The following is a 72,089-nucleotide window of genomic DNA, read 5'->3' as shown; positions in this document are numbered from 1 at the left end:
TATATTAGAGTTGCCATATGATCCAGCAATCCCACTCCTGGGCATATACCCGGAGGAAACCGTAATTCAAAAAGATACATGCAGCCACGGGTTTGAGCCCTGGTCCAGGAAGATCCCACATGCCGCGGAACAACTAAGCTCATGCACCACAACTACTGAATCTGCGCTCTAGAGCCCACGAGCCACAACTACTGAGCCCACATGCTATAACTACTGAAGCGTGTGTTCCTAGAGCCAATGCTCTGCAACAAGAGAAGCCACTGCAATGAGAAGCCCGCACACCGCAACGAAGAGTAGCCCCCGCTCACCACAACTAGACAAAGCCTGTGCACAGCAATGAAGACCTAACACAGCCAAAAATAAATAAATTAAATAAATAAATTTTAAAAGAAAAGATACATGCACCACAAAGTTCATTGCAGCATTGTTTACAATAACCAAGACATGGAAGCAACCTAAATGTCCATCAATAGAGGAATGGATAAAGAAGATGTGGTACAGATATACAATGGAATATTACTCAGCCATTAAAAAGAATGAAATAATGCCATTTGCAGCAACATGGATGGACCTGGAGATTATCATACTAAGTGAAGTAAATCAGACAGAGAAAGTCAAATATCATATGATATTGCTTATATGTGGAATCTTAAAAAAAATGATACAAATGAACTTATTTACAAAACAGAAACAGACTCACAGACTTAGAGAATGAACTTATGGTTACCAGGGGGCCAGGGTTGGTCGGGGGAGGGATAGATTGGGAGTTTGGGATTGACATGTACACACTGCTATGTTTAAAATAGATATCCAACAAGGGCCCACTGTATAGCACAGGGAACTCTGCTCAATACTCTGTAATAACCTAAATGGGAAAATAATTTGAAAAAGAATAGACACTTGTATATGTATAACTGAATCACTTTGCTGTACACCTGAAGCTAACACAACATTGTTAATCAACTATACTCCATAATAAAATAAAAAAAAAAAAAGAAATAGTCCCAGAGAACACACACACACACACATTAGGATCAGCAATAGAGAAACAACTGCAAATATGGAAGAGTTTTCTAAAGGATGAATCAATGATGTGAAACTTTATATGAATAAATAAGGAAAACTAGAGCAAATGGATAATTTTTAGGGCAATACAGATGATAAAAATTGATTTAAGAAAAATAAAACAACCTAAAAAGAAAAAGCAGTCAAAGATCTACCCTAAACAATGTACCTGGGGCTAAATGATTAAATAGGACCAGCGAATTTTCATGTTACATAAATTGTTCTACAGCACAAAAGAAGATGGACATCTCCCCAACTCATTTATGATCGTGGCATAAATCTGATATCAAAATTAGTGAATTAGAAGAAAGGGATCTATCAGTTTTACTTAGGAATATGGATGAAAAAATATCCTAATAAAATACTAGCAAATTGAGCTTGGCAGTGGATTAAAAGAATAATATATTGTGGGTTTATTCTAGAAATGGAAAGATGATTGAACATTAAGATATCTATTACTGTAATTCAGTACAGTAAGAGATTAAAGGGGAAAAATATCATTATCTCTCTAGATGCTAAAGTACCATCTGACAAAATTCAACACTATTCCTATTTAATTTTTAAAAAAGCATCTCCTAGCAAAACAGAAATTCAAGGAAACTTTCTTAACTTGATGATGGATATCTTCCAGAAATTTGCAGCCAGCAAGAAGGGGAGGAGGAATCAGCCACAGCTGAACTCAAAGAAGCAGGATTTTGTTTTTATTTTTAAATTTTAAGTTAATCTATTTATTAGTAGATAATGTTTCATGCTTTAAAATTCAAAAGACATAACAGGGTATAGAGTGAAAACCTCTTTCCCAGCCCATCCTCCAGCCACTCAGTTACCTTCTCTAGAGACAAACAGTATTATTACATTCTTGGTTATCTTTCCAGAGCTAGACTGTGCATTTACAAGAAAATTTGTGAGTATTTTTTACACAATGACAGAAAACACTAGTTCTTCTTAGCAATGTATTGTTTCATATCAATACGTAAAAAGCTTCTTCATTCTTTTTTTCTGACTAAAAATTATTACCTTGGGTAAATATATCTTAAATTTGTTCAATTAGCACTCTGCTGAGAAATAGTTAGGTTGTTCCAGACCTTTGCTATGACAGACATGCTGTGGTTAATAAGCTTTACATATGTGTCATTTTGTACACGTGTGAATGGATATGTAGGATTGTGTAGAATTTGGCCCTATCCAAAGAGATAGTCTGGCTTTTGCCTCCAGCTTCTGGAAGGTAATCTATGTCATACTTGATAGTACTGTCTTTGTTCAGGGTGGAGGCTGGCCACACCCAACAGTGCTAGGGTAGGAGCTGGCCATGCCAGAAAGACCAACCATATGACTTAGGATTGGGGCTTTGGGGCATGCATTATCAGCTGATCTAGAGACTAAGCTCAACCACATAGGCAATTAATCAATCAATCATGCCTATGTAATAGAGCACCAAAAAAAACTTTGAACACTGGGTTTCCCTGGTTGATGATACTTCATGTGTACTGCCACACGGAGATGTTGGGAGGGGAGCATGCCCTGACTCCATGGGGAGAGGACTGTGGAAGTTCATGTTTGTAACCTTCCTGGGCTCTACCCTATGCTTCTCTTCCTTTGGCTCATCTTAATCTGTATCCTTTCCCTGGAATAAACTGTAACCATGAGTATAACCACTTTCAATGAGTTCTGTGAGTTTTTCTAGTGAAAAATCAAGCCCCCAGGTGTTTTGGGAAACCTCTGAACTTGCAGTTGTTGTCAGAAGTGAGGATGGTCTTATGTGGAGACTGCATCCTCTAACCTTGTAGTTGGCCCTAAACTCCTCACAAAGATAAAGCCCTGAAAGTAGAATTTCTGGGTCAGAGATATGTGCATTTGCAAATTTGGACAAGATTAACAAAGTGCCCCCATATAATTGTCGCAAATTATATTCCCACCAGGGAGAGAGCAGAGGTTTTTATAAGAGGGTGGGGTGAAAATAATAATAACTCCCCTACCATGGATTGTGAGAGAATAAAAAGTGATCTGGGGGAAGGCACCCTGGTATACATCAGGGGATTTGAAGGCATGGATGTGGGGAAAATATTCCCAGAAGTGTTTAAGGCAGGAGACATACACAGCGTTTGAGGAAGTGGAGAAAAACAGTGGCTGCATCAAAAACTAAAAACAGAACTACCATACGACCCAGCAATCCCACTACTGGGCATATACCCTGAGAAAACCATAATTCAAGAAGAGTCATGTACCACAATGTTCATTGCAGCTCTATTTACAATAGCCAGGACATGGAAGCAACCTAAGTGTCCATCGACAGATGAATGGATAAAGAAGATGTGGCACATATATACAATGGAATATTACTCAGCCATAAAAAGAAACGAAATTGAGTTATTTGTAGTGAGGTAGATGGACCTAGAGTCTGTCATACAGAGTGAAGTAAGTCAGAAAGAGAAAAACATATACCGTATGCTAACACATATATATGGAATCTAAAAAAAAAAAAATGGTTCTGAAGAACCTAGGGGCAGGACAGGAATAAAGACACAGACTTAGAGAATAGACTTGAGGACACGGGGAGGGGGAAGTGTAAGCTGGGACGAAGTGAGATAGTGGCATGGACATATATACACACTACCAAATGTAAAATAGACAGCTAGTGAGAAGCAGCAGCACAGCACAGGGAGATCAGCTCGGTGCTTTGTGACCACCTAGAGGAGTGGGATAGGGAGGGTGGGAGGGAGACGCAAGAGGGAGGAGATATGGGGATATATGTATACATATAGCTGATTCACTTAGTTATAAAGCAGAAACTAACACACAATTGTAAAGCAATTATACTCCAATAAAGACGTTAAAAAAAAAAAAAGGCAAAGGAAAAAAAAAAGAACAAAGTGGAACAGAACATGACAAAGCAATGGGGCAGTAGAGTGCAATCTTTAAAACAGGGTACTCATGCTCCTGGGTGATACCAAGGGATTTCTGAGAGAAGAAAGGATTCCAGATCCTCAACTTCCTGATGTGTTTCTTCCTAGTATAAATTTGTCTGAGAAGAAGCTTGCAAGCTTCCATTTATCCTTCTCCTAATTTACCAAGAAAGTCTCATCTCTCACATATCCCAAAGCTTGCAAAGGGAATTATCCTGGGGCACAAGCACCTCTGGGGCATCCAAAAACTGGACAAGTAAAGAATGAATTGCTCCTAGCGGAGACTCTGGCCCTACCTTTTCTGTATAGTGATGTGGTTGTAAAGGAATAGGTATTGCATATTTATTCGAATTTTAAAATGCAGCTTTGGGACTTCCCTGGTGGCGCAGTGGTTAAGAATCCACCTGCCAATGCAAGGGACACAGGTTCGATCCCTGGTCTGGGAAGATCCCACATGCCACGGAACAACAAAGCCTGTGCGCCACAACTACTGAACCTGTGCTCTAGAGCCCGCGAGCCACAACTACTGAAGCCCGCGCGCCTAGAGCCCGTGCTCTGCAACAAGAGAAGCCACTGCAATGAGAAGCCCGCGCACTGCAACGAAGAGTAGCCCCCGCTTGCCGCAACCAAGACCCAATGCAGCCAAAAATAAAATAAGTAAATAAATAAATTTATTTTAAAATTAATTAATTAATTAAAATGCAGCTTCTTCTGAGTAAAAGTAAGGCTGATTTGGTGGATAGGTTTAACCATGAGGACTGGCATTGCCAATTAGATTGTATGGCAGACAATCCCATAAATTGAATAAGATAAATCTGCAACAACGTTTTGATAAAAATATATTTAAGGCTCATATATAATATGTGTGCATTGGGAGATTCCATCCTTTGCAGTTACTTAATCTTAAGATGAAAAAGAGTAGGTGTTAACTTAAAAATGTGTGAAGGGTACATAGTTTTACAATACTCTTTAGGCACAAGAACTAGAATAAAACTACAGTAGAAGTCTGGTGATGTGGGCACCAGCTAAAGAAAATAGAGATTTTTAATAATCTCTTGGGGATGGAGGTGGTGGTGGGGTGGACATGGGGTGGGAGAGCTTGATTTATCCTAATGGGAGATGGTGGAACCAGAAATCTCGGACTCCACAGCTATTGGGGACGGGGGGAGGGAAGGATAATGGCAGATGAGGAATCTTCATGCAATTCCTTTGAAATCTCACTTATCTCTCTTGAAAGTGTCTTTTTTCTATCTTTCCTTTTCTTTCTCTTTGGGTCTCTACCCACCACCCTTGTCCTTCTCTGTTTATTTCTGTCTTAACCATATCCTTCCCCCTTCAGATTTGCTTCTCTTCCTATTGACCTCCCACACCACCCCCACCCTTGTTTCATCCCAGCAACTGAATTAGTAACAATACTGAATGAATGATTATGTTCTACTGTTAACTGCATGTGCTAGTGTTTCAGGTTCTCAATTCTTACTTCCGAAAATTGTGTGAGATGTACTTTATTTCTCTCTCTTTCAAAAATGTAATTCATTTACCATTTACTTCTGAAAGATTCCTGCTTGCTTTATTCCCTGTGGATCAGAAGCTCTTGACAAGGTAGAAGAAAGCTTCCCATCCTTGTCTTAAGTATATCAAACGATATGCTTCTCCCTTGGGGACAATTCTTTCCATTCTCATAGAGACCTGTGAACGCAGCAGTTCCTGTGGAGTTCCTCCTAAGTGCATGGCAAGCTTCAGGCCTCTTATCCCTTCTTTCCACATACTTTCCCTTCTTTCTTCCACCTTCTATGGATGTCACTAGAGACTTTTTATTTTATTTCTGGTTTTTGCACTTCCTGATTCTCCCCTCACAGTTTCTGCTGTCCAACCATCACTTCCCAAGGCTCTTCCTGCCATGGTCTCCCCGCCCCAGCACGGCTACTCAGATAGACCACGCAGTTGCCCTGGAGGGTCAGGGAGGTTTCTGACCCTTGGGGTCAATTCCCTTCCTCTTGACATAGCTGTTCAGTGAGTTGTTCAGTCTGTAAAAAGTCGAGGAGCCCATTCAGTCATGTTTCCAGAACCTCACTATGAAGAGAGTTACAGAATGTCATTGCCTACAGCTCTTTTATACTTTTAATAATCTGTTGCATGGACCCAAGTAGGTTGGAAGCTGGTTTTATATATATATATATATATATATATATTTGTTTATTTATTTTTGGTTGCGTTGGGTCTTCGTTGCTGCACGAGGGCTTTCTCTAGTTGTGGTGAGCAGGGGCTACTCTTCATTGCGGTACACAGCCTTCTCATTGCAGTGGCTTCTCTTGTTGTGGCGCACGGGCTCTAGGCACGCAGGCTTCAGTAGTTGTGGCATGTGGGCTCAGCAGTTGTGGCTCGCGGGCTCTAGTGTGCAGGCTCAGTAGTTGTGGCTCATGGGCTTAGTTGCTCCACAGCATGTGGGATCTTCCTGGACCAGGGATCAAACCCGTGCCCCCTGCATTGGCAGATGGATTCTTAACCACTACGCCACCAGGGAAGTCCTGGTGGCTGGTTTTCATCTCAGTTCTGCAAATACCAGTGAGGCTCTGGGCCAGTTGCTTAATTCCACTGAGCCCTAGCTGGAAAGATAACTTCTAAGGTCACTTCCCGCTCCAGAATCTATGATTTCATCAAGTCCTTTGGTTAGTTGGCATCACAAAAAAATAAAGAGCATCTTGCCAGTGAGCCCTTGTCTGCCTCACTCCTCCTCTGTATAGTTCCTAACATAGCCCAGTGGTGACACAAGGTAAGCAGTCAATACAACTTGATGTTTGAATGAATGAATAAATGAACACAAAGAAGATTTTAACAGACTATCTGGAGCCTGTTTTGTCGTGGATGTGGCAAATGATGTGATGGTCACAGAGTTATAAGGGCTGGGCTTCTCACTATTTACAGTAGCCAGGTCAGGGAAGCAACCTAAATGCCCATCGACAGATGAATGGATAAAGAAGATGTGGTACATATATACAATGGAATATTACTCAGCCATAAAAAGGAACGCAATTGGGTCATTTGTAGAGACGTGGATGGACCCAGAGACTGTCATACAGAGTGAAGTAAGTCAGAAAGAGAAAAACAAATATCGTATATTAACGCATATATGTGGAATCTAGAAAAATGGTAAAGATGAACTGGTTTGCAAGGCAAAAATAGAGACACAGATGTAGAGAACAAATGTATGGACACCAAGGGGGAAAAGCAGGGGGCCGGGGGGGGTGGGGGGTGATGGTGGTGGGATGAATTGGAAGATTGGGATTGACATATGTACACTAATATGTATAAAATATATAACTAATAAGAACCTGCTGTATAAAAAAATAAAATAAAAATTCAAAAAAAATGTATAGCAAAAACAAAACAAGAAAAAGGACTGGGCTTCTCTCAGTCCTGTTTACAGGACTGTTTACAATTAAACAGGGTGGCCTTTGAGATGTTACTCTTTCCCACTCCATCTCTCCCTCAGCCTCCTCCACCTGTTGGACATCATGCTTAGGAATGAATCCTTAGAGCCTTGGGGAAAGTGTTTAACAAGACTGGATGAAACACCTTGTACTTAATAACAAGTTAGGCTGCCCCCAAATTGCATCTTGCCTTTACCAATATTTGTAATTGACTTTTAGGTAAACCTGCAGTTAAACTTACCATTAGCTCTGGGAGAGGAATCTATTATCAAGTGTAAGGACAGAACATTTGGCTTGAAGTCAGCATCTTTCCCTTCTAAAAGTGGCAGGAGATATAAGAAAATTAAAATCTGAGGCCCATGCCTCTAAGAAAGAAAGAGAAGTTGTCATTATTACAAATTTGTTGATTTTTAATTTAATGACATAATTATTTCTTCAAAAATGTTATTAAAGCCATGGTATGAATTACTATTGATAATGTCAAGGAATTAGGACATTCTATTAATTTTCTGCAAAAGTCACTTCACTGCATTAAGATAAAATTTATTTTATTGGACCATGTCAACTACATACCTCAGCAGATTTTCTTTTTGTCCAAACTCCTTTTAAACTAATATTCATTTTAGGGCTTCCCTGGTGGCACAGTGGTTAAGAATCCATCTGCCAATGCAGGGGACACGGGTTAGATCCCTGGTCCGGGAAGATCCCACATGCCGCGGAGCAACTAAGCCTGTGCACCACAACTACTGAGCCTGTGCTCTAGAGCCCACGAGCCACAACTACTGAAGCCCGAGTGCCACAACTACTGAAGCCCGTGTGCCTAGAGCCTGTGCTCCACAACAAGAGAAGCCACCGCAACGAGAAGCCCACGCACTGCAACGGAGAGTAGCCCCCGCTCGCCGCAACTAGAGAAAGCCTGCGTGCAGCAACGAAGACCCAACACAGCCAAAAATAAAAATAAATAAATAAATACATTTTAATGTCTAATTAAAAAAATATATTCACTTTAATAAAAACAATATAATTAAATTGTCTTTGGAACAATGCACAAGGAAAAAATGTTGGAGGCTTTTGCTGAGGGGAGCCAGGTAGGAAAGGACAGGAAAGAAGACAGACTTTTTACTGTACCATTTGAATTTTGAAACATGTGAAAATACTTTTTATTGTAAAACATTAATAATAGAATAACAGGCACATTATTTAAAAATAAATAGTGTTAAAAGACAGGTCTCTGCCCCACCTATCTCCACCCCCACCCTTGCCCTGTCCTTTTTCAGAAGCATCTACTTTCAGCTCTTTCAGCTGCTTCTTCTCATACTTAGTCTCACATTTCTAAGTAGTATGCTCTTATTGCCCCTTCTAGATCTATCCATTTTAGAGCGTGTCAGTTAATTCCCAATTATAGTATTTGAGAGCTTCGTGCTCTTATATGTCATGACCACCTGCTTCCTCTTCTTCATCTTAATATGGTTAAATCATAGCTTTTTTGGTTGAACAAACAGCCAATGTAAGTATTATTCACTGGTGAGCCAAGTTGTTCTATGATTTGCTTCCTTCCCTTTACAGTTTTCTATTTTCCCCCAGTTTTTATTTGCTTAATTTTCTGTATTTTTTCAAGTGATCCAAAAGATCTGTTACATGTCTAACAATAATTTTTCCAAATGCCCAAACACATCAAATTTCCCCTAGAATTTTTTTTTTTATTCTGCCTATCTTGAAGATTACCAACGCTGGTTATCAGCTGCAGTACCCAAGGTGATTCACTCTCTTCCTAAGAGCCTCCTTTGTTCACACTAACTTTTCACGGAGACTCTGTTACCAACACAGTCCTACTTGGAGAAAAGTAAATTAAATTGTTTCCTCAGGAGACACGCCCACCTTTCCAGGGGCTGCCAAAACACCCTGAATGTTTTTCCCTTGAACTCCCTCTCCTGCTTCAGAAGGTAAGTGGGGCTCAAGGTGCAAATATGCTTCATTCACAGCAGAACACATTTTGACATAACAAGCTGGCTTCACCAGTAGATGAGTATTTGTTTTGGTGCCTAGTATCATAGTGGATGCGAAGTATCAGACATTCCCTGACGGCAAAGACTTTGCAGTCAGGCTCATTAGCACAGAGGTGAAACAGAAATAACACTTCCTAAGTGCTACAAAACTGTTTTTTCCCCTTTCCATCTCTGATTGATATTTCTTTTACACCTAAAACATAGGGAATCTTTGTCAAATTCTCTTTTTGTTCTTTTCTTCTCTTTACTCTCTTACCCTGTATGACAGATACAACGTTAACATCTTACTGCATGATCCAAGTATTTTCATAAGTTTTTGGAAACTCATTTTGCCTCCAAAGTTTACTCTCTGCTTGACCTTTAACAAGTTAATCATGTTGCACTTCAGTTTCTTCATATGTAATTGGGAATAATAATAAAACTTATAAATTTGTTGGGAGCATTAAACAAGAAAGGTCAATGTGAAGAATTTAGCTTACTTCCTGACACTTTGTAAATAGTCAATAAATATTAGCTATTGTTTGTATATTGGAATTATTTTTTACCATCATCGCCATTTTACTTGGTCACAGAAGGGAATCTTAATGCATAATTTCACCATCTTCTAGTATTCAGTGTTATTATTAAGAGGTCTGATACCAATCTGATTTCTATTCCTTTGTAAGTGAACTGTTTGTTCTCTTTCTCCTTCTCTCTCTCTCCGTCTCTCTCTCCAATCTTCTCTCCGTCATCAATGTTTTGAAAATAACATGTCTTCTTTGCCTTTTTTTTTATCCATTGTACTTGGCACTCAATTTAGCACTTTCAATCTGGACATTATTTTTTTCCAATTCTGGGGTTTTTTTCTTATATTGCTTCTTTGATAACCTCTCCCCCTCCATTTTCTCTGCTGTATTTCTGGAACTTGTTATTGGATGCTGTACTTCCAGAATTGATCCTCTTTTTCTTATAATTTCTCTTTCCTTATCTTTATCTTTTTATAATACATCCTAACATATTTCTTCATATTTATTTTCCAAACAGTCAACTGGACTCTTCCCTTCATCTGTCATGTTTTAAATGCCCAACAGAAGTTTTCATGTACTCTAAATAGTTCCCGTTCCATTGTGTTTCCTTCTTGCTTAATGGATACAGTATCTTCAAGTCTCTCTGAGAAGTTTAGTGATTCTGGGGTTTGTTTTTTACCTTTTCTTCTGCTACTTGCATTGTCTTATTTGTTCTATGAGTTCCTTTTTTCTGATCAGTTTTTGTTATTGCTGTTGTTTTTGTTTTCTCTCTCTCTATCATGAATGTTGGTGGCTTTGCCCTGTCTTGGCTATTGGTTCATATTTAAGATTCACCATTCAGCCTGGTGAGATCTTCAGTCACCACCAGGCACCAAATTAATCATATAAGCCATACTCCTAGAATCCAGACTGTTTCTAGGAGAACCTCAAAACACCCATCTATAACCTCCTGTGATGAAGCCCTAAAAGGCTCTGGTCATAAGAAATGGAATGAATCAGCCTGAACCTTTTTAGATGGCTCCTTCAGACAAGGTTCTTTCTACAAAACATCCCCAAACACTCCTTTATGACCTCCAAGTCAAGCCCATGTCATACCTTAGAGGAGAAATATGATCACTATTAGCCATCTTTTCTTGAATTTCTCCACATCCTAGGAAAGTTTTCCTTCCTAAGTAGACATCACAATTTACTCCAATTTTTCATTTAAAAAATTATTGTTCTCCAAACTCAAAAGTAGTAAAGCAAGTGAAGACATGCTTTCTGCAAAGAAAAAGCAATGAAACCAAATCAGAAGAATTGCAGAAGCATGGATCAGGTGCAGGGCAGGAAGGTGAGAGCTGAAACTCTCAGGAAGGTGACATTAGTAGATAGGGTCTTGACCTGACACTCAGATACCCCAGCTGGAGGGGCCCCAAAAGGAAAAAGTGCAAGGCATCGTTCTGATGGGAAACAGGCACCAGCAACAGTATGTCGGTAATTTTGCAGGAGAAATAAGTAAACCAAGAAAAAACTTTAAATATTAACAGTCAAAAAAAAAAAAAGACAGAAATATTAAATTCTTGGAAAAATCTGAAATGTTTTCAGAACAACGTTCCCATTTTTTGTAAGAAACAATTAAAATGCAGTTGTCATTGGAGGGAGGCTTACTTTCCATCATATATCCTTTTGCGAGACTTCTGTGTGAGCAACAAGGGTGTCTATTTATTTAAACTGGCTGACGGAGACCCCACCACTGAGCAGGAGCTGAGGGTCTTGGTGCTGTGGGGCGAACAAGCCGGTATGTCCAGGTAGCAGAAGGTAGAAATAGCTCAGCTGAGCAGCATCAGGGGCAGGACGAGCAGGAGAGGCCAGCCCCACAGGGCACAGACCCAGTGCGTGTCACAGCATAGAACCTCCTCCTGGGGGCTCCCTAGGCCAGGATGAACCACATCTGGGTGCAGTGACCGCTCCCTTGGCTGCAGTTGGCTCATGCTGTAGGAGCGACCCTTCGATTTCATTGCAGAGTGGCAGGTGTGGGAAGTAGAAATCGAAGGGGTGGCAGGAAGCCCCACTGGACACTGGTTACGTTGTGCAGCACACTTCTAGGTAACATAGGTGCAGCAGTTTTCCCACGAGGACTGACAGTCATCTTTGCAGAGAGGCAGGTCCAGATCGGCTCTCTGTGCCCACTCTGGTCCAGCTGCTGGACCCAGGGCCCCAGGTTGAGGAAGCATTCATAGAGGCAGGTGTCCTGGATGAAGGGGCGTTTGCCATCTCTCCACGGTGGTTCCAGTGAGTCTGTTGAGGCAGGATATGTCTTTGTGGGCTTCCTGGAGCAGCCAGCATTTGCCTTCCAGGAACTGCGCTGTTCGTGCAGCTTGTCCTTGGAGCCTGGACTTCCCTTCTGGTGCTTTGGCGTCCATAGGAAACCAAGCAGGACCCTGCAGGGCCTTCCTAGGGACATACCCCCCCACCGTGTCCCCCACCTCTTACTGAGGATTTGAGTCTGTATCCACTGAGAAATGGATGGCACAGAAGTGTCTATTAAGGATGGGGTTGACACAGTGAGATTTGTGTTTTGAAAAGAGGAGGCTGGTAGCGATGGGTAAATGGATCAGAAAGGGAGAAATCGAGACCATTGTCCATATCCAGGAGAGAGAGAATGGTAGCTTAGACCAGTGGTTCTCAAACTGGGAAATCTCATCCCTCAGAAGACACTTGGCAATGTCTGCAGACATTTTTAGTTGGTCCACTGTGTGTGGAGGGATGTTACTGGCATTTTGTGAGCGACCATCAGGGATGCTCCTTAATCACGATACACGGGACTGTCCCCAGAGCAAAGGATTATCTGGCCTGAAATACAACTAGTGCCTAGACCAAGAAACCCTTGCTCAGACTGTGGTGGTGGTGGAGATGGAGTACATACTGGAGAGATAATTAAGAGGTTAAAATCAGCAGTAATTAGTGACTGATTATGAGGAAGGAGGGAAAGATTACCAAAGATAACCCTCAGGTTTCTGGCTTGCCCACCTGGATGAGTGGGGGTGCCATCCACTGAAATTAAAAATGGTCCGGTGGGGGAGGATAAGGAGCTCAGCTTGAAGCCTAGTAAACTGAGATGCTTCTAAGACATCTGAAGAAGTCAAACAGGCAAGTCTCTAAGTCTACAGCTCAAGGGGGCAAGCCTGAGCAGGAGACATGCACTGGAGAGGCTTCTATGAATAGAACACAAGCCGTGGGCATGGATGAGATTACCTAGGAAGAGAGTACAGAGTGAGGAGTAAAGAGGGCCTGGGACTACATCTTGAGAAACTCCTGGCAGAGGAGCACAAACAGCAAAAAGCATCTGGAGAGGTGGGGAGAAAACCAGGGCATGTCACATCCCATAAGCTTTGAAAGAGCCTGTTTCCCTTACACCTTCTCCAGCATGGAGCATCACAGATCCTTTGTGGTTGTTGCTCTTATATTCACTAGTTTGTTGTATATTTTAGATTCCACATATAAGTGATATCATACAGTATGTCTTTTTCTGTCTGACTTATTTCACTTAGCATAATGCCCTCCAAGTTCATCCATGTTGTTGCAAATGGCAAAATTATTTTATATATATATAGACATATACACACACACAAACACACACACACACACACATCACAGTTTCTTTATCCATTCATCTGTTGGTGGACACTTAGGCTGCTTCCATATCTTGGCTATTATAAATAGTGCTGCTATGAACATTGGGGTGCATGTATCTTTTCCAATTAGTGTTTTTATTTATTTCAGGTGTATACCCAGGGGTAGAATTGCTGGGTCATATGGTAGTTCCATTTATAGTTTTTTAAGGAACCTCCATACTGTTTTCCACAGTGGCTGCACCAATTTACATTCCCACCAACAGTGTAGGAGGGTTCCCCTTTCTCCACATCCTCGCCAACATTTGTTATTTGTGTTCTTTTTGATGATAGCCATTCACAGATATTTTTAAGCTTTGCTAAACTGATCAGTTAAAAAAACCTTATTTATTTATTTATTTATTTTGGTTGCGCTGGGTCTTAGTTTCAGCATGCGGGATTTTTAGTTGCGGTGTGTGGACTTCTTAGCTGTGGCATGCATGTGGGATCTAGTTCCCTGACCAGGGATCAAACCCAGGCCCCCTGCATTGGGAGCACAGAGTCTTACCCACTGGACTACCAGGGAAGTCCCCAAAAAAATCTTATTTAAAGATATTAAAGTTTTAATTGGCAACTTTTGGATAAGTAATGAGATTAAACGTCTTTGCCATGTTTATTGGCCATTTATTCTTTTTAAATTGGCCAGTGCTTGTCATTTGTCGACTTTTCTACTTTAGATATTCATATATTTCCATAGGTTTGTATGACTTCATTATATATCATGATTTTTTACTCTTTGCTATCACATTCTTAAATATTTCCCCACAGTTGATCCCTTTTTTTAGGGGGGTGTCTTTTTCAAGGCAGTTGTTTTACAGTTTTATGGATGCAAGTTTGTTTACTTTATCTCCCTGCTTTAATCTCATGCTAGAAGAGGCTGTTCCTTCCCAAGGATCATAAAAATATCCTCCTCTATTTTCTTAGTATATTAAATCCTTTTTTCTATCCAAAATTTTAATCTACATAAAATCTATTTTTATGTCTGATGAGTGACTGGGATTTGTTCCAAAATATGAAAAAGTAGAGGTTTCAAAACTAATTATTGGATAATATGTTCTTTCAATTTCCTCTTGATGCTATACTAGATCCCATACCCATTAACTAGTCTGATACTGAACTATCTCTTATGTTCTTTAGCTCTCTTGGTATATTCCTGTGCCCAAACCAGGCTGTTTTAATTACTGTAGCTTTATAGTATGGTTTGATGCCTGGTAAGGCAAATCTGTATTATTTTAAAATCAGGAAAAACCATAAACGTTTGTGTATGTATGTATATGTATGTATCTGTGTTTGTTCCTGCATGTGGAGGGTTGATGGGGAAGTGTGTGTGTGTGTGTGTGTGTGTGTGTGTGTTCTTATACATGGAAGGTTGAGGGAGAAATGCCTTTGAATGACTAGGACTAGTTGGGGAGCCGCAAAGAAGTGTGAGACAGTGCCTGGAACAGAGAGTTTCAGAGAAGTTTGGAAAAATAAAAGTAGATTTGGGGTCTCAAAGGAGGTGGGTGCTCACAATTCCAGGGCCTGTAGATTGAGGAGAGCATTCAAAGTATGAACTGTACCAACTGAATTTCAAGGCCCTTTAGGCCCAGGAAACTCTTCTCAGCTCCTGGGAAACCACTGGGGATGTTAAGGTCAGCCATTCATCCCTCAGAGCCAGTGTTACTGACCCCAGGCCTAGGTGCAGCGTCAGCAGCTGTTTGTGGGTTTATGGTCCCCTAGGTGCAGAGAGTCCCTCATCTTTCAATCCTATGCCTTGTGTTTCACTGACCCACAGCTTTCAATGAAAAGAAGTCTTGCAATTTAGCAAGTATTTACTGAATGCCCCACTGTAGGCTCTGTACAAATTTCCTGCAAGGGTCCATGTCCATCAGATTCGGGGTGAGTGACTGGTGCTCTTGCATGCCTGTGTGTGTGAGTATGTGCACGCACATACACACACACAGACCTCTCTGGTCTCAGAGGTCTCAAAACAGGGGCATTGTTCTCTGAAGGCCCTCTTGCCTCATGAAGGGTTTGGCCCTACCTGCACAGGACAGAAAACTAGTGGTGCACAGGGCCTGGCTCCCAAGGACATAGTTGGGGCCTCAGCAATTCCTTCCAGACATTCAGGAACCACAAAGAGGGATGATCCAACAGAAGCCTGCTTATGGGACTTCCCTGGTGGTCCAACAGTTAAGACTCCATGCTCCCAATGCAGGGGTCCCGGGTTTGATCCCTAGTCAGGGAACTAGATCCCACATGCTACAATTGAGATCCCGCATGCCGCAACTAAAGATCCTGCATGCTGCAACTAAAAAGATCCCGCAGGTCACAAAGAAGATCCTGCATGCCCCAACTAAGACCCAGCGCAGCAAAATAAATAAATAAATATTAAAAAAAAAAAAAAAGCCTGCTTATGCCTCTTGCTGGGATCATTCCAAGAGTCCTTGGGGGTCACTCAGAGGGGCCAGAAGGCTACCTGCTGCTGCATTAAAAACAGACTCCTGGGGCATTTGAATGGCTGCATTTTTGTCATCTTTCCTATTTGGCCTCTTCCAGGCAGTGCTTGCCCTGAATTTTGGCCTAATGACACACATATAAAATGCAGTGGGGGAGAGCACTGCTCAGTAACCAGTGAGAATGTCCCTGGGCATAGCCAAGGTGGTTCTGCTAAACAATTTGAGAGGGAATGTCTCTGTATTACTTTGCTCTCCTGGTCCAAGTGACCCAGGGACCAGTCTGCTTACTTGCCTCACCCCCAACATGACAGGTGTTTACTGGTCTCGACTTCACAGAAAGGTGGGGCACAGAGCCCACCTGTGCATACCCACGGAGTGCCCAGTCTCTGCCCTGCCCTGCCCCCACTTCCCCTCCACTTAGGCTTGGGGTAACAGTGGTGGAAACTAAAAGACAGATCAAAAGGCTCTTGGCCTCGACATCGAAGAGGGCGGCAGGCAGAAGACATCGCCCCTGCCCCACCTTCGCCAGGTAGGCTCGGGCGGGATCGCGGGTGGAGAGCCAAGGCCTCGCCGCGCCTCCCGCCCCTCCCCATCCCCACTTCGGGTGGTGATGAACTAGAAGAGGGAAGGTGAAGAGGTGCTTGGCCTGGACCGGCGCAGGGGGTGGGCCCCGGACGCGGCAGCCCCGCCCCCGTCCCGCCTCGCCCCGCCTCCTCAGGAGCCTCCTGCGCTCTGGCCGCCAGCTGGCACTGCGGCAGCGCCAGTCGCCTTCCTCGGGTCGTCTGCGCACAGGTGAGGACAGAGGTCCCCGTGTCCGAGCCGCCGCGGAAGGAACGGGAAGCTTCGTGAGGCTGAGATCTGGGAGGGAAGGAAACGGAATCGGATTCCGCAGGGGGCCGGAGGGAGGGACCGAAGGACGCGAGCCCCACATCCTCGGGCGGTGGGGAGGTGGTCCCCGCCGTGCCGGGAGAGGTGGACACGTCTTTACCAAGCGCTTCTTCGGGTCTGGAGATGCGCTGGGCGTTTGGATGCCTTGGCTGTGTGGAGACGCAGCCCAGCGTGGGGCCTCCCATATCCTGGGGCGCTGGATGCCGGGGGCCCCGACATCCTCTTGCAATGGTCGCCAGCCAGCAGCCACAGATAACCGTCCTGGGTCTTGAAAGGGCGACCTCGGGCTCACGGGCCGCGAACACACACACAAGCCTCCCTTGCTGGTGTGCTTTGAAGAACAGCCCTTCCTCAGGCTGTGAATGTTCATAATAGGTGAAGGATTTGTTCTTCCCCGGGAGGTGTGTACAGGTGGGAAAATCTGCAGGAGAAGCTTGACTTCTTAGAAATCTTTTTGAGTTTAAAATTCAGCAAATCCGTTCTTCTTCCTTTCCTTGCATTGGTGGGGGGTGGGGGGGGAGTTGACCTTAGAATGTAAGCCCAGCTTTGGGTCTGTCTTGGAAGTTCTAGGTTCATCTGTCCCCCAGAAGCTTTTCCTTCGGTAGAAGTGAAGTGGCTTTGTGTTTTAACACGGTGCAAGTTTTTGGAACTTCGTAAGTCAGGGGCCACGGAAGCTCTGTCATTCTGTGTTCTCTCACCTGCAGCTGGAAGGAGAGATGTTCACGGTACTGACCCGCCAACCTTGTGAGCAAGCAGGTTAGTATCGCTCAGCAGGCAGCAAATGTGATTTTGTCACATCACCCGAGAATCCCAGCGTCAGCCCACAGCTCTTCATCCATGTCCCCAGCAAATGACGGTTTAACCTCTTTGGTGTGAGACTCAGTCGCTCACCGGGCTTTCACCACCCGGCATTCCACAGATAAAAGTAATTCTTTTCGTCAAAGCGACACAAAACAAGGACTAACATGCTTGTTTCGCTTAAATGGTTTTTCCGGTTTGCATAATCCATTAATTTGGCCCTTGTCGTTTCCCTTACCCAGCTGTGTGTAAGGTCTGCTTTAGAATATTGTTGATTTTGTGATGAACTGTAAAGCGCTTGGAGCTTGCCTCTCTTCCCATCCAAGTGTTGTTTCTGGCAAGGTGCCTACAGCATCCCCCCCGCCCCCACCCCCGCCATGGGTCAGCGTTGTTACCGCTGATACTGCAGGCACATGTGTAGAATGCTCACACACACACTCACACACACTTCCAAGCTTGCCCTGCCTGCCTGCCTCTGGAGCACATTTTGGAGTTGCTCATGTGGAAGCCCAGAAGGGTCTGGCCTCTCCACTTTCGGGAGGCACCTGGTAATTACAGTGCTTGTCCAGTCCTAATGACAGCACAGCTCTAGGCTGCGTTCCCTAAATGAACGAGACCTGGTCTAGTCCATTTTGCTTTGTGATAGGCTTTTCTGCTGGGGCAAGGGTTTGCTTAAGGTAATCATAGCTTTTTACCTGAAAACTGCTGAAGCACAGAGGACTTAGGAGGCCAGCCTCCTGGCTGTGGTCAGGAGACTGCTTACATATCACCCCCACTCCCGCCCCGTGGACAGATGTTCTTTAGTGGTGCCCCTAAATTGGGTATTCAAAACACTTTGAAATTTTAACACAACATACTGTAAGGTCACACATACAGACTAACGTTACATTCCTTCCAAAGGACAAGTTTAACATGGCAGATTAAACCTCTACCTTGTCTTGTTAGGGGAAAATAAAAAATCCCTTAAACTATAACTGACACTGGCATATGCATTGTTTAAAAGTTGATGCAAAAATTTGCCTCTGTGGATAAACCGGTTTCTGTCTGGGTCATATCCTTTGATCTGGAATCACAGAAAGGTGATCCAGGACCCCTTCAGGGGCTCTTAAGGTTAACTCCACAGTGGCTGGCCTCCCTCCAGGTGCTATGACAAACGATTCTGCAATGAGTAACTTGGTGTACAAGTCATTTAACACACTCGGGGCTAGTTCTGTGGAATAAATTCCCAAAAGTGGGATTTTGAGGCAGATGGTATACACATTTGCAATTTTGATAAATACTGACAAGTCCCCCTCCAGTTCACTCCCAGTGACAAGGTAGGAGAATTAAGGTGTTACATGACCACCTTTGACATCTGGAAGTGTCTGTGGCAGCATCTATACTGCAGGGGAACCAGATGAGGTGGTAAGAGTTGGCTGTTCTGAGCTATTGAGACCCACTACATGACTGGCCTCCCCAAGTAGTGAGCATTGTGATGAGATTGGATATTGAGGCTGAATCTAACTCTATATGGTAGTATATACATGCTCTTTTTTTTTTCTTCCAAGAAAATGTCTCCTAGAAATAATGAAGGAGTAGTAAAGCATAGGTTATGATGATCTAAAAGTATACGTTCTGGAATAGGACAGGATCTACCCCATTGCTATTCAGTTGAACTTTCTGTGATGGTAGAAATGTTCTGTAGCTACACCGCCCAATATGGTAGCCACTTCAGGTTACTGAACACTTGCAATGTGGCTAGTGAAACTGAGGAACTGAGTTTTTAAATTTTATTTCATTTTAATTAATTTACATTTAAATACACAATTAGTGAGAGAAATATTTGGATTCTCTGAATTCAGTGATCTTCCTGTTATGCTAGTGTTTATCATATTTCAGCCATTTGAGTGTCACCACTTATGTTTATGCTGTAATAGTTCTACCAAGACTATTATTTAGTCAATATTTTAATTAAATGTCTTTTTATCTTTTTAAAAAATTAGGTATAATTTATATACAGTGAAATGGATAGATCTTAAGTTGTGTCCCTAAATTAGGTATTCTTGCCTTCTGAAAGGATTATGTTTTTAGAATAGGGACAATTTATAAGAATCTTTTTTTTTTTAAAGGGAACTTGTACCTAAGGAGCTGGTTTGCTTTGATTTTCAGTTTTTTCCAAAGAATTTTGGAAAATTTGAAAAATTTTGAAAAACGCATGCACCCATATACCCCACAATCCTATTAAGATGTAAGAGCATTTCCATTACCCCAGAAGGTGCCCACGTGTTCCTTCCCAGTGGACCCTTGCCCCAAACCCCCATGCAATCACTGTTCTGATTTCTGTCACCTGCCTGTTTTAGAACTTAACATAAATGGAATCATTTCAGAAAGTTTCTTTCTTTTCTTTTATTTTTTTTAATAAGTATATTTGCTACTTTATGAAATTTTCACTAGCCCACTGATTTGTTAAGACCCAAGTAAATATTTGCTCATAATCATCTAGTTAAGAAATATTAGTTTAAATTTAATAAATAGAAATAGTCCATTATGATACATTATATATTACTATATAATGCATATAATTATATAATTACCTTTATTCAGAGGCTATATATTTAGTTGAAGACTATTCATATGCTACATTTTTTCTTTTGCTTTTAAATGGATAGATACAGTTTACATAGATAGATATAGTTATGATTAAAATACAAATACCAGAGATTATATGACCACTTTGGGAGGGAACATGTGGATTGGGGTCTAGTTACGCTTTGTTTGTGAAGATGTAGGGGAGACCCTATGCCTTTATTATAGACACAGGAAAAATGACTGAGGTTGAATTCTTACTGGGAACACACATATCTTAGGAATTCAAACGCGTTACTATTTGCTTGACGATAAGTCACCATGTACTGAACTTTATAATCATTGATTACATCTGAAATACAATATGAATTTCTTTTTATTTATCTGAGATTATTTTCAAATGAAATGTTATATCACCTGCTTTAATAGAAAACCCATAGTTTTCAAATCTACATTGAAACAAATGTTATTGTAAATCATCTCAGGGATGACCAGTAATATGCATAACACACTTCGGGAAATACCAGAGAACTAAACCATGCATACCCTCCCCGCAAACACTGGTTTAGTCCACTCTTTGGAGGAAAGATAAATGGGTATTGAGCCCAGTTGCTGCTCTAAAAGTATTGGTCTCACTAAAGCCAGAGGAAGTGACTTATGCATGTGGTTAAGCACCCAGTCCACAGATTCTACAAAGAAGGCCAGGACCTTGTTCCCAATTCCCCCTCATGTGTCTTCTGGGTCTCCCCATTTTAGGCCTCAAGGCCCTCTCCCGAATTTCAGCCATCATCACCTTGGTGGTCTTGCTTTTGAGCATTGTGGTGCTTGTAGCTGTCACACTCATCCAGATTCACCAGAAAGAGGTTCTCCTTCCAGGACTGAAGGTAGGTGTGAAGGGGTTGGCATTGAAGGGAAGAAATGGGCTCTGACATCAATGATTCTAAACTCATGAGTTAGAAGAGAAGAAAATTCTTGCCCCTTACCTCTAGCTGGAGCCAGGGAAAGGTAGGGTAAGAACCCAGGGAGAAAGACTGGACATGCTGGGTTTATGATGTTTGAGGTGAAAGATTGACAGTGGTGACACCTTCTCCTAGGACTGTGAGGTCTTGCTTTGACTCCTGACTGTTAGAACCAAAGCTAGACTCTGTAGCCAAGAATTATAGATGGCTACCAAAGATTTACCAGCTTGTCAGTTCCTCTAGATGACACAAATTTGCTCATGAGTGAAGACCAGGAGACCCAGGCTCTTCTTCTGGCCTAGCCTGGGTAAACAAAATCAAGGACCTGAAAGGACTTCTTGAGCTGTGTTGTGCTACCTCTATTGAGTCTAGAAGTATGCCATGATCCCTCTGACTCTTCCTCCCCCAAAATTACTCAGGACCTTATGCTATGTTCCAGAAGCCTCTCTCAGCTCTTGATAAGTCCATGCCCAAATGGATGGTCTCTGGTAGGCTGAGAATTGTATGTATCCCTTCTGCCTTGGCTATTAAGGGTGATAGGAGGTGATCCCATGAGAGACTGTCAAATGAAAGGTGAAGAGAGTCAGTGAGTCCTTCAACCTTTTTGGGTAGAAGTCAGCAAACTTCCTCTGTAAAGGGCCAAACAGTATACATTTTAGGCTTTGAGAGCCGTTTATAGTCTCTGTTGCATATCTTCTTTTGTTTTTGTTTTTGTCTTCTTATGACTCTTTAAAAATATGAAAACCTCTCTTAGTTGGACAAGGGCCATTGCAGCTATGTTATTTGAATCTCATTTAGTATTTATCCTTGACCTTAGAGTTCTTTCTACATCTTCCTGCTGTTAGGGAGTGTTCAAAGGCTATATCTGAAATAGAGGTTTTTAAAAGGTAAAAAAGAAACTAATATTGCCTTGGCTGCGTGGGTGAGTTTGCTCTACCATCCTGAGTTCACTTTTCTAAAGGATTAAAGTAAAATCTTATTTATTTATTTATTTATTTATTTATTTTAATTAATTTATTTTTTTTGCCTTCGCCGTGCAGCTTGTGGGATCTTAATTCTCCGACCAGGGATCCAACCTGGGGCCCAGGCAGTGAGAGCGCCAAGTCCTAACCACTGGAACACCAGGGAATTTCCTAAAAAAAATTTTTTTAATTTATTTATTGTTTTTGGCTGCGTTGGGTCTTCGTTGCTGTGCGCAGGCTTTCTCTAGTTGTGGCGAGCGGGGCTCTTCATTGCAGTGCCGGGCTTCTCATTGAGGTGGCTTCCCCTGTTGTGGAGCACAGGCTCTAGGCACGCGGGCTTCAGCAGTTGCAACTCTCAGGCTTAGTAGTTGTGGCTCGCAGGCTCTAGAGCACAGTCTCAGTAGCTGTGGTGCATGGGCTTAGTTGCTCCACGGCATGTGGAATCTTCCTGGACCAGGGATCGAACCCATGTCCCCTGCATTGGCAGGCGGATTCTTAACCACTGTGCCACCAGGGAAGTCCCTAAAATCTTTTTTAGATAATGGAATTTGGTTCTTTTATAAGGTATTTTACTTAAGATTCTCAGCCCCCCATGAATAACATGAATAAAAAAGAAAAATAAAAAGCTTTATGCAGCTGTCTAATGGTGAGAGGAAAACAAGTTATCTGGTTGTCCAAAGACATTAGCTAAGGCCTAGAGAATCTGTTTTCCCAAGTTCCAGGCACTGCCTTCTCCTATAAACTATATAAAATCAGGATTGCAACTAGGGGAAATACCATCCCCTTACACTTTGTAAATTGCTATTCAGTTGAGTGAGCATTTTCCCTGAATTATCTCACTGAACTCTTATGCCAACTATGGAAGGAGGACAAGCACTGTCACCGCCACTTTGCAAGTGAGGAAACACAGGTCTGACCAGTGGATGGCAGGACCAGGACTGAAACCCGGACCCTCTTGTTCCCACGGCTCTCTTCACTTACTTCCCGCTGTTCCTTGATCCTAAGTTCTGAACAGGGAACCCAGGAGGAGATATTGGCCTCTGCTGGGAAAACACGTCCTCCTTTGCACAGGAGGGAAGGAGGGAGGATGGATGCAGAGGCAGGAAGGTGCTGAATTGGAGGAGGGACGTGCCTCCCAATTGCGGGGAAGGCTGGTTCCACTCTTAGACCCCAGTAACCATTCTTAGACCCCAGTACCACCCTTAGACCCCATAAATCAAACGAACCAGCTCTAGCTGCGTTCCAGGTATATCTCTCCATGGCACAAGGGAATGTGCCCACCAAGAGTCGTGCTTCCCTTCTAGAACATGCTGTGGTGCCTAGGACCCAGAATCCAGGGTCTGTGTGGGCCTCCTGCTGAGGGCAGACCTCACCACTGGTCTGAGGGGTGGCAAAGGGGCAGCTGCTTGCAGGGAGAGTAGACAGAGCATGGGTGTGGGGTCTGAGCTAGCCCACCCTCTACAGTCAACATACAGGTGCATGAGGCTGTTTACTCTATGGATTTGCCTGGGGATGGGAAAAGGACAGGTGGGGGTGGGGCAGGGCGGAAGTCTTCATTTATAAAATTTTCCCTCAGGCCCTTTAAAAGTGAGGGATGAGCTGGTTAAGGCAGTTGTTTTGGGAGATGAGAGGTAAATTCAAACTGGAGGGATATGGAGGAATTAGAAGACTTGAAGAATAAACTGAGTACAGAAAAGTGGGTCCCTGAGCAGTATGGAGGGCAATGTTGAAGGAAGAGACCACACATGTTTAGTTCTGTGTCAGAGGGGTTCCCCTAGTCAAAGATGCCTGTGCAAGATGGTCATCTGGGGGTGACCCCAGGAAGAACTGTGGGGGGATGGGAAGTGAGACAGAAGGGAAGGCAGCCAATGGAGGGGCTATTACCCAGCAGGTTACCACTGTGGGCAGCTGGAGCTGTCCTGCTAGGGATTTCTGGGAGCCAGTGCAGAACTCTCACCTCAGGGGTGTCCTCTGCCATGGGCGTATAGAACATCTGCCTCACAGTCATCCTACTCAAGGGCGAATTTACACACCAGCTTCCATTAGTCATTGGTTGAGGGCTGCTCCCTGGGGAACATTAGCTCTCTAGTATTTCTGGCATATTGTGGGCTCGGGTAGGTTCAGCCAATGGAGACAGCCTTCAGGCAGGTAGAAAGTGCATGGTTGGACACCACAGTGGTAAGGTCTGAGGGCTTGTGGGCAGGGAACCCTCAGTGACTGTTCCCTGTAGATAGATTATTATTATTCCCATTTTGAAGATGAGAAAACAGAGGAACAGAAAGGGCAAATAGCTTCCCACGGTTACACAGATTGGAAATAGCAGACTTGGCATAGAAGGAAGAAAAGAGAGCAGAGAACATTGGCCTTAGGCAAGGGTTTGGAAGGACCAGTAGACGTACCCTCACCAATTAGCAGACAGTTCAGAGAGGGGGTTTTTAATCTCTTCAGAATCTCGCTGTCGGGCCCCAGTTGTAGGGGACAGGAAGTTGTGTAACACAGGAATATTGGCTCCGAAGGCCCATTCTGCTTCACTGAGTGGGTTAGTTATAAGAAAAGACAGATGTCCTGGGCCAGCTGAAGCAGGACCAGAATGACAGCTTGGAAGGGGGCGTTCCACATGCAGCTTTTCTCAGGCTGCCCAGAGACCTTTTCTTTTGTTTTGCAGTGTGTGCTAGGGGCAGGAAGGGCAGTGTGGAGGTGGAGACCAGTGAATATAAAGGCTTTTTCATTGTTTATGTTTTCATACCTTGAGCCTTGCTTTGCCTTTCTGTGTGCTGCTGACAGTTGGTTTTGAGGGGCCAGCTCCACAGTGGCCTATCTGAGGGGCCCTGGAATGTTCCTCAAGACCCACAAGAAAAGTCATGATATCTGGCTATTAAATCCAACGTTGGCCTACCTAACCTTGGTTTATCTGAGTGTAAAAGCGGAACTATTAACACTTAGCCAACGGTGGAAATATCCCCAGTCCCTTTTTCACTGTCACTGGTCTGACCTGCTCTATCAGCTTGAAGAGTAAACATGATGACGTCGCCTTTATTTTTCACTCAGCACCCCCCACCTCAACCCCGCCGCTTTATTATCATTAAGTCCAATATCTTCCTCTTGAGGTTTCACCCTCCTAACCGCATCACAGTTGTTTAGAAGCCCTGGAGTTTCTCAGACCCATCTGATCAATACCCCACTGCCATTGCCACTCGCAGCCACATGGTGCCACTGTTGAAGAGGGGCCTGCAGGGTCCCAGGTTTCAGGGACACTGCTTTTCTGCCAGTCAGATCCCCACTTTGGGTCACATGACTCTCCAAAGCACAACAACTGGGCCAGGCTGTGTTAAAACCATTTCCTTCTAACCCTCATCCATTCTCAGTCATCAGCCTGGATATCTAGTGCCCTGTGGCCCACCCTGGTTTACCTCTTGGAGAACAAGAGTTGGGTAATTGGTTTTTTCCTTTCCAGAAGGCCCTGGCTCCTTATTCAAATTGGTGATTCTCCTCTCCAGCCAGATCTGCACACCACTTAACCAAGAGTTTGCTTCTGAGGGTCTTTTGTCTGAACAAAGAAAGTCTGCCGTACCATACCAGGCACCTTCTTATTAAGCAGTCACCCTGTTAAGACTTGTTTTCCTTCGAACTCAGTGAAAGCACAGGGGCTATGAGTATGGGTTTGAGAGTCAGTTAGACCCCGGCTTGATCCCAAGTTTGTGACCTTGGCTAATTATTTAACCCCTGTGAGCCTCAGTTTCCCTATCTGTCAAGTGGGGATGATGATAACACCTGCCTTATAAATGCAAAACTAAAGCCCTTTGTGCAGTGCCTGGCATATCATAAGTGTTCGCCAAATGTTTATTACTACCACTATTCTCATTATTATAGTAAGAGTAATAATGATGATGATGACGATAATGATAATAATAATAATAATAAACACATCTAAGGAAGCTGATCTTATGACCTTTGCTTTTGCTTTTGTTAGAAGCTCACAAAGTTCTTGAGTTTTGGACCATGGGGTTCATGTTTCCTTTCGGTTCACCCACTGACTGTATCTTCAGTTCCACATTCAGACCATGTTTGTTTGTTTCTTTTTCTGACACTGCATTAAACAGAAGGTGACTTAACGCTTTTCATCCAAACATCACCCACCTAGCTGAACTGAATGAAATTCACTCTCCCCTTCCCCCTCCCTCCATGGAACCACACTGAGTTGCACTGATCTAGGCAAATGAGCTCTGAAAACTGATTAAAGACCAATTTTTTCACTTTTGAAAATGCCAGTGAACGATGGTGGGGTGGGGGTGGATCGTCTTAGTGCAAAGTAGCACTGGGCCTCAAGGCTGCCCCTGTCACCACATCAGCAGGCGCCCAAGGGGCCGCCATTTCTCCTGCAAATCTCAGAGCAAAGTCTCTGGCTGCTGCCCATTCTGGTGAAAACTGAATCCCATTTTCCTGGACTTACAAATGAGAATGGGCATTCTTCATTCTTTCTGATCTTGGCCCAGCAGCCTCGAGCATTATTCATGAAACGTTGGGATAAAGAAGATTTGGGGACAGACAGGCACCCTCTGGAGTAGCTGCCCTCTTATGCTCTCTCTCCTCTTATCAGTACCAGGCATGGAGGGGCTGGTGAGCAGCTCGGCAGCAGAGGGAAGGAAAGAAAGCAGACTGATACAGAGGCTCAGACCTCTGGAGTGCCTGGTTTCCTTCAATTTCAACCTGTGCTTTAATCTCACGGGGAGCCTCTGCCTGGAACAGATTGTGAACAATGCCTCCTCTGTTTGCCATGGGGGGTGTCATGTCAGGATCCCAGGCAACACGCATCAGACTGAAGAGCTGAGGTGAAGAGGCTATTCAAGTTCAAATACCAATGTACACAGGATGTTCTATCTTAATAGAATGGAGAAGCTGGAGTAACATTTTTTTATTTGCTCCTATTTCAAATGAAGCAAGCATTCGTGATAGAAAGTTTAGAATCAGAGGATTGGTTAAATCAGCTACTGTACATCTCATAGTGAATGTGATGAATGGCTTAAAAATCATGTCAGTATTTTTACTGGTAGGGAGGGATGTTCATGATATACTTTTATTTATTTATTTATTGGCCGCGCTGCACGGCATGCGGGATCTTAGTTCCCCGACCAGGGATCGAACCCGTGCCCCCTTCAGTGGAAACGTGGAGCCTTAACCACTGGACCACCAGGGAAGTCTCCCATGATATACTTTTTAAGTAAGAAAAGAGCATTGGAGAAGATTATGTGTAGTGTAATCCTGTGTTGATTTAAAAACATATGTCTAAACACACATGTGTATATGTAGTTGTATGCACAGAAGACCATTGGAAAAGATATATAACAAGGTGTTAAAACAGTAGTTGGATTTGAGGGGTGTTATTCACTTTTTTTCCTCTTTTTCTTGCTTTGCAATTTTATTTATTTTGCTTCACTGATTTTTCTATATAGCCTGTATTTATTGAGCAGCCACTAAGCATCAGGCAAATGGTCTCCTATTTACTTCTGAAAGGAAGTTGTCTGAAGACGAGGGAACCCAGAGAGGTTAGGTCTCTTATGCAATATCGGAAAAGTAGGAATCCATCTGATTTGACCTGCCTCCAGAACCCAACGTCATCTTCCCCTCTGGGACAGGCTAGGCTAACTCAATGGTGGGGGAATTGGGGAAAAGGTGCCACCCAGAAGCCTCTGATGCCCTGGGCTGATTCCAAGCCCAACCAGATAGTGACCTAGGTCAGCATAACTCATTCCAGTGCCCCTAGGCTGCTAATGAATGCTCCTTCCTAGGCAGGCCTGGTCCAGGGCCTGGGCTGGGCCACACCTTCAAGCGAAGCTCCCTGGCACCTGCCTCAAGCTGCGTGAGATGGCTGGCAATACCCTCCTGTCCATTTGTTCACACACATGTCACCAAAGTGGAATAATATGTCAACCTTCGTTTGTATTTTAGTTTTTTCCTCCTTAAGCAGGAATACTTTCATTCTGAAGGCCAATGCAGATATCAGTGTGTCACTCCCCTGCGAGAACTTCCTACCTATGGTTTCCTTTTGGTTGTTTATCCCAGGCTGATAGGCCAGGAAGTTTGGAGAATAGAGGGCAGCAGGTGACTGACTATTCATTTGTACTCCTGAGACCAAGGTGGCTTCTGACCGCACCCCCCCTGCCCCCCGCAGAGTCTGGATGAGGAGGAATCAGGAGACTCTTTGCATGCAAGATCTTTGGGGTACTCATCTTCAACCTTGGCTGCATACTGGAATCACCAAGGGAGCTTTAAAAACTGTTGGTGCCTGGGTCCACTGACAGAGATTCTGATTTAATGGGTCTCAGGTGCAGCCTTGGCATTGGGAGTTTCAAAAGCTCCCCAAGTGATTCTAATGTGAGGCCAAGGCTGAGAACTGCGGCCTAGAGCACCTGACCCATCACCCCCAACCCCTCCATCCAGAGTCCATGGAGACAAAGTTGGTTTAGAGAAAATAGTTTTTTCTTTTTGGTCAGCTCCTACCTAAATGAAGCAGTGTGGGTTAAGCTCTTGGGAGGACTCAGGGTTCTCGGTGGCCCCTGGGAAAAGGGGTCCTCAGATGCCTGTCTCTGACTCTCCCTCCCCGCCTTTTATTCAGTATGGAATCGTGCTCGATGCCGGGTCTTCCAGAACCACAGTCTACGTGTATCAATGGCCAGGAGAGAAGGAGAATAATACTGGAGTAGTCAGTCAAACCTTCAAATGTAGTGTGAAAGGTAAGGCCCAAGGGAAGCAAGGGAATGTCATAATGTCCTTCAGAGGCCTGCAGGAGTCCTGAGATGCTGCCCAGAGGCAAGGACTGAGCACTGGGCTGGGTGTCGGGGAAATATGAGACCTTGAGTTAGTGCTGCTACTCATCAGTACAGTGACCTCAGGCCAGTCCCTTCCCTTCTCTGGGTTTCAGATTTCTCATCTGTAAAATGGTGGTGGGGTGTCAAGAACTGTGAATGGTGTGAGATTCTACCCTGCCGCACTTTCATGGATGCTGGTGGAAGACCCAAGACTCCTGGGTCAGAAACAAAGGAGAGTTTATTACTCACAGAAACAGCTGTAGCCCGAGTATCAGCATTTTCTTGTGCTGGTTCTGAGCCCCAATTTCCACAGGATGATGTAAAAAGGGCCAGATGGTACCTGCTCGCACAGTGGGTTATGTTACAGAAGAGGAACCCTGAGATTAGGGAATCTGAAACATTTATAATGCGTACCTGCCTTTTGCTCTGGAGGGAAACACTATATCTTCTGAGCCTGTTCATTATGCAAATATCCTTGAAAAAATAGTCCAGAACAAAGGCAGTCAGTGCCTCTGCTCATAATGCATAAACATGAGAAATTCAAGGAAAACTGTATTCCAATAGGAAAATTATATTCCAGTTGGCTGTATATGGTGGGGAGGTGGGTAGAGAGAGATAGACAGAGATGGACAATCTGTAAACCAGTAGGCGTTTGTGGCTCTGTTCCAGTAAAGCTTTCTTCATGGACCCTGAAATTCTGAATTTCATATAATTCTCAAATGCCTCAAAATATATTAAAAAAAGATTTTCCCCACCATTTAAAAATAATGTAAGAATATCTTAGCTCACAGGCTGTATAATAGAAGGTGGTGAACTGTATATGGCCAGTGAGCTGCCGACCCCTGACACAGAACAGCATCAACATCTTTAATGACCCTCCACGCACTCCCTGCCTCCTCCACAACATATCCGGAATGTTAGATTGATGGTTTACTTGTTCTTCTTTAGTTTTGTCCTTATGCATTTAGTTTTTCCTGGTTTTGAAAATGGAATCAAGCACATATTTATTTAATTAGAAGCAAACGTTTATTCTGTAATTTGCTTTGTTCACTACCACTGGGTTTTTAAGATTCATCTATGCTGCAATGAGTAGCAGTATCTGGTTCATTTTTCCCTGTTGATGGATATTTGTATTTCCCTGGTAACTAATAAGGTTAAGTATATTTTTATATATTTATGACTCTTTCTACTTCTGTGAAATGCCTGTTCATGTCTTTTGCTCATTTTTCTACCGAATTGCTTGAATTCTTCCTTTTGAGTCCTAGGAATTCTTTATCTATATTCTGAATATGAATGCTTTGCTAGTATTATTATCATATTGTTGCTAATATCCTCTCACAGTTTATGGTGTGTCTTTTTAATTTCTTCATGATATCTTCTGACGAATAGAAGTTCTTAATTTTTATGTAGGTACAATTATCAATCTTCTCCCTTTTGGTTTGCACTTTTGTACGTTTTATTTAAGAAATTCTTCCCTATCCTGAGGTCATAAAGATATTCTTCTATCAAAAGTTTTGGACTTCCCTGGCGGTCCAGTGGTTAAGACTTCACGCTTCCACTGCAGGGAGCATGGGTTCAATCCCTGGTCAGGGAACTAAGATCCTGCATGACGCATGGAGCAGCCAAAAAAAAAAAAAGATTTATAATTTTGCCTTTTACAATTAAGCCTTTAGTCCACATAATCAAGCCCAGTTAGTGAGTGTGTATGTATGCACCACCCTCTTTAGAGCATTATGATCTTTGACTTGGCCTGGATCTTCCCAACCAGTATGTCCTGAATGGGTTACAGGGATACCCTCAGCCTATAGGACAAGTTATAGACTCTGAACCAGTCCTCCCAACCCAAGCAACCTCCTTCATTTCCCTCAATGAGCTGCCCAAATAGAATACTTTCTTGCAGGTCATGGCATGGAAAAAGTTGGGAAGCAGAATTAGCCTTTCCCATAGGGAGACCAAGCGTCTTCTCTGGATAACCAGGGTGCGTTCTGATCATCTGCCCTTCCATGGAGGGCAGCCAGGAGCTCGCCTTCCCTGGGACATAGGTGTCACAGTTAAGATGTCCAGACAGAGTCTGGGATGCAAGGGAGTGATTAGCGATCCGCACCCATGGAAGGAAGGCGGAAGAAGGAGGATTGGACAGAAAGAGAAGTCAGATTGCAACCCAGGCCTGACAGAGCTCCAGCCAATTAGAGATGTCCTGCATTGGGTATGAATGGCCTGAAATGGCTGGGCTGTGATCCCCCCGTCACTGTCAGTCATTGGATGTTGCCATCCTGGGAAGAAGATGTTGAGCAAGGCAGCTCTCTGCAGTTGAGGCAAACCCCGAAGGAGCTAACTGCTGAGACACTAAGCCTTTCTTTGAAGGGGCATCTGCATGGCACCCCTCTGGGCTCCTCACAACAGGGGACTTCCATGTTTTCTGAGTACTGCTTGCATTGTTGCCCACAATTCATAAGGGGCAGCACCATCGCTCAAACTTCAGCCAGAGATCCCATCTCTGTTCTCCTAACTTCTGAGCCATTTCTTCACCCCCAAGCATGAAAGAGGATGCTTTCTTTAGGAAAGAGAGACCAGTCATTCCAAGCGGAGAGGATAGTGTAGGACAGTGATTAAGATGTCACCTTATCCCTACTGCGGGAACTCTAGAAAGTTATCTAACCTCTCTGAGTCTTGACTCACTCATCTCTAAAATAAAAAGCATAATAATAGTAATACCCACCCCACAAGAATTATTTGAATATTAAATGACATAATATATATAAAGCAGGTAGCAAATGCCTGGCATACAGTAGGCACTCAATAAGTGTTAGCTATTATTAATTATGGGGCACCACACTTTAGAGTTCCTGGTGGATATTCTTGCTAAAAGGTTATTCTAACATAGTTGTAAGATCTGCCTCTATACCCGGGAGGGCAATTCAGCCAAGTCAGTCCTGATGGCCTCAGACTGTAGAAAGAGGTGGCACTTTCATGGGGAGGGACCCAGGCAGTCTCTCAGGGGTAGGGGCCCTTGGCCCACCCTGCATGTGATTTAGGGGAGGGGCAGGGTCACGGAGCCCACGCCACATCCATAAATGGATCTTCCCTTTGATCACAGTAGCCTCAGGGATCCATATATACTCGCAATGAGCAGAAGACCAAAAATTACAGCTCAAATTACAGAGTTAAAGTTTGGCAAGTGTCATCCCCTGGAAGACAGGCAGCTTCGCCAAGCATAATTTGGGTTTCTAGTTTCTCAGTTGCAAATTTCCCCAGGTCTCCCCTGCCTTGGTCAGTTTGAGGGGTTGGTGAGTGCTTTCTTGCCCAACAGTGTTTCCCGAATGCCCAGGGCCTCAGAAATTTCTTTCTCAGGGGGTCCCTGGTGAGTATCCAGCCCTCAGGTGCTGTTTTCCGTGAGTTCACTGGGTGCTGCTTTAGCTGCCGGTCCCCATGCTGGTGCCTGTTGCTCTGGCTGCTTGTTTTAAAGCCATTCCCTCAGGGTCACTGGTTCCTTGCCTGCCCCTCATCTCTTTTGCAGGAGGCACTGCTCATGGTTCCTGCTGCCTTCTCTCACAGGCAACATTCATGTTTTCCCTTTAAACCAGCAGTTAAAAATTCTTTAAACTCCACTAGAGCCTAAACTTAACCATCTCCTCCACTGAAATACCTTAAATGAGTTGCTCTAGGGACCAGGCCACTACAGTACTGGAAAGCATCCCTTGCTCATGTCTTTTGCTTTTGTCCCACCTCAAGTAAGTCTTGTGCCAGCTGTCCAACCCTCTCTTCCCAGATTGGAATAGCAGTTTCAGCTCTTTTCTTGGGATTGTGGATCCCAGTATCCCATGAACCTATGAATCCAATCTCCTTTTCCCTCTGGGAGGCTTAAGGAACCTTATGCAAATAGGCCCCCGAGGAACATGCTCAAATACCCCACATTTCCACATTCTAGCAAGGCTCCTAACCAGTTCCTATCCAGAGACCAGCTCTGGCAGAATATATTTTGTTTGCTCTAGATTGGACTACACAATCCCCTTACATGAATCCCCTTGATTCATGTACTTAATAAATACTTATTGGGTGCCTGCTGTCTGCCAGTAACTGTTCTTGACACTGGGAATTCTAAAATAACCAAAATATACAAAGTCTCTGCTGTTACAGAACTTACAGTCTAATGAAGGAGACAGAATAAATGGGTATATGATGTCAGGGAGAAGTGCTGTGAGGAGAAACTAAGCCAGCTAGGTGGATAGAGAGTGATCATTCTATTTCATGGGAGAGCAAAGAAGGTGATAGCTAAGCAGAGACCAAATTGAGATGAGAGAGTGAGCCGTGCACCTGTTCGAGGGAAGAATGTGCTGAACAGAGGGCGTGGCAAAAGAAAATGCCAAGGGTGACAGCTGCTCAGTATTTTCTAGGAAAAGCAAAGGGGCCGATGTAGCTGGAGCAGAACGAATAAGAGAAACAAAAGTGAGAAATGAGGCCAAAGCTGTCACCGAGGCCAGCTCATAGGGGACCTTGAGATGCAGTAAGGGGTTTGACATTTACTCAAATGAATTTTCTTCAAAGTATATTGGGAAGCCATTAGGAGATTCTGATCAGGGAACTAACATGATATGACATAATTTTAACGGGTCACTCTGTCAATGTAGAATACGTAGTCAAGAGACTAAGATTAGAAGCAGGGAAACCAGGGATATTAGAGCAGTGCAAGTGGGAGGTGACATTTTGGTGGTCTGGCCTAGACTGGTGCTTCTCAACATGGGGCGATGTTGCCCCCCAGGGAACATTTATCAATGTCTGGGACATTTCTTGGTTTTCATAACTGGGGTTGGCCGTGCTGCTGGCATCTAGTAGTAGAGAACAAGGATGCTGCTAACCATTGCATAACTCACAGGACAGCCCACAAAACAAAGAATAATCCAACCCAAAACTTCAGTAGTGCTGAGGTTGAGAAACACTGATCGAGAATGGTTCTGGGGAAGGGAGTGAGAAGTGCTCAGATTTGAGAGGTATTTTGAAAGTAGAGCCAACAAGATTTTTATGATAGATTCAATATGCAGCATCCTGGTTGATGGTGCCTGAACATTAGTTCTGACCTGAGTAACTGCATGCATGAAGGTACCATCTCCTTAGAGTGGGCAACACTGAGGATAGAGTAGGTTGGGGCCATGGCAGGGATTAAGGAATTTGGTTTCAAATATATTAAGTTGGAGATGCCTATAAATCATCTAAGTCAAGGGACAGCAAACTTTTCCTGTAAAGAGCTAGAGGATAAATATTTTTCATTTGTTGGCCATATGATCTCTGTTGTAACCATTTAACTCTCCCACTTTAGCATGAAAGCAGCCATAGACAATATGCAGACAAATTAGCATGTATGTATTTCAAGAAAGCTTCATTTATGGACACTTGTACATGCCTAATAGGATATACCCTAAGGACAAAAAGAACTTCAAAAAATCTTAAATTGTTTTCAATAATCCTATAATTGGTGGTAGTGCTGGTATTGTCATTGTCATACTGAGACTGTTGTGTGTGGATTGTGAAATAAAGCAAATGAGTTATTAAGTTGGAGGGGCTGGGAAACAGGCTAGGAAAAGGAAGATAAAGATACAAGATCAATGAATTCAAGGAAGAACTTGAAGTTTTGAATTAGAAATACCACTAAGAATTCATGATGTGTTTTCTCTTGAAATAAAGTTTTCTCTAGGTCTGTCTTCTGGAAAGGCTTTCAGTAAGCAACCTAGCTTCCAAATTTTGAATGCTAAATACTGTTACTCAATAAAAGAAACCAGGATTCCTTGGAGAAACAGCAGATTCCAGACCTGGGGCAGGAAATATATAGGTCATTGATACATCTCATCATATCAGAAAGCAGAAAAGTCCTTAAAGGTTTCTGAGATCATGTCAAAAGGCCTCAGCTGCCAAATTGAAGAGAGCGCCACTGGACAAGATAGGCCACCAATAAGAATAGTAACTGCAATGAATTGAAACATATCAAATATATCTTTAGATTCATATGCCCTTAAACAAACAAACAAACAAACAAAATCCCTTATTGGTTAAATTAGGTAGATACTAGAGATGCAATCTATATTTTTTAAGCTGGTAAATAAAGGGAAAGAATCAAGCACTTATCCCCTGCCTTCCCTGTACAAACTGTACTGTAGGGTAATCAAATAGTTAACGATGAGGAAGTTTTCCTTTTATAAAAGCATTTTAGGTAAAAAGTGAAGCAAGAATGATGGAAATAAAATATCAGCATTTCATAAACCCTAATGAATGGAGTAATGAATGGATCTAAGCAATGATCATTGATGCTTGTTAACAGCACAAAGAGAGAAACAACCAGATGCTTGTGCCTCTTATTGGAAATGCACATCCCTATAAACTACTCTTTCTGAAAAAGTTCAAACCTGAATCTGATTAAGCCTCTGCACTCAGTTACCAATTTATAGAAAAAAACTGGGACCAAATAACATGTTAAATGAATCATGGGGCTGCAATCAGCAAATTCTAGACTGTGGGAAACTATAAGACAAATGAAATTGCAAGGAAAAAAATGTTTAATTACAAAGAAAAATTAGAAAGGGGGGGCAGAATCTATATATTAAAAGAGACTTAAGAGACATGCCAACCAATTATAATGGATGGAATTTATTTGGGCCCTAGTTCAAACAAACTAGAAAGAAAGAGAGAGGTGGAGGGAGAGAGAGGGAGAGAAAAAAATATGAATATGGAGGAAACGTGAACCTTAATTAGATATTTAATTATATTAAGGGATTATTTTTAACATTTTTAGGTAGAATAATGAGACTATGGTTATGTTTCTTTAAAAGAATTCTTATCTTTTAATGATACATACTGAAATATTTATAGAATGAAATGATACCATGTCTGCAGTTTGCTTCATGAGGAGAGAATGGGAGAGTGCAGATGGAGCAAGACTGATCATTGTTGAAACTGGAAGATGGGTGCATGGGTTTGTTATACTCTTCCCCCTACTTTTATTTATATTTGAAATTTCCATGATGAGAACTTATTTTTAAAAGCAGGTCTTGGCTCATTACTTTTTTCACCTTTGTAATTCTTTCCTTCCATATTTTGGGAATTGACTCATCTGTGTGACCACATGGAACTTAGCACATACACAATTTTCAGCTCCCTACAAAAACCCATTAATTTCCAGAGCTGATTTATTTTACATTTAAAAGTTGTACTGCTCTTGTTGGTTCCTGGGAAGGCTAAGAAGTGCTGCCTGCTTGCTCTTCAGGCTCTGGGATCTCCAGCTATGGGGAAAACCCTCAAGATGCCCCCAAAGCCTTTGAGGACTGCATGCAAAAAGTCAAGGGGCACATTCCAGCCCACCTCCATGGATCCACCTGCATTTACCTGGGGGCCACAGCTGGGATGCGCTTGCTGAGGTAAGGGCTGGAATGGCACACAGGAGCCCTTTGGACCAAAATAACCAGGAATGTGTTGAATTCTTTCCAAGAATGTAACTCTATTTCTGGGAATAAATCCAGAAGAAAGAAGCCCATATTCTGCCATAAATTTAGGCTTTAAAAGTTGGGAAACTTTTAGTCTTTATCTTAATACTCAGAAAGAAACAGTTCTATATTTGATTCCCTTCCCCATGGTGATTTTACTGAGAGCTCTGAAAATAAAAAAGTGACATGAAATCTAATCATGGGATGTACCTCTAGTTTTCTAGAAAAGTAGAAACTGTTTTTGACTCCTGGTATTTTAACACCTGTGGACAACCGGCTCCACTAAATGCAACCCACTATACTACTAAGCTGTGTAGCTTCTACCCATGTACAAAATGCCACTGAGATCTGCTTTCAAATAATGGGATTTCTTCTCCTCACCCCAAAGCCTTTGGCGTTACATAAAAACAAACATCTCATTTCATTCAATTAAGCAGTTCCTTCTAAATTTTAGCCATGACTTTTAGCCCAGTTGCATTGTTTTTGAATGTCCTTTCTCTTCATTTTTTTTCTCCATGATAATATTTCCTTGACCTTGAAATAAAAGAAAAATAGTTTTTAAAAAAACCCCATCAAACTTAAATCTACCTAAATTAAAGGGTAGATGCTGCCCTAAACTTTGATAATAAGGCTTTCTCCCCAAAAGATGACACTCATTCTTCTTCAAAGCCACTTTGTCTGTGATCCCAGGAATGTAAAATTACATGTATTTTCTTCACGTGGGTATGAAGAAAATACAAAGGAACAACAGAGTCACTTTAAGATGATCATCAAAAAAAATCATGAAGCACTCTCAGTTGGACTGAGCCCTTTCCTTGTAGTTTTCCTCTCCTTTTTTCTATTCCTATGTGCTGGTTGACCAAGTAGAATGTGGAAAGAAGTCAGATTTCTTTGCTTACTCTTGGAATCTGCAGTGTGTTTTCAAAATTATTGTGTTTACCTGAAATAGAAATGTCATAGAAATTCCCTTCTTCTGCCTTTTCTTTCTTATGGAAACAAAGAACCCAACTTTTTCTTGGTTGCTTTTTTCTCCCAGTCCTCTCGGTGAGAAATCATTCAAAGGCTCTGTAATTTATAGCCCATGACAAAAACCATGGAATACAAAAGTTTGCCAGTTGGGGAAAAAGTGAATGTCGCATTTGAATAAATTAAATACTAATGCCTCCTTGTGAAACTTTCTGATGGTGATCCATTTCTTCTGAGGAACTAGTTGATATTTTAATTGCTAGAAAAGTCAAATATAGAAAAAACAATAATTTGAGAATCTCTGGGATGGGAATTAATAAAACTAGGAAAATTCTTAATTATTTTCCAAGCGGTGATAATTTGCTGCTGAACTGGAATGGACTTCTGCTTGTAGCATTTCTCTTTCTTCTTCTTCAGCCAAGAGTGAGCCAGTGCCCCTGGCTTTCTTAACCCACTGATGAAAGGGAAAAGAGTCTCCCAAGTGAGCTTTCTTTCATAAAATGGCAGCAGATGAATGATATTATTACTCTACATCATGGGTAACATGAACGCTATGTTACCACTCCTCCATGGGTCAGCACACTAACGAATTTCAATTCAATGACAGCCATGATGGCCATCATATCCCCTCACGATGAAGCCCTCCCAAAGAGCAAAGCTGGGACAGCTGAAAACTCAACCCTCTTCCTTTCCCCCTCCCTCCTAAGCTCCCCTTCCTTCTGGCCTGATGAGGGCTTCTTTATATGGTGCCCCAAGAGATTACTTATGCCACTCCTATGCCTTCACCGATCGCCTTTCCTTTGCTGATCTGAGACAGAGCAATGGTGACTGAGTAGGAGGCTCTTTTCATTAGCTGGTTGCTAGAGAGAGGGATAGGAACAGGTAGGGGAGGAGAGAACAAGCGGTATTTTTACTGGTAGCTATTTTCCTGCTTGGCAGTTTGATAGGTAACAAGTGCATCCTGCCTTGCCTGGGAGGCTTCAACTTGTACAGGGGGTTGCCATGTCTTATATACATCTGGAAAACTGTCCCTGCCTGAAGGGGATGGGGGGGTTATTTTAAGATTGTTGTCTGGGCACTCAGCCTTTTGTGTTCTGTGCCTTGCATAGGTTGCAAAACGAAACAGCAGCTAATGAAGTCCTTGCGAGCATCCAAAACTACTTCGAGTCTCAGCCCTTTGATTTTAGGGATGCTCAAATCATTTCTGGGCAAGAGGAAGGGATTTATGGATGGATTACAGCCAACTATTTAATGGGAAATTTCCTGGAGGTGTGTGAAAACAAATGCATGGTTTTTAATCTTGCTGTTTATCCTGTCCCCTGTCGTTGGTAACTTAAGCAGAGGTACATGCCAACAGGGCCATCTGTCCTGCATTGTTCCTATCATGTAATGAATTAGGGAAACATCTATGATACAACAGCTAAGAAAAGACACGTATAGCTAGGACAAAGCCGTGGATCCTAAACAGGACCAAATGCATGGGGGAGGGGGAATATCATCATTTTACTAGCTAATAAGAAATTAGAGGCAGGGGAGGATCTAAATCTAGCAGTGGGCTATGAGTCTTTTGAAGGACACCTGGAAAATGACCCTTCCAAGAAGTCCCATAGCCATCTGGAATTTACAGAGCCCTCAGGCAGCTTTCTTCCCAACTCATTCTGTGTCCTCAGGTCTCCTCACATTCCAGTCTCCATACTCCCTGCTCCTTTGGTGCAGAGGACACCATACTATGTTCAGCCTAAGACCTATTTTCTTCCCCCTTGAATATATTTTTAATTAAATTAAATTAATTTAGTTAATATTTTGGAAAATTCACATAAAAATCCACATTTCTGCCCCCTTCACTCCGCAAAAGTTGGAGGAGCTGGTCACAGCAGACTCACATTCCTGCATGGCAACAACCAACTGGAACAGAGTATAGCTCATGCATTCCCCAGTTTGCCCCAGGCCCCACCATTCCCTACAGTCTACACCTCATTCCCTATTGTCTACTCACTCATTTATGTTGCCTGTACAGTCCCTGTAAGCATTTGAGTTCACCACCCCTGAAATAAAGGCGAGATCTGGCCCTGAATGCTTCCCATGTCATACTTCTTAGCAATAAGAGATGGGTCTTGGGTGAAAAACCCTAGCCAATCAGAGATGGTACCTTTGGTCTTTTTTCTTGTTTCTTTTTTCCACTGTGTAGAAGAGCCTGTGGCATATGTGGGTGCATCCGAATGGAAAGGAGACCACAGGTGCCCTGGATTTAGGCGGTGCCTCCACCCAAATATCGTTCGGGGTGGAAGAGAAGAACGTGGGGCTGAACACCAGCGACATCGTGAAGGTGTCCCTGTATGGCTATGAGTACACACTCTACACACATAGCTTCCAGTGTTATGGCCGGAATGAGGCTGAGAAGAGGTTTCTGGCAATTCTCCTTCAGGTACCTGAGCCAGGGGGCAACGGGTATTCCCTCGGGGGTCTTAGCTGAGAGGAAGATGCCTTGCCTTCTGGGGTCTGTCCTTTCCACTCCAATTAGAAGGTGGATGGAAACAGCAGCATTTTCCTGTGTACTTGTGGGCGTCCAAGCTCTCTCTCTCTCTGATGTGTTGACCATTTCCAGTGTATTTGAGTCAGAAGTCCAGGGAAATTCCAGAGCTCCAGATGTTTTATAAATGATTCAGGACTTGGGATCCCTTTATGGACACAAGCTGTTTTAAACCAGTAGCTAAATAAACCTGAGAATGTTGAGACTCCCCTGAGTGCAGACAAAATAATAAAAGTGGTCACATGGGAAATGCTTGCTGACAGGGGAGAGGGCAGAGCCCTCCCCAGGCTCAGGCTTCTTTTACATGAGCCTATATTAGGCAGATTTCATGCCCTTTATATGGTGGGATCTTAGAGCAGCCGAATTCCATCACATCAGTCAGTAATTCATATGGTAAATGATGAATTAGGCACAGATGGCTACTTCAGGCATCAGCTAGAAGGCTGTCACTAATATGAACTTGACATTAGTACTGTATGTGTCAGCAAGGGCGCTAGCACCATGGATGCGACCCGAGATCCCAAACTCCAGTGCTAAGGGGACATCAATCTCAGCCATGGCTGAGAAGGGAAGATGAAGACGAAGGGAAAACGAAGGGAAGGAGGCTTGATCACCTAGAGGGGCATGGGGCCAACCGGAGGCCACAGATCCTGGCTTCTGATGGGGCCCAGGGGCAGGAGACAAGAGCTGGGTCAGCCTATGAACATAGTGGACACAGCATCAGTAGCTTAACCCCCACCACTGCAACCTACTTTGGTCATTGAAGAAGGAAGCAGTATTCCCCAGCCATTAGCCTGTAGAAAATTGGGTTGGTTTACAAAAGTGTCATCAGCAGAACTCACATCTTCAGACCCCTGTATTTACTGAGTAGTCATGCAGGGTAGGTGGTGAGAATTCACCCTCCAGGTCTGGCCCTCTTCCCAAAACTCTTTCAGCCTCACAGGAAAGGCTGGAGCCCCAGTACACATGCATGCCACATGTATTGTTGGGAGAGCCTGAGCACTCCTGGGAAGGACAGAGCGGAGACCCTGCAGGCAGCCCTGAGCTACACTTCCATGGCTCAGGAGACTCAGTGCCCACCCCAGACTCTCATCCACCCTACACTCAGCCAAACCAAGCCCCACACAGAGCTTAACCAACCCTCGTTAACTGGGGCTCCTCTTTTCTCTCTCTCCTTTTATTTTTAGCAATACTTATTGCCCCTTTCTCCAGCTCTGGCCCTGGCGGGGGTGGAGGGTGGAGCAGGGGCTCCTCTGAACTTTAGACAGGAAAAGGGAAGCAGGTGAAATCACCCTTTTTCCAGGATGAGTGGAGGTTTGAGAAGCTAACCTCTTAAATTTGACTGGCCCTGAGGAAAAGTGTGTGTGTGTGTGTTTATGCACACACTCCTACAATGTTTATTAAAGAATGTCTATGTACCCAACAGTCTACAGTAGAGAAGTGAATACTCCACCTGGGTGAGGTCTCATTTGGGTTTGAGAATGCAGGTCTCAAGGTGTGAGCCCAGGACTGGGGGCAGAGGTGGGAGACCCCAGCCCCTCACTATAGATAGTCAGGTCACAGGGACAGGGTGTGTCTCCAACTTGCCTGATAACATCTGGATGCCTGAGAGGGTGGCTCTGCCCTCTAAGCCTTCTGACTCAGGTGAGGGGAAGGATCCAGGTGTGATGAGGATCACCCACAAATGCATGTCCCGACTTGCCTGACCAATACTTTCATGTCCCAAAGATGTGTTGCCAAGCCCCAACTTAGAAGGTACTCAAAGATTACTGCATCATGAACTGGCTGAGTAAATGCCACCAGTCCAGGACTCATTTCCCGGTCTGTAATATAAGGGGCTGTAGCCCCTTATAAGTGTGGTGAGAGTGACACCTAGATATACACTTTGCAAATTATTTTCTTAATAAGGAGTCTCCAGTCACCCCAGGGCTCAAGTCTCACTCTGAGAGCATGTTAGACGTTAGGGACATGAATTCACTTTCTCTTCCTCTTTAAGTAAGACTTAAGTATTTATTTATTTTTGGCTGCATTGAGTCTTCATTGCTGCCCACAGGCTTTCTCTAGTTGTGGCGAGTGGGGGCAACTCTTCGTTATGGTGCGCGGGCTTCTCACTGAGGTGGCCTCTCTTTGTTGCGGAGCATGGGCTCTAGGCATGCAGGCTTCTGTAGTTGTGGCACGAGGGCTCAGTAGTTGTGGCTCACGGGCTCTAGAGCTCAGGCTCAGTAGTTGTGCCTCATGGGCTTAGTTGCTCTGCGGCATGTGGGATCTTCCCGGACCAGGGCTTGAACCCGTGTCCCCTGCATTGGCAGGTGGATTCTTAACCACTGCGCCACCAGGGAAGTCCTCTTCTGTTTTTAAAGTAACACATGTTCAGTGAAAAAAAATTTAGAAAATACAGACATAAAAAATATAAATAATAAACAAACAAAACCTGGAATTAGCCACCATCAACACAGTGTTGCATTTTCTTCCAGATTTTTTTTTCATGCAGGAATATGTGTAGTATTTACAAATTTGGCTTCATATGGTTTATATATAATTTTATATCCAGCTTTTTTTTAACCTAACAATATATTGTGAGCAGTTTCCTGTGTTGTTAAACATCTTTTGAAATTATTACTTTTATAGGTGCATAATATTCCAAATATCATTATTTAAAAAGAAAAACTATATTGGTCATTTTATTATAAAAGAAAGTACATGACCCTTTCATGCCAGTGCCCTGCAAACACTAAATTCAGGGAAGATTTATTGAATGTTGAGGGCCTAAGCAACTTGGCACACTGGCAAATTATATTTAAGGAATGCCATAACAAATAATTCACACTCCAAAGAGAGAAGTGAAATAATCTTTACTGAGCTTCTTCTGCCAGAAATAATTTATATTATCTTGCTTCTTCTCCAAGCCAAGCCAGAAATGATTTAATTATTTAAAAAGTATAAGGCAGATTTGGAGGGAGAAACTAAATAATCAGTTGGTTGATTTGATTTTTTTCTTTCAACAAATATTTCAGCCATAGGGTGACCATGGCATGATACATTACAAATTAGACATAACACCTTTTGAACACCATAGATTTTTTCACACCACTGAGGCAGAAGGGGGCCTGTTTGCTGCCTCCACAGAGTCATATGAAGATCTTTCTGCAGAACACTCATGTCAGTTATACTGGATGAGTGTTGGACTTCTGTAGGATTCTGTGTAGAATCCTACCACTGCCTTTTGTTAAATGATTACATTATTTTGATGTGTACCTCAGTTTCCTCAGCAGTAAAATGAAAGAGTTGGGCTAAGTGTTTTCTGGGTAAAGATTTTACAGTAGGGGGTAAAATAGGCCTTGGTAGCTTTGAAATTAGAGTTTGAATCCAATTTCTTGGAAAAGAGAGTCCATAAATAGAACCAAACACATTTTGGAATTCAGCATTTGATAAAGGGAACATTTTTTTTTTAAAGGGAACATTTTTGACCATGGATAAAAATTGGATAATCATCTGGAAAAAGTAAAATCAAATCCCAATCTTAATACCAAATTAATTACAAATAGATCGAAGATTTCTATGTAACAGGATATTTATTACAGCATTGTTTTGTAATGGCAAATGATTGGAAACTACCTAAATTTTCCTCTAGAGGGGACTCCCTAAATAAATTATAGTTTATTTGTACAGTGGAGTGCTATGCAGCTTCTAAAAAGCCACTCTTACACTTACAATGAAAGGAAAATCTCAAAAATATATTTTTAAGTAAGAAAAGCAAGGGGCAGAACAGTGTGTATACAGTACTACCATTTATGATTTAAAAATTTTAGGGACTTCCCTGGTGGTGCAGTGGTTAAGAATCCGCCTGCCAATACAGGGGACATGGGTTCGAGCCCTGGTCCGGGAAGATCCCACATGCCGCGGAGCAACTAAGCCCATGAGGCACAACTACTGAGCCTGAGCTCTAGAGCCTGCGAGCCACAACTACTGAGCCCTCGTGCCACAACTACTGAAGCCCGCGTGCCTAGAGCCCGTGCTCAGCAACAAGAGTGAAGTCACCGCAATGAGAAGCCCACGCACCACAACGAAGAGTAGCCCCCGCTCGCCACAACTAGAGAAACTCTGCACACAGCAACGAAGACCCAATGCAGCCAAAAATAAATAAATAACTTTACTAAAAACAAAAAATTTTTTTTTAATTTTTAAATTTTGAAAAGAAAGAGAAGGGAAAAGAAAATATATTTGCACATGCATATAAGAAGTATACACAGAATCTCTGGTAGAATACACAAAACTGGCAATAGTGGTTACTTCCAGGGAGGGAATCTGGGTGGGGAAAGTGGGTGGGAGGGCGCCTTAATTTTCATAATATATTTATTTGTACCTTTTGAATTATTTTTTTAGGTGGATAGATAACATTCTCTTCAAAATGGTCAATGAATCTAAACATATCTTGTTTTCTCATCAAAATGGAGTTCATAAAACCTGCTTCACAGGGCTGTGGTAAGGGCTGGAGCAGACAGTATAAGCAAGAGCCTAGTGTTGTGCCTGGTGCACGGTGACCATCCCCCCACCCCAACTTGAGTTATCTAGACAACCTGGGAGTTCCCTTCTACACTGACGCAGAATGGCCTTTTTTCCGTTTCTCTCTTGGCATTGGCGGGGGACAACAGTAAGGATTTGCACTGAGGATTTGTACTTGGGCCTCCACAAAACAGTGATATCTAACACCTCACTCTTGTACCTACAGAATTATACCACTGAAACCACATTTGCCAACCCCTGTTACCCTCGGAATTACAAAACTGCCTTCACTGAGGCACATGTGTTTGGCAGCCTGTGTACAGAGGACCTGAGACCTGAAAGTTATGATCCCAACAACAACATCACTTTTGAAGGAACCGGGGACCCATCACTGTGTAGGGAAAAGGTGGCTTCCCTATTTAACTTCAGTGCTTGCCATGACCAAGAAGCCTGTTCCTTCAATGGGGTATATCAGCCAAAAGTTAAAGGGTCATTTGTGGTAAGGGCAAAACTATGGAAAGATTCCTTTTTTTCCCCATTGAATATTTCTTTCTCACCTTTCTGTTTTTCCTCTGCTAGCTGTTTCCCACTTTCTTATTCAGTACCCTGAAACCTCCATATTATATCCCATTCTGAGAACCGATTTCCTTCTGCACGACTTCCTTACAGGCTTTTGCAGGATTCTACTACACAGCCAGTGCTTTCAACCTTTCGGGTAGCTTTTCCCTGCACACCTTCAACTCAAGCACCTGGAATTTCTGCTCACAGAATTGGGGTAAGGTCAGTATTTAAAGAGAAAGGATCCATATTGGTACGAAACAGTAGAGCAGAGTAGATTCCATTTGTGTGCATGTGTGTGTATATTCTGAATTTGACTTTTATGCTGTCCTCCTTTCACCATATCCATAAGACGGGGGTAGTAAGGGACCCCACCTCATAGCTGCGTTGTGGATTAATGTTCTAACCATGGGCACAATGATTATAACAGTGTTTGGCATGTCATAAGCACTCTACAAACTTAGATTGTTCTTCTGTGATGTTGTATAGGGATTTTTTTTTTTTGGAAATATAGGAGATATGGTGTATATGTACAATGGAATATCACTCAGCCATAAAGAAGAATGAAATTTTGCCATTTGCAACATGAGTGGACCTGGAGGGTATTATGCTTAGTGAAATAAGTCAGATGGAGGAAGACAAATACTGTATGTTATCACGTACATGTGGAATCTCAAAAATAAAACAAATGAACATAAAACAGGGATATTTTTATCATTGTATTATTTTATAGTAATTTTAATTATTAAATTCTGGGTGATAAGATTCTTTAAAATATGACGGCTGACCTAAGCTGTTCTGAAATGTGGTTTTCTTTAATTTTTTTAATTTATTTATTTTATTTTTGGCTGCATTGGGTCTTCATTGCTGCGTGCCGGCTTTCTCTAGTTGCGGTGAGTGGAGGCTACTCTTCGTTGCGGTGTGCAGGCTTCTCATTGCGGTGGCTTCTCTTGTTGCGGAGCATGGGCTCTAGGCGCGTGGGCTTCAGTAATTGTGGCACACGGACTCAGTAGTTGTGGCTCATGGGCTCTAGAGTGCAGGCTCAATAGTTGTGGCACACGGGCTTAGTTGCTCCGCGACATGTGGGATCTTCCCGGACCAGGGCTCGAACCCGTGTCCCCTGCATTGGCAGGCGGATTCTTAACCACTGCGCCACCAGGGAAGTCCCTGAAAAGTGTATTTTAAAACCTGCCTCCAGGGCTTCCCTGGTTCCCTGGTGGCACAGTGGCTGAGAGTCCGCCTGCCAATGCAGGAGACACAGGTTCGATCCCTGGTCCGGGAGGATCCCACATGCCGCGGAGCGGCTGGGCCCGTGCACCGCAACTGCTGAGCCTGTGCCCTAGAGCCTTCGAGCCACAGCTACTGAGGCCCGCGCGCCTGGAGCCCGTGCTCCGCAACAACAGAAGCCACCGCAATGAGAACCCGCGCACAGCAACGAAGACCCAACGCAGCCATAAATAAATAAATAAATAAATTTATTTAAAAAAAAAAAAGAAATGTATAAAACCTGCCTCCTCCCTGTTTTGAACCTGCCTTCAGCTCCCACTGCTGCTCCCCCGGTTTGATGAGGAGTACGCTCGCTCCTACTGCTTCTCAGCCCACTATATCTACCACTTGCTTGTAAACGGATACAAATTCACCGAGAAGACCTGGCCCCAAATACATTTTAAAAAAGAGGTAAGTCAAAGCACAAACTGTTTCCTCCTCTTTCTCTCAAAACAGATGTTTGTATGTGTGTGAATGAAATGTAGAAGGTAAGCGGGACTTGGGGATTTAACTTGCTAAATGGAGCCAATGAGACTTGATCCCTGGTGAGCTTATGAGAAGAGATGATTCTAGGGGAATTCAGAGGAAGTGGTCATCAGAAACCTTCCACATGAGTTAAGGATTCAATGCCAAGCACCGTGGCCTCTGAGCTCCGTGGCGGCAGCACTTGTTTTATCATCCTCATACTCCTAGCATTCAGCACAGGGCTGAGAACATGGAAGGTGCTTAGTAAATGTTGTTGAGTGAATACATAAATATGTTAAGGAACAGAGACTTTTCATCCTGACAAGAAGCTTCAAATGTAACAATTTTGTTAAGAGAATAGTAACTAATTGCTCTCCATTTTACACAAATGTCAGAGTGAGATCTATGCTTCAGAGAATAGGGATTAAATAAGCAGCATTAAATAAGAATTTGATCTTAGAATGAGTCTGAGGTCACTGTATTCACTCTTAAGTGTCCAGAATGGTCCAATGCTGGAATGACAGCTCTTACCAAGTGACTATTTGGTGAGGGGCCTCTGTACCTTGCTTTCAGGACTCAGCCTTGCTGATATTTTCATCCAGCACTCTGTTCCCCAGATTCTGGGAGGGTTTTCTCATTTCAGGAATAGCAGATGTAAAGCCTGAAGTATGTCTGGAGTCAGTCTGTTCGATGTTAGCTTCGGCAATAATTAGATTAAAGCAAGCAATATCCAGCATTAGGCCTGTGACTGTTTACTTTTACACAGATAAAACTGAGTCATCTATAAAAATTAAGGATGTCTGGAGATGTTTAAGGACTGTTGGTGGCATGTACTCTCCAAGCTTTGTTTCTAATTAATCTAATTACCAGGAAAGTACATTATGAGAATGGGGAATGATTTTCCATTAAATACCAATTTGGGGGGATACGGAATTCTAGGTTTCCAGTTCCTTTCCTTTATTTATAAAGAATTTAATACTCAGTCAAATTAGTATTCAAATGTGAGGGTATAAAAAGACTTCAGAAGATTTGCCATGCAAAGATTTACATCCAAAATATTTTTGGAGGAAGTGATCAAATAAGAGAAATAAATCCAGATGTATAAAAATATAGGAAGTAAGAATAAATGATGTTGTGGCTTAAAATTTATATTAAAAAAGAAAAAAGAAAACTAACACGAAAGAAAAGTAAAAGAGAAGAATCCATTTATAACAACCCAGAATTCTAGTATAGCTAATATCCAATGTGATGGGGGTATGGTTGAGGGTCATAGGATACAGGGACATAAGAGTGGCCTAAAACGCTCATCTTGTAAAGTGGAACATATTTATATCATTTTTAAGGCAATAAAGGAAAAAAATAAACATAGGGAAATAGCACTTATTGAAAATTTAAAACTAAGGTATTAGAAAGCAGTCCAAATATATCAATAATCACAATAATCATAAATGGACTAAACCTACCAGTTAAAAGGCACTGTCAGATTGGATTTTTTAAAATGAAGTATATGTTGTTTGTAAGAGAAACAGTCTTTAAGGACATGGAACGTTTTTTGGGTTTTCTTTAAATTTTATTGAAGTATATAGTTGATTTACAATGTTGTGTTAATTTCTGCTGTACAGTAAAATGATTGTTATACATATATATATCCTCTTTCGTATTTGTTTCCATTATGGTTTATCACAGGATATTGAATATAGTTCCCTGTGCTATACAGTAGGACCTTGTTGTTCATCCATCCTATATATAATAGTTTTCATCTGCTAATCCCAAACTCCCAATCCATCCCTCCCCCACCTCCCTCCCCCTTGGCAACCACAAATCTCTTCTCTATGTCTGTGAGTCTGTTTCTGTTTTGTTCATTTGCAAAGGACATGCAAAGTTTGAAAGTTAAAAAAAATTTTTTTAACTATCAGGCAAATACTACCCAAAAGAAAATTGGTGTAGCTTTTCAATATCTGACAAAATAGTCTAAGATAAAGAGCATCATTTGAGATAGAGAGGATAGAAGATTGCAAATTTGAAACATTTATACATCTAATAAAATAGCCGAAAAACATGTAAACAAAAATTGATGGAACTACCAGATGAAACTGACGAAGTCTGCTTCCCACTTAAACTGACCTTCTTTTCTTTTTTTTTTTTTGTTTTTTTGTTTTTTTGTTTTTTTGATATTTATTTGGCTGCACCAGGTCTTAATTGCGGCATGCGGGACCTTCATTGCTGTGTGCGGGATCTTTAGTTGCGACATGCGGGATGTTTTTTTTAGTTGCGGCATGCAGGATATAGTCCCCTGACCAGGGATTGAACCCGGGCCGCCTGCATTCAGAGTGTGGAGCCTTAATCGCTGGACCACCAGGGAAGTCCCCTGACCATCTTTTCTTAGAAACTGGTCCTGGGTTCAGTAAAACATGCATCACCCTCTTTCTTTAGCTATAGACACTTCTGTACCCGATGACAGAAAAACTTTCACTGTTATTAACTGTGCCCTCTTCACGCTTGGCTGCGACGAGGCTGTGAGGATTAGTTCTTCTGGCTGTTTCCTCTGCAGTGTGGGAGATTGGGCCCTCGAGCCTTTGCGGTCACAGTGATCTGGGTTCTAGCCCAGTCTCTGCAGTGTCTGAAATTAGGCAAGTCCTTTGACCTCCTTAGGCCACAGTTTCCTGGGGGTGTCTCAGGAGGGTGACCATGGTGTGCCCTGGGGATGTAATCCGTGCCTCAAGCCCAGCCCTGAGAACTGAGCCGTCTCCTCTACTCCACAGGTGGGGAACAGCAGCATAGCCTGGTCTCTCGGCTACATGCTCAGCCTGACCAACCAGATCCCAGCCGAAAGCCCCCTGATTCGCCTGCCCATCAAGCCGTCTGCCTTTATGGGCACCCTCGCCTTCTTCGCAGCAGTGGCCTTGCTGTGTCTGACATATCTTGTGTACCTGTGTGTGTCGTCCAGGAATCAGAGGCGCTCCCAGCATGCCTTGGACAACACAGTGGACTCTGAGTGAGCCTCACAATGTGGCTCCTGGAGCCTGAGGGCTGCCCATAACCAGCCTGGGGGGCACCAAACAATGCAAGCAAAATGTCCATCTTCAGGAAACACAGCTGAAGTCCAATGCCTGTGTGCCTCTCAGATACTGATTTATGCCAAAGCACCTCTTGGGGAGTCTCTCAACTGTTCTGTGTACATTGCTCCGCCAGAGACCCCACCACCCACTAGCTGACCTATTGGGGAACAGAGGAGAGACAGGCCATCAAGGTCAGGCTCTTTCATCCAAGTGCCCCAGAGGAAGAGTAAGTTGAGAATATGACAGTTTAATGTTAAAGAATATGCCAGTTTAACGTTGAAGAATTGACCTCAGGGCTCAGTTTGCATTTTCCCTCCTTCAAAAATGCCATATTCCTCCCAGCGGGTTTGGAAGCTGGCAGGTGTCTAGTAAGCATCTGGCCCCGTCAGATATCTCATTTTATGGCTTCCTCTCATTGGTCCTTAACTAAGACTTTCCTTAACAACCCCCAAAACTTGAGCTCCCTCAGACTGGGAGAACACTGTATCTGGGGGAAAAGCCTCCTTTACCCCAAGGACAGTGGCCCCAGCCAAGCTTCTGTCATGTAGGCAGAACCTGAAGGACAGAGACACGCAGAATGTCTACCAGAAAACTACAGGCCGTTCCTGAAGTGGGATTCCCTCTCAGGGCTCTGGTCGTTAGATCGCCACCTGTGTGTGTATCATCCTCCTTGCCTCCCCTTCCCACTGCTGTGTCCCCCTGTAAAACGTTTATTCCTAGCAAGGCTATCATGTTCCAGATCATTCTGCCTTTGCTAGGCTTTTGCTTACGGTTGGCTTTCCATCGTTAGCACCATATGCATTTCACCCACCATTCCGACAGGTACACCTGATGCTGTCACAAGACATCCTCTTCTATGATTTGCTTACCAATTATCAGTACTTTCCTAGATGGTAGGCCTCTGCATAGTAGCCACAGTTCTTGACTTTGGGAAAAGAAAAGGAAGCTGCGGGGACATTTAACTCCAAAGTGGGATGGGAAAGAACTCTAGCAAGTCCAATGGCTACAAATGAAAAATAAACATTCTTTCAGATTATAGTTTGTTCGCTGAATACAGAATAAATGACTCTTATTTTATTGTGACTTGCAGTATGTGTGTTTGTTACCTTGCATATGGTACTCTTTCTCCTAAGGACCCAAGGTGGCATTTATGAAAGGAAGCTTTAAAAACTAAAAAAATTTTCTTAAGGAAACGTTCCTAGTGCATTAAGAAAGTCATGCATTAATATCACCTTTATTCCAGAGAGTTCAAAGTGCTTCACTTTAATAAATCTTTGTTTCCTTAAGATAACTGAGTCAAACATTTCTTTACTTTTTTTGACATTGCAAAGCTTCTGTGAGGCTACAACCTGCCACTCAGATCTTGATTCCCACCCAGAATGGCTGCTCCCATCCCAAACTGCACCTTTGTTCACACAGTTCTTCCTACCTAGACTGTGGGTCATCCTCCCACCCATCCAAATAATCATATTTCTAAAGGCCCAATCCTAGCTCTACTTCTTCCACAAAGCATTCCTTGCACACAAATGTGCACGCACGCACACACACACACACACAATGATCTATCTCTTGGACTACTTTTAAAAAACTAACTACATAAATTCTTATATTGTTGCTTATCTTTGTGTGTGCATATGGCTTATTCTACAATACACAGTAGGCTACATAAGGGCAATTCATCACTCACACATTCATTCAACAGATATTTAAGAAATACCTACTATGGGCCTGACACCTTGCCAAGTGTGATCTTAGATTTGGATAAGTGCTATGACTGTATTATATACTCAACATATTTGTTGATTGATGGTTCCATAAATGACTGAGGGGTGGGCAATAAGCTCTAGAGATATCAGATAAAATAGCATCCAAGTCACCAAGAGTTTGCAAATAAAAAGATATGTCTGTGCAGGAAAGAGGGTCAAAGCTCCATGAAGACGAGTTGTAGTCAACATTTCTAGCCAATTTGGGAATTTGGAATGAACTGATGAAGTATTTTGAGTTTTCTGACATACATCAAAGAATTCTTTTCAGACAGACCATCTCGAAATCTGCAGGCTAAGTAATGTATCTGGTACTACTGTGGTAGGCAAAAGTCGAACATGGTCCCCATCACCTTCACCCTCTGGTGTTACTCCTGAGATTACATCATTACATGGCACAAGGGATGTGCAGATATTAATCAGTTGACCTTAAAATGGAGAGATTATCCAGGTAGGCCTAATCGTATCACATGAGCTCTTTAAAAGCAGAGTATTTTCTCCAGAAAAGGAAGTCATATTCAAAGCATGAGGAGGATTTGACTATTGCTAACTTGAAGATGGAGAAAGCTAGGTAGAAAGGGCCTGAGAGCAGCCCCTAGGAACTAAGAGCAACCCCTGGCTGACAGCCAGCAAGGAAGAGGGATCTCAGTCCTACAACTGCAAAGAACAGGGTTCAGTCAACAACCTAAATGAACTTGGAAGCAAGTCTCCCCAGAGCCTCCAAATAAGAGATTGACCCAGTTGACATGTTCATTTCAGCCTGTGAGCCCCTAAGCAGAGAACCCACCCATACTTCTGAACTCCAGAGTTGCAAGGTCAGAAATGGGTGCTGTTGTAGGCCACTAAGTTTGTGGCCACTTGTAACACAGCCATAGAAAATTAATACAACTACAGAACTCCAAGCCCCAAGGCTCCAAACAGAGCAAGTGCTTACATTTGAAATATGTAGTAATGATAAAGTGATTAGGTGTCACAAATTGTGCCTATTCCTTACAATAACCATGCAAGAAAAACATGGGCTCAGAGGTAAAATAACATGCCAGCATCACCAGCTGGAAGCATTTTTGGAGATGGAGATCGTGAGTTGAGATTCTAGTTAAGTCTAAAATGCATTATGTCCATCATATTTCCTTTCACAGACAAAGGCAGTATCGTGGCACTTAGGAGTTCGACTTTAGAATTTTGTAGTCCAACATACCCATTCACATACAATTGCATGATTTATGACAGAGATGTCACATCACAGCAGTAGTGAAAAATGTGGGACAACTGGATTTCCATATGGAGAAAAAAGGAAATTTAACCCCTTCCTCTTACATTTTCAAAAATCATTCCCAGGTAGTAAGTGTGAAAGACATAAGTGTGAAAGATAAACCTACAAAGGTTTTAGGATAGAATGGAGGAAAAAATTTAAGATCTTGAATAAGGGAAGGGTTTCTCAAACGCTACATAAAAAGCATTAACCATAAGAGAATACTGGGTATGGTTGATTACATTAGATTAAGAACTTCTGTTCATCAAAAAACACCATTAAAAGAGTAAAAAAAAAGCCACAGAGTGGAAGAAGGTATTTGCAACATATATAACTGATAAAGGACCAGAGTGTATGAAGAACTATAAATCAGTGAGAAGAAGGCAGATGATCCAGTTTTTCTCAGTGGGCAAAAGGCTTGAAAAGACATTTAACAAAAGAAGAAATCTAAATGTCCAATAAATATAAAAAGGTGCTCAATCTCATTAAATAGATAAGGGCAATGCAAATTAAAACTATAACAAGATAGCACAATATATCCATTAGTCTGGCAAAATATAAAAGCCTGACAATACCAAGTGTTAGTGAAAGTATAGAAAAATGGAACTCTCTTACAGCAGGTGGGAATGTAAGTTAGTGCAACCACTCTGGGAACCTGTGCTATTGTCTAATAATGTTGAAGATATGCATACCAGATAGCCCAGAAATTCCAGGCCAAGGTATATACCTTTGAGATGTGTGTTCTAATGTACATTAGGATACATGCCTAAGAATGTTCTTACCAGCAACCAAGATGCCCATTCCATAAAATGGAAGAATAAATAGTAATATATTTGTACTAGAAAATACCATACAGCATAAAAACGAAAGAACTACAAATATATGCTCAATGTGCATGGATCTTACAAACATAATGCTGAGCTTAAAAAGCAAGTCATAAAGTAGGTAGGTAGATAGATAGAATAATTCCATTTATATAAAGTTCAAAAACAGGTAAAACTAAACAAAGAAGGTAAAGTCTAAGGAAAAGCAAGGAGATTACTACTCTTAAATTTGGGGGAAGATAGAGGTTGTGTTCGGAAAGAGATAAACAGATGTCTTAGTCGGCTAGGGCTGCCATAATAAACTACCATAGACTGGGTTGCTTAAACAACGGAAATTTATTTTCTCACTGTGTTGGAAGCTGGGAAGTCCAGGATCAAGGTGCTGGCCAATTCAGGTCCTGGTGAGAGCTCTCTGGTTTGTATACAGCTACCTTCTCGCTGACCTTTCCTCTTTGCTTATGCAGAAAGGGAGAGTGAGCGCTCTCTTTTTATAAGGGCACTAATCCTGTCATGATTAGTGGACCCCCCTCATAACCTCATCTAACCCTAATTACCTCCCAAAGGCCCCATACCCAAACACTACCACATTAGGGGTATGCTTTCAGCATATGAATATTGGCGGCACACAAGCATTCAGTCCATAACAACAAGACTTCTGGGGTGACAGTGATGTTCTATAACTGGGTATAGTTACAGGTGTTCCCTTTTTTCACCCATTCATATACTTTCTGTATGTCCTATATGGCATTTACAAAGAAAATTATAGATCTGGGGTAACTCAAGGATTTGCTACTTGCTACCTCTATGATCTTCACAAAGTCTTTCAATCTCTTTGACCCTTAGATTTCTTCATGTATAATGGGGATAATAGGTACCTCATGGTAAATTTTTTTAAAAGAGAAAATTTAGCACTCAGCTAGTACCTGGCACAGAGTATAGCCAATGAATAAAACTATAAAAAAGTATTTCCTTCACCCATTTATTTATTCACTCATCATACATTTACCAAAAGTGTATCAGGTGGTAAGTAAGCCCTGGGCTGGGAGACTGAGGTTGGGAGAGAAATGATACGTTACTTTCCTCTTGAAACATGAGACACTACTGCCCCCTGCTGGAGCCATGGAGAAAATCCTTCCTGGTTGTGCTTTTTTTTTTTCTCCATAACTAAAATGCTGGAAAAAACTCATAGTTCAAAAACATTTTCAGGGACTTCCCTGGTGGTCCAGTGGTTAAGACTCTGTGCTTCCACTGCAGGGAGCACGAGTTCGATTTCTGGCCAGGGAACTAAGATCCCGCATGCCATGTGGCGTGGCCAAAAAAAAGGTTTTTTTTAATTTTATAAAATAATGAGACAATTCGAAATTTAAACATTTGATATTATCAATGAATTGCTGTTAATTTTTGTTTAGGTAAGATAATGGTATTGTGGATTTTTTTTTCAAGAATCCTTCCTGTTTAGAAACTTGCTAAACTATTTCAGATGAAATGATGTATGTGTAGTATAGCAGTCAGGATTTAATCCGAGAAATAGAACCAATAGGAGATACATTGATACATATAATTTCCATTTCATAAGAAATTGTTTTTGCAAGAAATTGGCTTATGTGATTGTTGGGGCTAGTGAGGCAAGTCTGAAACCCACAGGACAGCCTCACCTAGATTACGTAGGATAATTTCCCTTACTTAAAAATGACTGATTATGGTTTTAATCACATTAGATTAATGAATAATGGAGGACTGTAGCCTAGCCAAGGTGACACATAAAACTGACCATCACATCTGTGAATTGATTCAAAATAACATTGAAGGGAGAATGCAGATGGGACAGGACTAGTCCATGGTTTGATGGTCCTTGAGGCTGGGGTGATGGGTACATGGAAGTCTGCTATAGTTTCTGTCTGCTTTGTGTATTTCACAATTTTCTACAATAAGAGGGTTTCAAAATATACTTTAAAAGCACTCAGAAACTCACTGCTTTATATTTGATATCTTTCTTTCTGGATCTTTTTCTCTATATATTTTCACATAGTTAAGATCATGCTGGAGTTACATCTTTATATCTACTTCTTTCATAGCATTATACCATTAGCACTTTCACATCTCATTAAAAATTCTTCCCAAGTATCAAACAAAATGATTAATAACTCAGGCTCTGACATCACACAAACCTGGTTTGAATCCCAGTTCTGCTATTTGTTGCTGAGTGACCTTGGTCTAAACTTCTTAGGCTCTCTATTCCTCAGTTTCTTTTAATATATTCATTCATTCATTCATTCAGCTAATATTGTGAGTGTCCTGTGAGCCAGATCCTGTTCTTGGTGCTGTGGCTACACTAATAAACAAAACAGACAAAGTCCTTGCCATCATGAACTGACATCTGTGGAGGAAACTGACACTAAGAAACTAAATACATATTGTATAGGGGGTCACAACTAATCCAGAGAAAAATGAAGCATAGTTAAAGGGGATAGGGATTGCAGGGATTGCTACTTCATACAAATAAGTCAGCAAAGTCTTTTCTGATAAGGTGACACTTGAACAAAGACTTGAAGAAAGTGAAGGTGTCAGCCATTTGAATTTTTGTTAGAAGACCATTCTAAGGAAAGGAAAAGGCGTATGCAAAGGCCCTGAGGTAGGAGCACAAGGTACAGAGAGGAGGCCAAAGTGATTGGAGCCGAATGAAAAACTAGAAGATGTGGGAAATGAGGTCAGAGAGTTAGCAGGAAGTAGACTGTGCAAGATAGAGTCATTAGGGGGTTCTGAACAAAGGAGGGACATCTATCTGGCTTCTGGTTTAGAGGGTTTACTCTCTAGCTGCAGTGACAAAAATAAAGTGAAAGGGGCAAGGGCAGAAACAAGAAAAACAACTGGTAGCCTATTAGAATCACCCAGACAAAAGATGCTGGTAGTATAGACCAGGGTGGTAGTGCTAGAGGCTCTGAGCAACCGTTAGATCCTGCAAGTATTTGAAAATAGAGCCCACAAGATTTGCTGATGTGTGTATGTGGGGTGAGAGAGGGGAGGAGTCTAGGATTATTCTAAAATTTTTGCCTGAGCAACTGGAAATATGGGGTTGCCATTAACTGAGCAGTGAATGCAGCAGAGGGAGAGAGTTTAATAAGGAGGAGGTTAGGATCCAGACTGCTTTTAAAAAGTCTTCTTGTACCAGCACAAATCCACAAGCATGGGAGAACAGGAGAGAAGAAAATGGCAACAACATATTTGACAAATAAAAAGCTGATGGACCAGGGTTAATGGCTTAGCAAACCAAGAAAGCCTAATCCTAAATCAATGAGGAAATTGAGAATCATCCATTTTAAACAGCAGCATCTTCAGAAAGCTCAGAAGTTCATGGTATCATGTACAGCTGGAAGCTGGGTTGGTGGGTATAAAATAAGGATGATTAAAAGATTAAAGATTAAAACAGTTTAAAGTTGTTTAAGAATTAGTAGCTCCCTAATCCCTTCTCCCACTCTTTGCTAATGTATGACTACCTCTCCCCAACTCAGGCAGAGGAGTGGAAAGCACAAGTCACAGTTGAGGTTGGAGGTGTCATACCCAAAACAGCAGGATTTAGAGAACCAGAGCATATTCAGTGTTTAGACCTCAAGCCCACTAACCCCATCAACCCTCAGGTTCTGGCTAACTCTCCCTCCAAACAGGCCTTTAGAAGAGTTTTCTATTATGGGGAACCCAAACAGCCCAGGAGAAAGGACAAAATGTGCTGACATTTGGAGTTCCACAGTCAGATCATCCGATAGTGAAGCTTGAGTCAACAACTCAGAACTTACATCACCTTTTTATCCTACCCACGCTTAAAAATGAGATGATAAACAAGGATTGCCAAGTATCTAAGCAGAGCCTTATTTTACTTTTACTGGAGTGTCAGGAAAGAATACAATTATATGTTTGGGTTCTATCATACATCTTTACCCAGAGTCTGTCTGTTGTTATTCTTACCACCCCTCTACCTTTTGTCCTTTGCCCTATTCTTTCCTTAAAAAAAAAAAAAAAAAAAAAGTGATATTCCAAGAGGCCCCTGATTTTACTCCTTTGTTCTTGTCTGCCTAAAACTCACCTCTGAATCATCTTAGAACTTGACCTTTCTTCAGGGGGAAAGTCACATTGCTTTTCTCTGGATTTCAGAACCATGGTCAGGGATAAAAACACACTCCATGGGGTGATGTGGGCTCCATCAAGCACTCCTGATGGGGTGTAAATTGGTGTCAACATTCTGGAAAATTATTGGTAATATGCTGCAAGACTTTAAATGAGCAACCCAACAATTTCTAACTTCTAGAAATTTATACTAAGGAAATTTTTTAATGTGAACATTATTATTAGTGATACATACTGAAGTGTTTATGGATATATTGATACAATGTCTAAAACTTGCTTCAAAATAATCATATTTGGCGGGTATGTTTACATTTTCTCATATGGAAGCCACTAGGCACATAGTCCCATGTAAGTGTGCTGTAGATGTATAATACACACTGGATTTTTTAAAAAATATTTATTTATTTGGTTGCGCTGGGTCTTAGTTGTGGCACGCAGGACCTTCATCGCCGCGCACAGGATCTTTGTTGTAGCATGCAGGATCTAGTTCCCTGACCGGAGATTGAACCCTGGCCCCCTGCATTGGGAGCGGAGAGTCTTAACCACTGGACCACCAGGGAAGTCCCTACATACTAGATTTTGAAGACTTGATACCAAAAAGAAAAGGTAAAATACGTCATTAATAACTTGCATACTGGTTATATATTGAAATAATATTTTAGATATACTGGAAAATATATATATATCATTAAAATTAATTTCACCTATTTCTTTTCTTTTTCAAATGTAGCTACTAGAAAATTTTAAATCACATTTAAGTAACATTTTTAATTATAACTGTGGCTTGCATTTGTGGTTTACATTATGTTTCTATTGGACAGCACTGGTATAAAATCTATATACAGTCAGCTCTCCATATCTGCAGGTTCCAACATCCTTCGGATCTCACCAATCTCAGATCAAAAATATTCAGGAAAAACAAAATTCCAGAAAGTTCCAAAAAGCAAACTTGAATTTGACATGTGCTATTAATGATTTACATAGAACAGTTGACCCTCCAACAACCCTAGGGTTAGGGGTGCCAACCCTCCGAGCAGTGGAAAATCTGAGTACTGTATAACTTAGAGTTGGCCCTCCACATCCATGATTATTGCATATTTGACATCCCCAGGTATGGATTCAACCAACTGTGAATCGTGCGGTACTGTAGTATTTACTATTGAAAAAAATTCAAATATAAGTATACCCCTGCAGTTCAAACTCATGTTGTTCAAGGGTCAAATGTATTTACAACTATTTACACAGCATTTACATTGTGTTAGGTATTGTACGTAATCTAGGGATAATTTAAAGTATACACACAGGAAGATGTATGTAAGTTACATGCAAATACTACATCATTTTTTAAAAGGTACTTGATCCTTTGGAGATTTTGGTATCTGTGGAGGTCCTGGAACCAATCCCCCATGGATACCAAGGGATGACTGTATGCTATCAATAAAACAAAACTTTCCATTAAACATGAACATGTTTGGATGACTGACCATAAATGGGTAATTACTGAAACTAGGTGATGGGTACACAGGAGTTCATTATATCATTTTCTATACTTTTGTATATGATTGAAATTTTCCATAATAAAAGTTTTAAAATATATGACTAAAGCTGTTTTCAAAAAGGTGTTCATTCCTGTTTGTAGTAAAAACTGAGGAAAAAAGGCCCAGTGCTGATAACAATAGAGGACAGAGGACTGGTTAAGTTAATTATGTTCATCTATGTGCTGTATGCAGTCACTAAATAGTAAAATAAAAGTAACATCTAACATGTGAAGTCTAATTATATTCCTGGCTCTGGGCTAATATTCACAACAGCTATATGAGGTTGATAAAATTTGTATCCTCTGACCTCTCCCATTGACTACAGATTTATATATCTAATAGCCTGCCAATTGACATCTATTAGCTGGAATATAAGGATAAAGAACAAAACAAATTAACAGGAGAAAGTGAATTGAAAGAAATAGAAACTATGCATGGAACAGAAAATTTTAAACAAGAAAGTAAATTTTGATTAATATCCTCAGAGAAATAAAAGAAGATATTGCTTCTATTAAAGAGCAACAATTTTTTAAAAATATGTATTTATTGGGACTTCCCTGGTGGTGCAGTGGTTAAGAATCTACCTGTCAATGCAGGGGACATGGGTTTGAGCCCTGGTCCGGGAAGAGCCCACATGCCATGGAGCAACTAAGCCCGTGTGCCACAACTACTGAGCCTGTGCTCTAGAGCCTGCGAGCCACAACTACTGAGCCCATGCATCACAACTACTGAAGCCTGTGCGCCTAGAGCCCGTGCTCCGCAACAAGAGAAGCCACCGCAATGAGAAGCCCGTGCACCGCCACGAAGAGTAGACCCGACTCGCCACAACTAGAGAAAGCCTGAGCACAGCGACGAAGACCCAATGCAGCCACAAGTAAATAAATAAAATAAATAAATTTTTTAAAATGTATTTATTTACTTATTTGGCTGCATCAGATCTTCATTGCGGCATGAAGGAATCTTTTGTTGCAGTGTGCGGGCTCCAGAGCACTCGGGCTCTCTAGCTGTGGCACGCAGGCTCAGTAGTTGCAGCACGCACGGGCTTAGTTGCCCTGCGGCATGTGGGATCTTAGTTCCCCGACCAGGGATCGAACCCACATCCCCTGCACTGGAAGGGGGATTCTTAACCACTGGACCACGAGGAAGTCCTGTGACAAATTTTTTAAAAAGGTAGGTGGGATTCAGAAGAAACAACTCTTGAAAATTAAAAACCTGATAGCAGACGTTAAAAGCTAACTAGAAGGGTTGGAAGATAACATTGAGGCAAACCCTCAGAAAGTAGAGAAAAGACAAAGGAATGGTCTCACACCAGCCAGAATGGCCATCATTAAAAACTCTACAAATAACAAATGCTGGAGAACATGGAGAAAAGGGAACCCTCCTACACTGTTGGCGAGAATGTAAGTGGGTACAGCTATTATGGAAAACAGTATGGAGGTTCCTCAGAAAACCAAAAATAGAATTACCATATGATCCAGCAATCCCTCTCCTGGGCATATATCCAGACAAAACTCTAATCCAAAAAGATACATGCACTCCTATTTTCATAGCGGCACTATTCACAACAGCCAAGACATGGAAACAACCTAAATGTCCATCGACAGAAGAACGAATAAGTGAGCTGGAAGACAAAATGGTGGAAATAACTGCCGAGGAACAGAATAAAGAAAAAAGAATGAAAAGAATTGAAGACAATCTCAGAGACCTCTGGGACAACACTAAACGCACCAACATTCGAATTATAGGGGTCCCAGAAGAAGAAGAGAAAAAGAAAGGGTCTAAGAAAATATTTGAAGAGATTATAGTCAAAAACTGCTCTAACATGAGAAAGGAAATAGTCACCCAAGTCCAGGAAGCACAAAGAGTCCCATACAGGATGAACCCCAGGAAAAACACACCAAGACACATATTAATCAAACTAACAAAAATTAAATTCAAAGAAAAAATATTAAAAGCAGCAAAGGAAAACAAAAAATAACATACAAAAGAATCCCCATAAGGTTATCAGCTGATTTTTCATCAAAAACTCTGCAGGCCAGAAGGGAGTGGCAGGATATACTTAATGTGATGAAAGAGAAAAACCTACAACCAAGATTACTCTACCCAGCAAGGGTCTCATTCAGATTCGATGGAGAAGTCAAAAGGTTTTCAGGCAAGCAAAAGCTAACAGAATTCAGCACCACCAAACCAGCTTTACAACAAATGCTAAAGAAACTTCTCTAGGCGGGAAACACAAGAGAAGAAAAAGACCCACAAAAACAAACCCAAAGCAATTAAGAAAATGGTAATAGGAACATACATATCGATAAACACCTTGAAAGTAAATGGATTAAATGCCCCAACCAAAAGACACACACTAGCTGAATGGATACAAAAACAAGACCCATATATATGCTGTCTACAAGAGACCCACTTCAGACCTAGGAACACATATAGACTGAAAGTGAAGGGATGGAAAAAGATATTCCATGCAAATGGAAATCAAAAGAAAGCTGGAGTAGCAATACTCATATCAGACGAAATAGACTTTAAAGACTGTTACAAGAGATAAGGAAGGACACTACATAATGATAAAGGGAATCAATCCAAGAAGAAGATATAACAATTATAAATGTTTATGCACCCAACATAGGAGCACCTCAATACATAAGGCAAATGCTAACAACCATGAAAGGAGAAATCGACAGTAACACAATAATGGTAGGCGACTTTAACATCCCACCCACACCAATGGACAGATCATCCAAACAGAAAAAAATTAAGGAAACACAAGCTTTAAATGACACAATAGACGAGATAGATCTAATTGATATTTATAGAACATTCCACCCAAAAGTGGCAGAATACACTTTCTTCTCAAGTGCACATGGAACATTCTCCAGGATAGATCACATTTTGGGTCACAAATAAAGCCTCAGAAAATTTAAGAAAATTGAAATTGTATCAAGCATCTTTTCTGACCAAAACATTATGAGATTGAAAATCAGTTACAGGAAAAACAACTGTAAAAAACACAAATACATGGGGGCTAAACAGTGCACTACTAAATAACCAGATCACTGAAGAAATCAAAGAAAAAATTTAAAAATACATAGAAACAAATGACAATGAAAACACGACAACCCAAAACCTATGGGATGCAGCAAAAGCAGTTCTAAGAGGGAAGTTTATGGCAATACAATCTCACCTCAAGAAACAAGAAAAATCTCAAATAAACAATCTAACCCTACACTTAAAACCACTAGAGAAAGAAGAACAAAGAAAACCCAAAGTCAGTAGAAGGAAAGAAATCTTAAAGATCAGAGCAGAAATAAATGAAATAGAAACGAAGAAAACAATAGCAAAGATCAATAAAACTAAAAGCTGGTTCTTTGAGAAGATAAACAAAATTGAAAAACCCTTAGCCAGACTCATCAAGAAAAAGGGAGAGGATGCAAATCAATAAAATTAGAAATGAAAAAGGAGAAATCACAACTGACACTGCAGAAATACAAAGGATTATAAGAGACTACTACAAACAATTATATGCCAATAAAATGCACAACCATGGAGAAATGGACAAATTCTTGGAAAGGTACAATTTTCCAAGACCAAACCAGGAAGAATTAGAAAATATAAACAGATCTATTCACAAGTAATGAAACTGAAACTGTAATTTAAAATCTTCCAACAAACAAAAGTCCAGGACCACATGGCTTCACAGGCGAATTCTATCAGACATTTAGGGAAGAGCTAATACCAATCCTTCTCAAACTCTTCCAAAAAATTGCAGAGGGAGAAACACTCCCAAATTCATTCTATGAAGCCACCATCACCCTGATACCAAAACCAGAAAAAGATATCACAAAAAAAGAAAACTATAGACCAACATCACTGATGAACATAGATGCAAAAATCCTGAACAAAATACTAGCAAACGGAATCCAACAGCACATTAGAAGGATCTTACACCATGATCAAGTGGGATTTATCCCAGGGATGCAAGGATTCTTCAATATATGCAAATCAATCAATGTGATACACTATATTAACAAATTAAGGAATAAAAACCATATGATCATCTCAATAGATGCAGAAAAAGATTTTAACAAAATTCAACACCCATTTATGACAAAAACTCTCCAGAAAATGGGCATAGAGGGAACCTACCTCAACATAATAACGGCTATATATGACAAACCCACAGCAAGCATCACACTCAATGGTGAAAAACTAAAAGTATTTCCACTAAAATCAGGAGCAAGACAAGGATGTCCACTCTCACCACTCTTATTCAACATAGTTTTGGAAGTCCTAGCCACAGCAATCAGAGAAGAAAAAGAAATAAAAGGAATACAAGTTGGAAAACAAGAAGTAAAACTGTCACTTTGCTGATGACATGATACTATACATAGAAAATCCTAAAGATGCCACCAGAAAACTACTAGAACTAATCAATGAATTTGGTAATGTTGCAGGATACAAAATTAATGCACAGAAATCTCTGGCATTCCTATACACCAACAACAAAAAATCAGAAAGAGAAATTAAGGAAACACTCCCATTTACCACTGCAACAAAAAGAATAAAATACCTAGTAATAAACCTGCCTAAGGAGTCAAAAGACTTGTACTCAGAAAACTATAAAACACTGATGAAAGAAATCAAAGATGACATAAACAGATGGAGAAATATACCATGTTCTTTGATTGGAAGAATCAATATTGTGAAAATGACCATACTACTCAAAGCAATCTACAGATTCAATGCAATCCCTATCAAACTACCAATGGCATTCTTCAGAGAATTGGAACAAAAAATTTTACAATTCGTATGGAAACACAAAATTTCCCGAATAGCCAAAGCAATCTTGAGAAAGAAAAAGGGAGTTGGAGGAATCAGGCTCCCCAAATTCAAACTATACCATAAAGCTACAGTAATCAACACAGTATGGTACTGGCACAAAAACAGAAACATAGATCAATGGTACAGGACAGAATGCCCAGAGATAAACCCACGCACATATGGGCACCTAATTTATGACACAGGAGGCAAGAACATACAATGGAAAAAGGACAGCCTCTTCAATAAGTGGTGCTGGGAAAACTGGACAGCTACATGTAAAAGAATGAAATTAGAACACTCCCTAACACCATACACAAAAATAAACTCCAAATGGATTAAAGACTTAAATGTAAGACCAGACACTATAAAACTCTTAGAGGAAAAACACTCTTTGACATAAACCACAGCAGGATCTTTTATGACCCACCTCCTAGAGTAATGGAAATAAAAACAAAAATAAACAAATGGGACTTAAATAAACTTAAAAGCTTTTGCACAGCAAAGGAAACCATAAACAAGACAAAAAGACAACCCTCGGAATTGGAGAAAATATTTGCAAATGAAACAGCAGACAAAGGACTAATCTGCAAAATATACAAACAGCTCATGGAGCTCAATAGCAAAAAAACAAACAATCCAGTTAAAAAATGGGCGGAAGACCTAAATAGACATTTCACCAAGGAAGACATACAGATGGCCAAGAGGCACATGAAAAGATGCTCAACATTACTAATTATTAGAGAAATGCAAATCAAAACTGCAATGAGGTATCACCTCACACTGGTCAGAATGGCCATTATCAAAAAATCTACAAACAATAAATGCTGGAAAGGGTGTGGTGAAAAGGGAACCCTCCTGCACTGTTGGTGGGAATGTAAATTGATACAGCCACTATGGAGAACAGTATGGAGGTTCCTTAAAAAACTAAAAATATAACTACCATATTACCCAGCAATCCCACTACCAGGCATATACCCTGAGAAAACCATAATTCAAAAAGAGACATGTACCACAATGTTCATTGCAGCACTATTTACAATAGCCAGGACATGGCAGCAACCTAAATGTCCATAGACAGATGAATGGCTAAAGAAGATGTGGCACATATATACAATGGAATATTACTCAGCCATAAAAAGAAACGAAATTGAGTTATTTGTAGTGAAGTGGATGAACCTAGAGTCTGTCATACAGAGTGAAGTAAGTCAGAAAGAGAAAAACAAATACCATATCCTAACACATATATATGGAATCTAAAAAAAAAAAGGTACTGATGAACCTAATCGCAGGGCAGGAATAAAGAGGTAGACATAGAAAATGGACTTGAGGACATGGGGTGGGAGGGTGAAGCTGGGGCAAACTGAGAGTAGCACTGACATATATACACTACTGAATGCCAGGTATTTGGCTAGTGGGAAGCAGAAGCATAGCACGGGAGGTTGGCTCGGTGCTTTGTGATGACCTAGAGGGGTGGGATAGAGGGGATGGGAGGGAGGCTCAAGAGGGAGGGAACATGGGGACATGTGTATGCATATGGTTGATTCGCTTTGTTGTGCAACAGAAACTAACACAGTATTGTGAAGCAATTATACTCCAATAAAGATCTATTAAAAAAAAAAGATACATGCACCCCTATGTTCATAGCGGTACTATTCACTATAGCCAAGACATGGAAACAACCTAAATGTCCATTGACAGATGAATGCATAAAGAAGATGTGGTACATATATACAATGGAATACTACTCAGCCATAAAAAAGAATGAAATAATGCCATTTGTAGCAACATGGATGCAACTAGAGATTACCATACTAAGTGAAGTAAGTCAGAAAGAGAAAGACAAATACCATATATCACTTATATGTGGAATCTAAAATATGACACAAAGGAACATATTTAGGAAACAGAAACAGACTCACGGACATAGAGAACAGACTTGTGGTTGCCAAGGGGGAGGGAGTTGGGTGGGAAATGGAGTGGGAGGTTGGGGTTAGCAGATGTAAGCTATTATATATGGAATAGATAAACAACAAGGTCCTACTGTATAGCACAGAGAATTATATTCAGTATCCTATGATAAACAATGCTGGAAAAGAACATTAAAAAAAAAGAATGTATATATAGGGACTTCTCTGGTGGCACAGTGGTTAAGAATCCACCTGCCAATGCAGGAGACACAGGTTCAAGCCCTGGTCCAGGAAGATCCCACATGCCACAGAGCAACTAAGCCCATGCGCCACAACTACTGAGCCTGCGCTCTAGAGCCCGTGAGCCACAACTACTGAGCCCGTGTGCTGCAACTAGTGAAGCCCACGCACCTAGAGCCCATGCTCTGCAACAAGAGAAGCCACCACAATGAGAAGCCCGCACACCGCAACAAAGAATAGCCCCTGCTTGCCGCAACTAGAGAAAGCCCAAGCGCGGCAATGAAGACCCAACGCAACCAAAAATAAAATAAATAAATAAATAAATATAAATATATCTATTTTAAAAAGAATGTATATATATGTATAACTGAATCACTTTGCTGTACAGCAGAAATTAGCACAACATTGTAAATCAACTATACCTCAATTTAAAAAGAGGAGGGGAGAGAAAGGAATGGGGAAAAGGAGCGAAAAGACAAAAGAATTCTAAAACCAGTCTTCAGGGCTTCCCTGGTGGTGCAGTGGTTACGAATCCGCCTGCCAATGCAGGGGACACGGGTTCGAGCCCTGGTCTGGGAAGATCCCACATGCCGCGGAGCAACTAAGCCTGTGTGCCACAACTACTGAGCCTGCACTCTAGAGCCCATGTGCCACAACTACTGAAGCCCGCGCACCTAGAGCCCGTGCTCCACAACAAGAGAAGCCACCACAATGAGAATCCTGCACACCACAACGAAGAGTAGCCCCCGCTTGCTGCAACTAGAGAAAGCCTGAGCGCAGCAGCGAAGACCCAACACAGCCAAAAATTAATTAATTATTAATTAATTAATTTTTTTAAAAGCTCTTAGAACATCCACCTGGCACACACTTAATTATTCAATACATTATTACAGAGACTAATTGAAGATGGATTCTGTGATAGGTTAAGGACCTCATCTAGACCAGGGGTTGGCAGACCATGGCCCATGGGTCAATTCCAGCCACTGCCTGTTTTGGTAAATAGCTTATAGGAGCAGAGCCACACCCATTCATTTTTATGTTATCTATGGCTGCTTTTGCACTAAAACGAATGAGATGAATAGTTGTGGCTGAGATTCTATGGCCAAAAAGTCTAACATATTCACTATGACGCCCTTTACAAGGAAAGTTTGCTGATTCCTGATATAGATTATTCCTTTTAGTCCTAACAGCCCTTGGAAGTTGACAATTTTCACCCTTATTTTACCACAAGGGAAGCTGAGGTTTAGAGAAGGCAAATGACTTGCCCAGATTCACAGACATTAAGTATTGGGAACATGATAAAACTGTCTTTTGACAATAACATATGGTCTCCTGTTAGAGTCATTTCCCCACCTCATGGGAACTTTGTCTTGTAAGGAATCAATGAGAGGACACAGTAGGTCATAGAATTCCAAGGTATTTAAGTATTGAGCCAGCCAAGATATCATGAGTACTCTCACTGGAGCTAAAGACCATCCCATGTATCTTTGTCCCTTTACTTTTTCAGAAGTGACCCTGTCCACTGGTGCAGGAGCACCAACCTTGTTCTGGGATCCCAACCAACACTCTACTCCTTCCCACAAATTCCCCCTACATCTCTATCACCCCTTCCTCCAGCAGAAAGCCTGACCTTCTGAGGTAAATTCATTCTACAGTTGGTTCAACACAGCCATCATAAAGGACACTCTTGTCCGTCTCTGCCAGAGTTCTGCCAGCTCACACTGAGGAAAAGCCCTCATTCCCAGGCTCAAATGAGCACAGAGGCGAGAGTAAACCAGATCCAACTCTCCAGAGGGAAAGGCAGTCCCAGGCTAGGATACATGGTCCAGTCAGGTGAATTCATCCCAGGCTGCAGCACTGAGTTATCAGAGGCTAGAGCAAAGATTCCTCCCAGGATAGAGTTTTTTGAGGGCAGGGCATGTCTTATTGCCCACAGGGCCTACTTAGCACAGGGTTTGGCACAAAAAAATATGTCCAACAAATAAGAGCCATGATCGTTATGTGTTCATAAGCGTTTGCTAAATAAATTAATCAACAAACAATGGTCTCGTTACAAACCTTTCAGCACCAGGGTAGTTAAACACATATACAGTCTTATAATTCACAAATTATTTTTCACATCCCCGATCTAAATTCACCCTACCAACAATGTTTAGGGAAATAGAGAAAGCTTTTAAACCCCATTTCACAGAGGAAAGAAGATTAAGAGATTAAGTAACTCAGACCAACATCACACTGCCAGGGGGCAGGGGTGAACCCAGAGAGGACTCAACAGCCTGTGTTTCTGCCAGAGAACCAGAAGCAATGACTGAATGTGTCTGCCCACTCCTTGCCACGCCACAGGCATGCCCTTCTTTTTTCTCTATCTCTTCCCTTCTCCCTAAAGGTCTCATTTTTCCTCTCTCTCCCCTGTCTCAGGTTCCATAAAAAGGATTCCTTGACTGTACTAATGATTCTATACTAGACACTGTTGCCTTTTTAACAAGTGTGCCTGAGTTTCTACCCAAGGTTTCTCTACAAAGTTTCATGTTCTAATAACAGGAGGTAAAGAAAATTTAAAAGGCCACTTGCATTTAAGAGATCCGCACACAACTCTGTTTTCTTTACTGAACCACAGTGATTGGATTTCAAATGTATTGAACATCCCTGCCTGCCTCTTATGCTATTGTCTCTCAACCTAACTGCACTAAAGGTTTGCAGGATCTATTGTTAAGTAGTTAGTCAGACATGAGCAGGTCCCCACCCCGTCCTGGACAGGGTCATCATTCCCTCCCCCCACCTGGACACTGGTGATCAGAACACACCCAGAGATCCTCTGTTTTGTGGTCAAGGACCGCTAAGTTTCCAGCCTCATCAGGATCAGCAAGACAAAATCAGCAGCACAGGTTGGCGCAGGTGCACCAAAAACTAAAAAGTAGCACAAAGTAACCTGGGGTTCATGATGCCATATTTGTAATAAATTAACATTGCAGTTTTGCACACACCCCCAACCCCGTGGGTTTCACTTGGGTAAGCGCCTGCGCACAGGAGAAAAGTTATATAAGCTAAAGCTGTCAGTCATTCGACTTGTCAAATAACACAAGACACAGGGAGGGACCACCACCCTAAAAAACCCAACCCTATTCCCATTGCGAGGCTGCTTCTGGTTTCCAGACAGCCTGCTCTCCTTTCCCGGGAACATACTTTCATTTTGCTTAATAAAACTCTTGCTGCTTAAAAACTGCTCGACGTCTCTCGATTGCATTCTTTTCTTCAGGAGGACAAGAACCGAGGAATTGCCATTTCCTTGGTAAAACTACTTCCCCTAGTACAAGTACAAACTCCATTTACTAGAAAGCCTTTTTAAAACTTTATTTTTTTGACCGCACTGCGCAGCTTGTGGGATCTTAGTTCCCCGACTAGGGATTGAACCCCGGCCACAGCAGTGAAAGCAGGGAGTCCTAACCACTGGACCACCAGGGAATTCCCTAAAACAATCTTATAAACCAGACAGCAAATCCCAAAAACATGTTCAGCAGACACATTTGCCCTGGGGCAAGTTCCAAGTACCCGTATATTCAGCAACTCAGAAAACATTCCAACCACGGTCAGTGTGAATATGGGTCAAAGTCATCCAAGACCTCATGCATATCAGCTGTCCTGAGGAATACATGTCAGGGGCAGCCCAGGCAAGCTCTTGCTTCCTTCCAGAGTGCTTCTTTCAGATTCTGATACTCTCCACCCTCCAGGCAGGACATGGATAGGTGTAGTGGCCAAAGTAGTGGCCAGAATGGAGAGGGCTGCATTAATGCCGGGGTAGGAGATGAGGTTCAAGTGTTACAGTGCAGCAAGGCTATTATTTGGCTGTTCTTGCCTGGGAACATCCATCTACCCAGCCATCTACCTCTGCAGCTGTGCTCTACACCTCGCCATGTAGGGAGTATATCTCCCTTGAAAGCCTCATACAGTGACACCTCGGCCTCACCATTCTCCAGCAAACACAGATTGCTTGGAACGAGGGACTAAGCAATTAATCACAGCAAGAACTTTGCTGTTCCTGCACTTCAAAAATGACATGGTTCAGAAGGGGAACGAACAAGGCCTTTCTGGGGCTCTCCTGGAGGCCCGTGGCTGTGAAGACATTGTGCGGAAATTTTTGGCCACACAACATGGGCAGAGTAGGAGGAGATTCTTCCATTCCCATGCTTTACTTCATTGTACAAAGACATCAAGCCTGGGTCTCATTGTCCTTCATTTTCAGGAACCTCTGGATTACAAGGTGGCTTCATTAAACAAGTGAATGAGGTCAGTATCAGCCTGCTGCATGTCCTGAGGCAAGGAGTTGGTATGTGAAAGGGTTTATTCAACACACCATCATCACTAGGAAGTCAAACTTGGTGACGGAATTAAAAAAAGGTCTTTCAGCACCCTTGTGCGTGCCTATTTCCTGAAAAACTTTGAGGATGATTGTACACTTAGCCTTGAAAAGACACAGACACTGAGATGCCGTCCACCTGGTATTTTCTCTGATACTACTCTGTTCCTCCTTGAAAAGGGTTCCCAGAATCAATTCCAACATGTGTGTGTGTGGAGGCTTCCCCACACCAACAAGAAATTCTTAGACACCAGCAGGGTGTCTGAGAAATCAACTCAGTTCTGACACTAGCTACCCAGGTAAAGGGCTCAGTCTCACAAGACCACCCTTCACTTCAGACGCCAGTCGCAAGCCCAGGTCGTTATCTGTGCTTCTGACCAACCGGCTACAAATCAGAGGTTCCCAGGACATCCTCCTCGGGTCCAATTGATCTGCTAGAACGACTCACAGAACTCAGGAAAACCCATGTACTCACCAGATTACTGATTTATTATAAAAGGATATTAAAGGATACAAATTAACAGCCAGATGAAAAGACATACGGCGAGGTACCGAACAAAGGCACTTCTGTCCTCTTAGAGCATGGGGCCCTCATGTGAGCATGAGGAAGCACTGTCGCTCTCCAGGTGGAAGCGCTCCAAAAATGGGACCAAAAGCTGTCCTTTTGGGGTTTTTATAGAGGCTTCATTACATACCTACAATTGACTAAATCATTGGCCAATGGAAACTGAGTCAATCTCAGGCTCCTCTCCCCTCTTCCTGAAAATCAGGGGGTGGGACTGAAAGTTCCAACCCTCTAATCACAGAGTTGGTTCTCCTGGCAACCCACCCCCATCCTACTTCTAAAAGTCACCTCATTAACACAACAAGAGACACCTTTATCACTCTGAACATTTAGGAAATTCCAAGGGTTCTGGCCATCTGGATTACCAAATATACATTTTCCTTATAAATCACAACATCCCACTCCTCTTCCTCCTCCCAGTGTTCACCCCATTCATTCAGGAATGCCTGCAGCAAACCCAGCTGAGCTGTGAAGTGCTCTGAGAATGCCGTTAGCGTGCCATGACTTTGCCCACAGTGTCTAGAAGTTTGGTGACTGGCTCCACTGCACAGGACCAAATAATAGCTGAGTCCAGCTCCTGCATCTTAGAAGCCAAGAACAAATCCTTCCAGCTAGCCATTCATGGGATCACCCCCTGATCACAGAAATCCTGCAGTAATTCCTTTGGTAAACCGCAGACCGCTATTCTCTGCAAGAAGCATTCTGTCGGGAGATTCTCAGTCATGTCAACAGCCTCTACAAAATCAATCAGATATTAAATAAAACTCCACTTACCTTCTTCACTCTGGTGAAAACGGCACACAAAGAGGGAGAGATTTTCTTTGGAAGAGATACCAGTGTTCCCATCTATGATCACACTCAAGAATTCGGCTGCTTTTACCGGCTCCGGGAACTTGTTCTGGGTTTGGAG

General features: G+C 42.2%; 1 protein-coding gene across 1 annotated transcript; it reads left to right on the top strand.

The window, feature by feature from the left end:
• Positions 1–16,728: 16,728 nt before the first annotated feature.
• Positions 16,729–50,851, top strand: ENTPD3 (ectonucleoside triphosphate diphosphohydrolase 3). Its single transcript, XM_061195284.1, has 11 exons — positions 16,729–16,791; positions 17,592–17,643; positions 21,007–21,134; positions 28,785–28,902; positions 36,230–36,380; positions 38,522–38,681; positions 39,601–39,837; positions 44,672–44,944; positions 45,115–45,225; positions 46,543–46,680; positions 49,497–50,851. Exons 2-11 carry the CDS (start codon positions 17,604–17,606, stop codon positions 49,731–49,733), a joined length of 1,593 nt encoding a protein of 530 aa, XP_061051267.1. The 5' UTR covers positions 16,729–16,791; positions 17,592–17,603; the 3' UTR covers positions 49,734–50,851.
• Positions 50,852–72,089: the final 21,238 nt, after the last annotated feature.

This window comes from Eubalaena glacialis, chromosome 7, assembly GCF_028564815.1.
Source record: "Eubalaena glacialis isolate mEubGla1 chromosome 7, mEubGla1.1.hap2.+ XY, whole genome shotgun sequence".
NCBI classification, from domain to species: Eukaryota; Metazoa; Chordata; class Mammalia; order Artiodactyla; family Balaenidae; genus Eubalaena; species Eubalaena glacialis.
This window is presented reverse-complemented; position numbering and strand designations above follow the sequence as displayed.

What these genes read in the sequence shown, in the direction of transcription:
- ENTPD3 (XM_061195284.1), top strand. Translation starts at nt 17,604, where the DNA reads ATGTTCACGGTACTGACCCGCCAACCTTGTGAGCAAGCAG. An exon ending in CCAACCTTGTGAGCAAGCAG is followed by an intron (nt 17,644 to 21,006) that starts GTTAGTATCGCT and finishes TCCCCATTTTAG; the next exon opens with GCCTCAAGGCCCTCTCCCGA. An exon ending in TTCTCCTTCCAGGACTGAAG is followed by an intron (nt 21,135 to 28,784) that starts GTAGGTGTGAAG and finishes CCTTTTATTCAG; the next exon opens with TATGGAATCGTGCTCGATGC.